Consider the following 72089-nt stretch of genomic DNA (forward strand, 5'->3'; position numbering starts at 1 on the left):
CCCTGCATCGGCAGGCGGACTCTCAACCACTGCGCCACCAGGAAAGCCCTAAAAACTACTTTTTATCTCAGTATTTAATGACAACTGTGCTCTTGCACACATATCACATAATATCCCTTTATATGTAGGTGATCCCAAATATTTGGAGTTACGTTGCCACTAGGCAAAGTTATTTATCCCTATACCCTTAAGTCTTTGATAATTATTATAACTCCTAACTTCCTCACCTCCATCCATTGTTCACTCTACCACAGCAGCTTCTCCTAACACTGACAGAGTGTGAAATCAGCTCCATGGCATCTGCCAGATGCTTTTTACAAATTTTTAAAATTTTCAGAAGGGAAAATTTTATAATAACCATTATAAGTATCTGCAAGATGCCAGAGGATCTTTTATAGAAGGTACTTAGGATAGGTTGCCCTTTTGTACACATACAAAAGGAGAAGGTATAATTTTGTCCCAAAAATTAAGCCAAAATTCTGCTAATTTTTGAGAAAAAAATGATAATGTGAAATAGTTATAAATGCCAGTTTTTGTAGCTCTCCAGCTCTCTGCAGTGACTGGATTTGGTCCATCTGAGAATAATTTCTACTGCTAAATCAACGTGGAAATGGAGAGAGAAACTTGATAAAGCTATTCTCAGCCTGGTGATTTAGGAGTTAAACTGTAGAGCTGGCACTCCACCGTTTGGTAATCCTCGCACCACATACTTAGCTTTGGCTATAAAATCTGTGAAGCCTCCTTCCGAAGTCAGGTTTTCTTGTAATACCATAATTGGTTAAGTATGTATTATGGTGTATTTAGCAAATGAGCCCCTTGATTTTCAGAACAAATGGCACTCACATGCTTGCTATTAACATTCTGAATTGTGAATGACACACTAGGCTGTCATAAACCTGGGTGTTCAAATTACTGCCTCCATGTTTGAGATGCTATCTACTCTGTAATGAAATGACAAGACAGAATTGTGTCAGAAAGAGAGCACCCATATATACACCCTAAATTATGCAGACAAACATTTTGAAATTCAGCGGTAAACCGGGAAGGTGTCCTCTAGTAGAATTCCTTTTTCTTACACAGGCAAAGCTAACTATTGTGTCCCGAAGCAAAACTGAGGCCTGCTGCAATTGTTCTTACAACTAGCTTATTGCAAGTTAACTGCTGCTGGTAAAATAAGGGTAACTTAGTTACATGTTGGACAGAAAACTTTAGAATTCACAGCTAATTGTAGAAATAACTAACACATATAATCATATGGAAAGGGTTACATTGTATAAATTGCCAACACAGAAAATTCACTTGGCCATACTACATCTTCTTTTTTTTTTTTCCGGTACGCAGGCCTCTCACTGTTGTGGCCTCTCCCATTGCGGAGCACAGGCTCCAGATGCGCAGGCTCAGCAGCTATGGCTCACGGACCCAGCCACTCTGTGGCATGTGCGATCTTCCCGGACCGGGGCACGAACCCGTGTCCCCTGCATCGGCAGGCGGACTCCCAACCACTGCACCACCAGGGAAGCCCCATACTACATCTTTATACACTAAACCTCCAAGTATGGCTTTAGACCATTCATGATAAAGTCAGAGTTCTATCCCATTTTCAGATAAATCGTCTTAAGTTCACCCAGAAGCCTGAAATCCAGTTAACAGTCGGAAGCAAAAGCAAGTGACTTATTCACCTACTAAAATTAATTAACTTTGTATACTATAAATAAAATAAATGTATGAAGTACAATACTTTTAGTCAATGCAGTTGAGTCTGGTAGTTAACTGATTAATTGGAAAAGTAGTTAAACAACAAAAAATTATAGGTATTATAAATATTTTATGTTAACTTAAATACATACTCAAGTTCCAATCTTTTGATGTGAGGAGAAAGCCATTCTCTTGAGAATATATCCACTAATGGGAATTTCATCTGGCCCTTCTTGCATAAACCACACCCATAACATTGACTAAGATTTCCAGTTTTAGTTTTTTAAAAGGTACAGGAATCTAACTTCTTTAGTGAAGCAAACAGCATGTTAAATCCTTTAAGATTTCCATGGTTTTATAAGCTTTTCTAAGTATATTGCTGACACCTAATGTTACATAATTATCAGCTGTTTCTCTTTATTGGGACATTCCAAAGCATGTAATTTTCATACAAATATTTCTCTTCTATTTCCCATTCATATTTTATTGATTTACATAAATATTTAACTAAATTCTGTCGTTAAAATAAATAATAAATACAACTGGCATAAAATGTTTGGGAATAAACTAAACTATCCTTTAACAAGTGGGAGCTACAGTACATTTATAAAAACATAAAAGAGTAGATTATAGGCCATAAGCACTCAGGAGGCTACAGGATTCAGACTTTTACCTTTCATAGGAAATGAAGAATGTTTGTTATTCTGTAAAATGTATTATATGAAAGTAAGTTAAGTGAAACCTAAGTTTTAGTAGCTGAAACAGTTGAGGGTGACAATATGTTATGAGAATGTACTAATATATGGCAATACATTTTATGGAAATTTATAAACATTTCAGTTACTTCTTATTATATAATATAGATAGTTCAGAGAATAAATTTGTCCATGAGTTAAAAAAAATATTTCAACTAACAGAGGCAAACCCAGAAAGATATTTATTGTTTCAATTCAGCAAATCTATAACATGAAGGCCCTGGACCAACAGTGCTAAGATTCTCTTAGCCTCCCCTCATGGTTATCAAACACTGTTGCAGCACCAGGTATTTGAGTTTAAAATTTTTCATTTATTGCCAGATTCATGTTATGCCCTTTTATTTCTGACATTTTAATCTGTTTTCTATTTCCACTAGTTTTTTTTTTTAACATCTTTATTGGAGTGTAATTGCTTTACAATTGTGTGTTAGTTTCTGCTCTATAACGGAGTAAATCAGCCATACATATACATACAGCCCCACATCTCCTCCCTCCTGCGTCTCCCTCGCATCCTCCCTATCCCACCCCTCCAGGTGGTCACAAAGCACCGAGCTGATCTCCACTAGTATTTTACTCCCCTCTTCCTTTTGTCAAAAGAGTATCTTCTCTACTCTATTGTTTACTAGATGGAAAATATTCAAAATTCTATTTTTATTCTCCTAGCATTTACAGTTAAAGTAAACAGAATTAAAATTCATAGTCAGATTTAATATTTTCTAATATTTAGAGTGTACTGATGTCTATGACCTCCCTCAGAACATGTCAGTAACTTGAGAAAGCTTTTACTTTCCTTATTTGTTCTTCATTTTTTTCATAGTCAACACTTGAGGAGAATGAATAATAAGTTTGTATAATTTCTTTGCTCACTATCGAGTCTCACATGCCATTACTTGCTCCTGGAGTCATTAAGCTTCTTTCTGGAGTACACTGTTGAGTCTTGTAATAGCTATTATTCATTTTATGCCTGAGATGTACCATTTTTCATCTCTCAAAAACTTAAGTATACTCTAGAACCTAATATAATGTAGAAGATGCTTATTATATATTTGTCAAATGTGAGAATGAACAAATGAATGAATGCCAAGCTCTGTCCTAGGCATGTTATGTGTGTATGTCTAATTGTTACAAAAACTATGCAAGGTAGGCATTCTCTCCATTTATGAAGGAGGAAACTGAGCTTCAGGGAGGTTAATAAAACTTGCCCAATGTTGTATCACTAGTAAGTTTTAACATTTGCATTTAATTCTATGTGTATCCAACATCAAATTACATATTTTGACAAATTTTGGGGTTCTTGAACCCAGGAAATGAAGGATCTCACAATAGAAAAAGCAATATTGAGGTTAATGAAAATAGTACATTTATACATAAAAATATATGAGGAGGGACCTTTGTCTCTTTTCTTACTTTCGCCATTCCCGTTTGCTTTTTTTTTGCGGTACGCGGGCCTCTCACTGTTGTGGCCTCTCCCGTTGCGGAGCACGGGCTCCGGACGCACAGGCTCAGCGGCCATGGCTCACGGGCCCAGCCGCTCCGCGGCATGTGGGATCTTCCCAGACTGGGGCACGAACCCGTGTTCCCTGCATCGGCAGGGGGACTCTCAACCACTGCACCACCAGGGAAGCCCTATTTGCTTTCTTTTTATTTTTCCCCTCCACTTTGGCTACCAGTACATAGAATTGCAAACCTAGAACTCAAAGAGTATAATTAGTATAATTTGTAGTGGAAAAGACAATGAAAAGAAGAGAACAGGAATTGAACAGCAAACAAGAAAGGAAGATGCAGAGAATATAAACACATGGATTCATAGACTTTATTGCTGTCAAAAGAAGCATCTTAGATTCAATCACTGCTCTGTAGAAAGTTATCTAACAAATATGAAAGATAGTATCTTCAGATTTTTACAGTAGGTTTCCTTAAATGTATTTTATATTCAATATTTTTGTCTTTACAATTTCTTTTAAGATTGAAAAATGATTAGGTAAATGCACTAAAATAACCCTAGTAGAAATCAATATTATTTTCAGATTGCAAACTTATTAGAGATACTGTCCTTAGGTGGCCTTCTTGCTATGATTTATTGTACTAGGATCGAAACTTTAAAAGCTCTAGAAATGTTGGATTTATTACACACTATATTTAAGTTTCAAATACTTGGAAAATTAATTTCATTTATAATGGAGAAACTTTTTCAAGGGACTGTACTGCTTAAATTGCAGTGGGAATGAAAATAGGGCAAAAAATAGCAAATATGTAAATGAAATAGAATATCTTTCTGAGATGTTGATGTGGTCACGTTGTGGAAAACATTTAAAAAAGAAAAAAAAAGCTAAGCGCTTAGAACTTTTTTCCCTAGTTTCCACCAATATAACCTGTCTCAGTTACATTTGAAAGAGTCAGTTTAGTGTTCTCTAAGATAAAATGTAATTGATTTCCAAAAAAAATTATGTTTCTGATTTTTCCCAACATATAAATGAAAATAAATGCTTTACCCATTCAACTTGAAAGCTAGAAAAATACAAAAAACTTTTTTCGGAAATCAGGAAGAAGTACTTCATTAGTATAAAAGCAGAAGTTAAAGTTAATTGAAAAGAAAAAACCCAATCAAATTAAGTCATAGTTATTTCAAGGTGTATCTGTTCAGAGTCTATAAGAAATCTGCTCAAAGTCATGTGTTCTTTCTCCTGTTTGATGCCAGGTGTAGGAGAGTATGTCTCTGTCCTGATATTTTACCTATTTCCTCACTTGGGTGATATTTCAGTTTACCAATTACCTGCCACTTAAATAAGAGATTTGGTTCTTTTAACTAAATGCAACCTGTTGAAATAAGCATGACATAGGTACCTTTGATTTGGAATGTACCAATAAGGACTTCATTTCTCAGGAATCTTAAACTGTATCTGCGTTGGGGATAGCATTTGGCTGCATCAACAGAAACCTGACTATACTGGTTTAATGAAATAGGAACTTGAGTTGGGTTCCCTAGAAATATATTCAGAGATGGAGAATTGCATCTGAAAGATAAATTGGGAAGTACTCGCAGAACATATAGCTATAAGAAAGTGAGGGAGGCAGGACTGGGCAGAGAAGAAGCACATCTATAATATTCATACAACTGAGGCCTCAGCCAGTCCCACAGCAAGTTCTGGAGCTAAGATGATCTTTCAAAGTTGTCCCAAATTGAGGCAAAGAGCTTGGGCTTTTGTGTCTCCACATCAGATAGTCATTGACAGCAGGCCACACCCTTTGAAGTAACATAATCTTAGACACATCAATTCCTTCCAGTTAAGAGGTATTCCCAGTGAGTAGTCAGTAGCTGTACTTTTCAGCAGATGATGATACGTATGTCACACTGAAGAGGGGCTCTGGGCTGAATGCCACAGTATACACTGCAAGAGCATCCTTTCCTGCTCAGATCCACTTGCTGTTACAGCAAGTATGCCCATCTGGGGACAAGATGCTGGTTGCTCTCATTTCCAGGGGAAACATAAAAAGAGAGTTATCAAGGGTAAGAACTACATTTCAAGACCGTACATGATCTCCAACCAGTAACCAATGCTTATCATTCTCCTCTTCACCACTCAGTCTAGATTCCTTCACCTCCAGCTAGCACTTTTGCTGGTGGGGCAACCCACAACCTCATCCCTGAGGTGTCTGAACTCCAGGTTACCATGCCCATTTGTAGGCCATGGCTACTGTTCTTGACTGTTCACTGTTAAAACTGGGCATGGGAGCACCAAGAGATACCTCAGTGGATTAATTTAGCACCAAACATATTCTCCCCTGCCCCCCAATTCATACCTAGCCATGACTGGACTACATGGCCAACCTAGGTTGCAAGGTCTCACTCTCTGATGCTTGAGGTATGAGGGAAAGATTAAACTGTGGAGTTACTGAGCACCACTGAGTCACTGAAGAGAGATAATGAGAGATGCAGGGTGATAAATCAAAATTCAAGATAAGATGCAAAAGCCAGTGGATGCCCTGGTGGTATGTAATAAAACCCATAATCTCTCGCAGATGAGGGACAGAATTAGGAACAGGCTGAGGACAATTGTAAGAGTAGCAGAGCTTCATGGAAGGCTGAATTCTCAACATTAACAGGCCTCCCATGTCAAGGTCAGTGTCCAAATCAGGTAGGAATAGGACATAGAGACTTGGGATGGAGATATCTGGGTAGATTGAAAACCTTAACCTCCCAAATACCCATGAACATGCTGGACCTGCATAAACAGTCAACTCCATCTTATACAAAGATATTGCTTTAAGGCCCACTGCTTAAGATTGTGCACAGGACTCAAATAAGGCAGGAGCCTCCTAGATAATGCTTGTCCCCTCAAAATCTACCCTCATATCCTCTCCTGGAAACCAAGCCAATTACAAGGATAAAATACCAGTCTAGCCCAATTTGAGATAAGAGAGTATCTGGCTAACACACCTTGTAAGAAGCTTGGGGAATTACGCAATGAACTGTCTCTTGAAGGTTCTAGATCAAGGAAGTGAAACATTAAGTTGGATAAGAGAGTCAGTTGAAATGGGATATTATCATAATATAAAATTTAGGGCTTCCCTGGTGGCGCAGTGGTTGAAAGTCCACCTGCAGGGGACACGGGTTTGGGCCCCGGTCTGGGAAGATCCCACATGCCGCGGGGCGGCTGGGCCTGTGAGCCATGGCCGCTGAGCCTGCGCGTCCGGAGCCTGTGCTCCGCAACGGGAGAGGCCACAACAGTGAGAGGTCCGCGTACCGCCAAAAAAAAAAAAAAAAAAAAATTAATACATAGGCAAAGATTCTGGGAGTTAGAGTTATTACTTCACTAGCATGGCTCTTGGAAACTTGAAAAAAGCAATGGCTCACTATCAGTGAACTATAAATGGCAGAACTATTGTGCTATATGGTAAAGAAATGGATTAAAATGCTCAGAAAAGTAGACATGATAGAGTAGATACACAACCAAAGGGCTAGAAAACCCACTGGCCAAATATGTTCTGTAGCAGGAGCAGAGAAAATTTCATTTACCAAAGGGGTAGGGAAAGCAGTGGTGAGAGGGGCACCAGCATTGTTGAGAAGTTCAGTGGTGGTATCCTCTGTAGGACAGGACCAAGTGTAGGAGATGATACTATAGAAGTAAGCTCCCATAATAATAGAGGCCATGAGAAGCAAAGTGGGTGCAATAATTGCAATGAGAAGCAAGGTCAAACTAGTAGTCAGGAGTGACCCAAATTATGGAGAACTTTGGAGATAGTTGAAAATATATGGTCTTCCTAGAGGCATGATGGATAGGCAGCCAACACACACATTGCTTAATTTATATAATGACAAGAAATTGAGGAAGAATGGTTAGGAAATTGAAGGAAGCTACTCAATAAAAAAGTCACAATCTGTGGCTCATTACCCAGGTTTGAGTTACTTTCCAGATTCAGAACCCACTGTGTCAAGGAGAAGCCAGATCCCTATGAGGACAGATCCTGAGAGACCAGGGCCTATGACATTTACTTGGGTAACTACGACTTAGGGAAAGGATAATACCCAGTTGCTTCAAGGATTATTAGATATGTGGTCTCAATTGATATTGACATCCAGATATCCAAAGTGCTACTATACCCTCATCATTACCTGTGCGCTAAATAATGGAGTGGCCCAGGTTCAGTTCATAATGGGTCTGCTGGATCCACAAGCAAGCCCACGTGGTAGACATTGCCTTGAACCAACCTGGTTCCTGTCAAAGCTGCTCTTCTAGGGGTCTACACCCAGAAAATTCTTTTTCATCAAGTCTCACCTCCTAAGGTTGTTACCTAAGGGAGTTCTGTTCTACACATTCTCATGACTGATTAGGCATTTATTTTGGGTCTCTCATAGGATCCAAGAATGTTCCATGTTTAATTTTCCTCCATACTCCTATTGAAGCCTGATTTCTTTGGAAATTCTCAGTCCTAGCTTATTCTGATTTAGTGTCCATGACAGTCATCAGTTCCAGGGTATATATGTACTTTGTCAATGTGGACTGTTCCACACTGACTCTGAGAGGAACCCTTTGGGCATCGGCAATTGCTACCATAGCCAAGAAAGAGCTGATTTCAAAATCAACGCCATCCACTGATGGGTCTATCTGTCACTGCTTTGGAAAGACCATACCCTGGTGTCTTATCAACCATGCCTATTGCTCTGCTCTCCGGGGTCACCAACTCCTTGACAAATATACACACACACACACATACACAGAAGAATACAGGTATTTTGTGCATATGCTAAGTGCCCTAATTTTTACCTTGTTTGAAGTCAGTGATGAGACAAGCCCCCAAAATCTCACATTTAATTTCACCTTCACTTAGAAAGGTTGCACAGATTCAGGAAGGGAAGCGATATATATAATTTTTTTAATCTAGAGAGGCATTAAACTCCAAGTCATCATCGTCTTTTTGAGAGTAGACTAACTTCCTATATGAATATTAGCATTTATGAACATATTTGAGAGCAGGGGAAAATGGTGGCAAAAAGGGCAGCATGGAATTCCAGAAGACAGACCCTTTGGAGCAGAGCAGAATATAATACACTTGTATTCTTTCCTAACAAAGAGTGAATGTCTCAGAAATGAAAGCAACCTTCACAAGCAGAGCGCTTAGACGTCTCATCCCACTGCTCCCGTAACTGCCCTATCTCTAGTGAACTTTATGAATCACTGGGTAACTGTCTTCTAAAAAGACTTCCTCTGTTGTCTAATTCATAATGTTCGAGTTCCCAGGCTGCCTTTACACACGAGTCTTCCTTATGGTCACTTCCTTGAGGAATAAATTCAGCTTAATTTTAGTATCACACAGAGACAGTTGCGCCTCTGTAAATAAGTTCTTTTAAAGCATCTTCTTCAATGAGGGAATTCTCTGTAGAACCTTACTGTTGCTAATTGCTTCCCAGCTGCAGTCAACTTTGGAGGGAAACATCTGCCATTGCCTTCAGGGTGAGTGCTTGGTTTTGTTTCTCTGTTCTCTCACAGCACTCATTTCCCTCTTATTTATTTGGGATTGTGGTGGTAAGATATTTCCTGATACCTTTTCCTCTGCCTGGGGTAAAACTTACATTATTTAATCGATGAACCGTCAGTGTTGATTCACTTCCTAGATTTCTATTTGCTTGCTGGTATTGGTTGTAATCATTTTGCTTATGTTGTTTTTCTTCATTATTTTAAATAGAAATTTCAAGTTAATAGTAACCAAGTTATAGTCTGTCCCACTGTTGTTCTAAAATCGAAGGAAAATAAACTTGCTACATCTGTGTAACTTCATTAACCATGGCAGCCAAATGATAGGATGTTGAAAACTTTGTGTGTACTATTGTTATAGAATGGCTAATGTGGAAATAAACCAGGGTTATAAAATTCACGTTCTACTGGTAGTTTGCCAAACCAAATTAAAAGGGGGTAAGACTTATAATCACTGGTATTGATAGTTTAGGTATTTGTTGTAGTTAGAGACCAATGAATTTTAAAGTTACTTCATATAGAATATTTTATGTATACCAAACCCATTTCTTGAAATCCATTAAGGAAAAAAAAGAGAAAACATTTTAAAAAGAGGCATATGATAGTATGCCATATATATACAATAGATAATATATGGCATACTATTGAGATGTATCTTCAAAATTAAGTCCTTTGTCTTGACTATTTAAACCTTATTTTAAGTAATGCTTTTTTTAAAAAAATTAACTCAGATGTACAGAGTTGAATTAATCATAATCTTTGGTTCATGACACGCTCTCACCATTGGTCTATGTATGCACTCCCCAGTACATATGTATGAGTGCATTTTTAATAAGGATAGGTCTGTGTATCCCTACACCCATCATGAGAACTAGAATTCTAACAAAAAGTTATATCACCCTGTGATTCTCCTTCATCCTGTCCCTCTTCAACTTTCACTCAAAGTAACTATTATCTTGAATCCCTTGCATATCATTCCCTTGCCTTTTTAAAAATAGTTACATTTTATAAATATTCCTAAATATATATGTACTACTCATTTTATTGCTTTTTAATTTTAAAAAAGTGTTATTACATTGTATATAATGTTCTGGAACTTTCTTTTTTACTAAATATATTTTATATTATACAAACATCCACCCATATTATTGGTTACAGATGTAACTTTTCACTTCAGCACTTTATAACTATTTTAAACTCTTTTCTTACTTTTTTTTTATCTTCCTATAGACAGTTTTCTAGATAAAAAAAATGGATCGCATATATCAGTTTCACACATTCGTATAGCATTGACAATGTTAATATTAAATTCAAATGAAGCCAGCCCAGGGAACCCTCTTACACTGTTGGTGGGAATGTAAATTGATACAGCCACTATGGAGAATAGTATGGAGGTTCCTTAAAAAACTAAAAATAGAACTATATATGACTCAGCAATCCCACTACTGGGAAAATACCCAGAGAAAACCATAATTCAAAAAGATACATGCACCCCAATGTTCATTGCAGCACTATTTATAGTAGCCAGGACATGGAAGCAACCTAAATGTCCATCAACAGAGGAATGGATAAAGAAGATGTGGTACATATATACAATGGAATATTATTCAGCCATAAAAAGGAATGAAACTGTGTCACTTGCAGAGATGTGGATGGACCTAGAGACTGTCAGAGTGAAGTCAGTCAGAAAGAGAAAACTAAATATCATATACTAACTCATATATGTGGAATCTAGAAAAATTGTATAGATGATCTTATTTGCAAAGCAGAAATAGAGACACAGACGTAGAGAACAAACCTATGGATACCGGGGGGGAAGAAGGGTGGGATAAATTGGGAAATTGGGATTGACATATATACACTACTATGTATAAAATAGGTAACTAATGAGAACCTGCTGTATAGCACAGGGAACTCTACTCAGTGCTCTGTGGTGACCTAAATGGGAAGGAAATCTAAAAAAGAGGGGATATATGTATACGTATAGCTGACTCACTTTGCTGTACAGCAGAAACTAACACAACATTGTAAAGAACTATACTCCAATAAAAATTAATTTAAAAAAACCCAAAAAACCCCAAATGAAGCCAGCCCAAGATGAGAGTTAATATTATACTTTCACTCGGAATATAAAGAGCAAGAATCTTTGAGTGAGCAGTTTTGCTCCAAAATTAGAAATTAATGAGACTAAGTTTTTACAACTATTCAAAAATATGAGATTAAGGTTTTTTAAATGTATCTCAAGGATTATATCATTACCAGTATAGTTTAGCTTTCTGTTAAAATATTTTGATTAAAACACTGTAACCAAAACTTTTTAACATCATGAACTGAGGGCAAAAGTGAGATATAGGTGCCAAAAAAGCTAAGCTTCTTGCTGTGTCTATTCTAGGTTGGTAAGAACACCTGGTGCAGGTGGTGAGAGGATCTCTGTTATGTAAACAGTAAGTGGTCAACTTCCCAAATGGCACCTGGGAGTTTGAATAATGCCACCTTCCTACACCCATGCCTTTGACAGTGCCCTCCCACAGTGATGCTGGGCTTGACAATGTGACATACTTTGGCCAATGGGAAGTACAGGCTTGACTCAAACAAATACTTGAAAAAAGTATTTGCACATTTCCTTTTCCTTTCTTGGAACACTGTCTCTGCCATGACAACATGCCGGGGCTATCCTAGTGGAGGGATGTAAGAGACACATGAGGAGTCAGCCCAGCCAAGGCTCTCTCAGATCAATCAGGTCCAGCCAACCTAATAGCTATTTCAGACTATGAGCAAGCCTACCTGGCATCAGTCAAGCCCAGCCGAGATCTTCAGAGCCCACCTGCTGACATATAACCTGGTGAAAAAAAATAAATGGTTATTGTTGTTTATCATTTCTAACTAACATACCCCTCAAAGTGGTCTTCTTAGGTTCACCAACATGGCAGGTGCTGGGCAGTGGTCTCTCTCTCCCAACCGCCACTCCTGTTTCCTGGACAAATGTTCCAAGATAGTTTTCTAAACTTCTGGGCTGATGTCTTCTTCACTTATTTTTCCTACCCACAGTTCTCTGTCTAGTTTTTGTTTTTGTTTTGTCACTACTTCCTAATCCTTCTATCCCTATCTCCTAGTCAATTAATTCTCCTTTTTGCTCTCTTAATAGATATTGATTGTACATCATAACCAGACACAAATGATTACCAAAAAAACTGGTTTGCCTTTCCTTGAAGGCAAAGAGAGAGGCTTAATTTTCAAATGCTCTCAGAAGTGAAGATAGCACTTTGGTGTTCGGATGGGAATAACAGAACTGGGGAGAAAACTGAGGCTCTTTGAATGCTCAGATCTTTTGAATGCACCATAAAGAGTAAGAAAAACAAAAAGGATAACCAAATTCTATCCTTCTGTACAAGTACTCTTTTCAGGTATGTGTAATCATGTTAACACCAATAACTCATATTTTAAAGACTCCATCCCACTATGAAGTTTCACATGTTTATGTTTACTAATGCTCAGAGAGTATGTCACATGTATCACAACCATTCTGTCCGCTGCGCTAACTACCTGGAATCTGACCCATTCTTCCGGCTCCTCCGCACTCACTGATGTCCGCTGCCTGTGAAGTTATTCGAGGCAGTACAGTGGGAAGCCCAGAAAGAATTCTAATGATTGTGCCAAGACTGTTACCTCCTGACTCTCTTGATATTATCAACCTCAGAGTGCTATGTTTGAGTGGGGGTGAGCAGTGGAATATTCTTCTTCCTACTACTGTTTCATATCCAAATGCCTGTGTGCTGCCAACAAAGGCTCCTTGTCTCAAGGTCAGGATTTTGCTTGAAGTTTCCCTTTCCGTTAAGTCTTAGAAATAAGTCCATGACACTGTGTTGGGAGACTAATATTACATCAGATACCTTGCTGCCTTCTGTGTCTCCCATTTTATCCCACTTTCCTCTTTTTTGGCAGTCAGTCTCTCCCATACTAATCAACTCATGCAAACAGATAAATTCAGACCACCCACTACATTAGCTCATTAAATTTTCTGTGTTTGCATGAGTCTCAGTGATAGATGCCACTTGGACTCAAGGTGGGATGGGACCCCCCACCCTTTATATTGCCTTAGGAGAGCTTTAATATGCTGTTACTGTAGACATTACATTAATACTATTCTTTCGTCTTCATTCTCTCACCACATGATCAGATCATCATAGAAAATGGATTGGTCTGAGTTGTTTCCAATATCCCAGTTAAAGTTTTTAGTCATCATCTCTCTGGGCTTAAACTGTGAAGAGAGAAGGGAACTCAACCTCCTACATCTCTGCTCCCAACAAACCTACCACGCCTGCACAGTGTCTGGCACATGGAAGGCATTTAGTATCTATCTGATGAATGAAGGAATGTGCAAACTCCTCCCTACCCATCCACAACTTCAGTTTCAAGGAACATGAAAGAAGAAGAAGTGGAAAAAAAGAAAAAAATAGGCAGCAATGAATAGTTCAAGTTGCATGGTGCCCAAACACTCAATGCAGGAGAGGGTGTGATAGTTGTTCCAGGCATCAGTAAGTACTGGTTGGAATTCTTCAGAATAAACATCAAGTTGAGATATAAAGATAGAATGCAGTGCCTTCTTTCGCAGTGCCTTCTTTCAAATAATCCTCAACATTTGAAGGAATATGCTGACATGTTTATCCACATCTGCCTTACCTGACACCATGACCAAGAAACTAGGAAGTCTATTTGATTTCTAAAATACGGTATTTGGAAACGAATTTTTGTTGTTGTTAATCAAGATTAAATTTATTTTGCCAATGACCAAAATGAAATTAACCGTATTTGTAGGGGCTAGAGTACAGTTGACTCTCAAACAACTTGGGGGTTAGGGGTGCCAACCCCCTATGCAGTCGAAAATCTGTACCTTACAGCCACCCTCCATATACCAGGATCCTCCTTATCCATGGATTCAGCCAACTAAGTATCATATAGTACTGTAGTATTTACTACTGAAAAAATTCCAGGTATAAGAAGACCTGCGCAGTTCAAACCCACCTTGTTCAAGGGTCAACTGTACTCATTTTTAAAGGCCCAGTCTCCCAGTAGGTGGCGCTATAATGCTTTTAGACTGCACAAACCATCCTGTTTCCTCTTTCTAAATCCTTGCACAGTAACTGGAACTGTTGAAGCTTAGACTAGAGTTTTCTTGCCCTGATATTTGTTTGGTACATTGGTTCTCAGCCTTCATTGTGCGTCAAAATCATTTATGTTGTTTTTTAAAGTTGCAGGTACTTAGGGATGCGCCTAGGAAATGGATATATTTTTTAAAGTACTCCAGTGATTCTGTTTTACAGCCAAGATTAATAACCACTGAGCTGGTAGAGGAAAGGAGACACATTCAGAGGTAAAACTATAGAGAAGCAGTAATATAAAATAAAAGCCTTTTATTACAAGCATTTGTGAATTTCATTTCATACCATAACACAAAACAATGAACTGCAAACACAATGTTTCTCATTTATAAAAACATGGTTCTTCTTTGCTTAATTTTTGGAAAATAATAAATTATGTTTTTTAAAAAAATCTCTATCTCAGGCCTAAGATATGTTGAATTTTTAAGGGGAACCATATATTACAGACAATATGTTAGTGTAGTCTTTTGTCTTTCACTGTTCCTTCCTTCTTCAAAGAAGTTGAAATTTGCTGAAGCAGCAAATGAATACAATGATTTCTGGAAGCTCTTCCCAGTTGTCCATTAACAAGCACTTCTCATTTTCTGCAGCAGTCAATAGACAGACCACTACCAGACAGATAAAGGTGATCTTATTGTAAATGCATAAGAAGAACAAGGCAAGGGTGGCAGCCACTTCAAATCAGCCTCAATTTCCCCTTGATTTGTGGTTATCATGGTTGTGTAGGAAACATTCAAAATGTCATTCCCACCATGACATCTCCAGTAGAGGCTCGTTTACTATGAAACTGATAGATAACCTTCTGGGCTCTCACTTGCATAGGCCATTCTAAGTCCCCATGAGGGACCCTAGAATTGTGGTTTTTTAAAAATTGCAAAATATAGGATATTTTTACTGCAATTGGCTAAGACCACTGATTCTTTCCACTCCAACTTCTCCTCTGTCATACTTTCCCTTGTTTTGGGTGGTGTTGGAAGAGCCACAAGCCTTTCAGGGATCTAGCTTAGGGAGATTTGAGGACAGCGTTACTTTGGTTTAGTGGGATATAGTTATATGATGTACAGTCATTTCCGTGGATAGTTAAGTTATTCGTAGCAAGGTATCACATGCTAGTAAATGGCAGAGCTAAGACTTAGACCTGTCTTAGTCTGACCATATAATGCACTTAACACTTCCATTAGACTGCCCTTCATGTGCTTAGTGATCCATCAGCAGACCTTCTTATGACTGTCTATCTTCAAGCTCCTGTCAGGAAGTGATAGTATGTCCCTACTCCTTTCTGGCTCCGAGAATTTTTTTTTTTTTTTTAACTTTTTGCTGCCTCGTGTCTTACCAATACAACATACTTTACATACTTTATCCAAACTGGACTGCTTACACTTGCTGGAATAGAAGGTTGCTCAGTCTCTTCCCTTAGCTAATTATTATATTTTACTGATTCTTGTTGATTTGATATAAAACACTGACAATGACAAAGATAATAGAAAAGTTGCATGTTACTACAATGAGGCCATCAATGACCCATTAGTTAATGAGTATCAATTCAAAGTGTAATTATAATTAATCATTATACACAAAAAACCCTTAAAATCTCATAGTTCATATATAAAAGAAATATGAAAGAGATTTGCCCAAATTTGATAACAATCCTACAAAATTAAATGACATTTCTAATAAGTTTTGAAGCTGAAAGAAAACTTTGTTAGTAATTAAAAACGAATTTTAATCAATCATTCTAGGAGAATCAAAACTACAAAGAGGTATCACCTCACACCAGTCAGAATGGGCATCATCAAAGTCTACAAATAATAAATGCTGCAGGGGGTGTGGAAAAAAAGGAACCCTCCTACACTGTTGGTGGGAATGTAAATTGGTACAGCCAATATGGAGAACAGTATGAAGGTTCCTTAAAAAACTAAAAACAGAGCTACTGTATGATCTTGCAATCCCACTCCTGGGCATATATCTGAAGAAAACCATAATTTGAAAAGATACATGCACCCCAGTGTTCACAGAAGCACTATTTACAATAGCTAAGACATGGAAGCAACCTAAGTGCTCATCGTCAGATGAATAAAGAAGATGTGGTACATATATACAATGGAATGATACTCAGCCATGAAAAAGAATGAAATAATGCTGTTTGCAGCAACATGGGTGGACCTAGAGATTATCATACTAAATGAAGTCAGAAAGAGAAAGACAAATATCATACGATATCACTTATATATCATATGGTATCGCTTATATGTAAAATCTAAAAAAATGATAAAAATAAACTTATTTACAAAACAGAGGCAGACCCACCAAACTTATGCTTACCAAAGTGGAAAGCAGGAGGAGGATAAATTAGGAGTTTGGGATTAAAATATACATAATACTATATATAAAATAGATAACTGACAAGCGTCTACTATATAGTACAAGGTAATATACCCAATATCTCGTAATAACCTATAATGGAGGAGAATGTAAAAAAATCTATATCTATTATCTATATATCTATATATCTATCTATATATATACGTAACTGCATCACTTTGCTGTACACCTGAAACTAACACAACATTCATAAATCAACTATATTTCAATAAAATGATTTTAAAAAAAGAAAAAAAATTCTGGAAGAAAAATTTATTTTTCTATCTTTTGTATAGAAGATGTTTTTACAAAATTGTCTTCATATGAAAAGGTAGAATGAATTATCATGCTATTTTCTAGATGTTACAATGTTTGTACTATGTGTCAACTTTGTAAAGTGTGTAATTTGTTGTAAACATCTACGTCTTTATTCCTGTCCTGCCCCTAGGTTCTTCAGAACCATTTTTATTTTTAGATTCCATATATATGTGTTAGCATATGGTATTTGTTTTTCTCTTTCTGACTTACTTCACTCTATATGACAGACTCTAGGTCCATCCACCACACTACAAATAACTCAATTTCATTTCTTTTTATGGCTGAGTAATATTCCATTGTATATATGTGCCACATCTTCTTTATCCATTCATCTGTCGATGGACACTTAGGTTGCTTCCATGTCCTATTATAAATAGAGCTGCAATGAACATTGCGATACATGACTCTTTTTGAGTTATGGTTTTCCCAGGGTATATGCCCAGTAGTGGAATTGCTGGGTCATATGGTAGTTCTATTTTTAGTTTTTTAAGGAACCTCCATACTGTTCTCCATAGTGGCTGTATCAATTTACATTCCCAACAACAGTGTAGGAGGGTTCCCTTTTCTCCACACCCTCTCCAGAATTTTTTGTTTGTAGATTTTTTGATGATGGCCATTCTGACCAGGGTGATGTGATACCTCATTGTAGTTCTGATTTGCATTTCTCTTTAGTGATGTTGAGCATCCTTTCATGTGTTTGTTGGCAATCTGTATATCTTCTTTGAAGAAATGTCTATTTAGGTCTTCTGCCACTTTTGGAGTGGGTTGTTTGTTTCCTTGATACTGAGCTGCATAAGTTGCTTATATATTTTGGAGATTAATCCTTTGTCAGTTGCTTCATTTGCAAATATTTTCTCCCTTTCTGAGGGTCATCATTTAGTCTTGTTTATGGTTTCCTTTGCTGTGGAAAAGCTTTTAAGTTTCATTAGGTCCAATTTGTTTATTTTTGGCTTTATTTCCATTTTTCTAGGAGATGGGTCAAAAAGGATCTTGTGATTTATGTCATAGAGTGCTCTGCCTATGTTTTCCTGTAAGAGTTTTATAGTGCTTGGCCTTGCGTTTAAGTCTTTAATCCATTTTGAGTTTATTTTTGTGTACGGTGTTAGGGAGTGTTCTAATTTCATTCTTTTACATTTATCTGTCCAGTTTTCCCAGCAGCACTTACTGAAGAGGCTGTCTTTTCTCCATTGTATATTCTTGCCTCCTTTGTCAAAGATAAGGTGACCATATGTGCGTGGGTTTATCTCTGGGTTTTCTATCCTGTTCCATTGATCTATATTTCTGTTTTTGTGCCAGTACCAGACTGTCTTGATTACTGTAGCTCTGTGGTATGCTCTGATGTCAGGGAGCCTGATTCCTCCACCTCCATTTTTCTTTCTCAAGATTGCTTTGGCTATTTGGAGTCTTTTGTATTTCCATACAAACTGTGAAATTTTTTGTTCTAGTTCTGTGAAAAATGCCATTGGCAATTTGATAGGGATGGCATTGAATCTGTAGATTGTTTTGGGTAGTATAGTCATTTTCACAATGATGATTATTCAAATCAAAGAACATGCTATATCTCTTCATCTGTTTGTATCATCTTTGATTTCTTTCATCAGTGTCTTATAATTTTCTTCATACAGGTCTTTTGTCTCCTTGGGTAGGTTTATTCCTAGGTATTTTATTCTTTTCATTGCAGTGGTATATGGGAGTGTTTCTTTAATTTCTCTTTTAGATTTTTCATCGTAAGTGTATAGGAATGCAAGAGATTTCTGTGCATTAATTTTGTATCCTGCTACTTTACCAAATTCATTGATTAGCTCTAGTAGTTTTCTGGTAGCATTTTTCGGATTCTCTATGTATAGTATCATGTCATCTGCAAACAATGACAGCTTTACTTCTTCTTTTCAATTTGGATTCCTTTTCTTTTTCCTCTTTGATTGCTGAGGCTAAAACTTCCAAAATTATGTTGAATAATAGTGGTGAGAGAGGGCAACCTTGCCTATTTCCTGGTCTTACTGGAAATGTTTTCAGTTTTTCACCATTAAGAACGATGTGGGCTGTGGGTTTGTCATATATGGCCTTTATTTTGTTGCAGTAAGTTCCCTCTATGCTTACTTTCTAGAGAGGTTTTATCATAAATGGGTGCTGAATTTTGTCAAAAGCTTTCTCTGCATCTATTGAGATGATCATATGATTTTTCTCCAATTTATTAATATGGTTTATCACATTGATTGATTTGGGTATATTGAAGAATCCTTGCCTCCCTGGTATAAACCCTACTTGATCATGGTGTATGATCCTTTTAATGTGCTGTTGGATTCTGTTTGCTAGTATTTTGTTGAGGATTTTTGCATCTATGTTCAACAGTGATATTTGCCTGTAGTTTTCTTTTCTTCTGACATCTTTGTCTGGTTTTGGTATCAGGGTGATGGTGGCCTCATAGAATGAGTTTGAGAGTGTTCCTCCCTCTGCTTTATTTTGTAAGAGTTTGAGAGGGGTAAGTGTTAGCTCTCCTGTAAATGTTTGTTAGAATTCGCCTGTGAAGCCATCTGGTCCTGGGCTTTTGCTTGTTGGAAGATTTTCGATCCCAGTTTCAATTTCAGTGCTTGTGATTGGTCTGCTCATATTTTTATTTCTTCCTGGTTCAGTCTCGGAAGGTTGTGCTTTTCTAAGAATTTGTACATTTCTTCCAGGCTGTCCATTTTATTGACATGTAGTTGCTTATAGTAATCTCTCATGATCCCTTGTATTTCTGCAGTGTCAGTTTTTACTTCTCCTTTTTCATTTCTAAATCTGTTGATTTGAGTACTCTCCCTTGTTTCTTGATGAGTGTGGCTAACGTTTTATAAATTTTATTTATCTTCTCAAAGAACCAGCTTTTAGTTTTATTGATCTTTGCTATTGTTGCCTTCATTTCTTTTTCATTTATTTCTGATCTGATCTTTATGATTTGTTTTCTTCTGCTAACTTTGGGGTTTTTTTGTTCTTCTTTCTCTAATTGCTTTAGGTGTAAGGTTAGGTTGTTTATTTGAGATGTTTCTTATTTCTTGAGGTAGGATTGTGTTGTTATAAACTTCCCTCTTAGAACTGCTTTTGCTGCATCCCATAGGTTTTGGGTAGCCGTGTTTTCATTGTCATGTGTTTCTAGGTAGTTTTTGAATTCCTCTTTGATTTCTTCAGTGATCTCTTGGTTGATTAGTAGTGTACTGTTCAGTCTCCATAGCGTTGTGGTCAGAATAGATACTTGATACGATTGCAATGTTCTTAAATTTATCAAGGCTTGATTTGTGACCCAAGATATGATCTATCCTGAAGAATGTTCCATGAACACTTCAGAATAAAGTGTATTATGTTGCTTTTGGGTGGAATGTCCTATAAATATCAACTAAGTCCTTCCCTTTTAATGTATCATTTAAAGCTTGTGTTTCCTTATTATATTTTCATTTTTGATGATCCGTTCATTGGTGAAAGTAGGGTGTTAATGTCCCCTACTATTATTGTGTTACTGTCGATTTCCCCTTTTATGGCTGTTAGCATTTGCCTTATGTATTGATGTGCTCCTATGCTGGGTGAATAAATATTTACAATTGTTTTATCTTATTCTTGTAATGATCCCTTGATCATTACGTAGTGTCCTTCTTTGTCTCTTGTAATAGTCTTTATTTTAAAGTCTGTTTTGTCTGATATGAGAATTGCTACTCCAGCTTTCTTTTGATTTCCATTTGCATGGAATATCTTTTTCCATCCCCTCACTTTCAGTCTGTATGTGTCCCTAGTGGGTCTCTTGTAGACAGCATATATATGGGTCTTGTTTTTGTATCCATTCAGCATGTCTATGTCTTTTGGTTGGAGCATTTAATCCATTTACATTTAACATAGTTATCGATATGTTTGTTCCTATTACCATTTTCTTAATTGTTTTGTGTTTGTTTTGTAGGTCTTTTCCTTCTCTTGTGTTTCCTGCCTAGAGAAGTTCCTTTAGCATTTGTTGTAAAGCTGGTTTGGTGGTGCTGAATTCTCTTAGCTTTTGCTTGTCTGTGAAGGTTTTATTTTCTCTGTCGAATCTGAATGAGATCCTTGCTGGGTAAAGTAATTTCAGTTGTAGGTTTTTCCCTTTCATCACTTTAAATATGTCCTGCCACTCCCTTCTGGCTTGCAGAGTTTCTTCTGAAAGATCAGCTGTTAACCTTATGGGAGTTCCCTTGTATGTTATTTGTTGCTTTTCCCTTGCTTCCTTCAATATTTTTTCTCTGTATTTAATTTTTGATAGTTTGATTAATGTGTCTTGGTGCATTTCTCCTTGGATTTACCCTGTATGGGACCCTCTGTGATTCCTGGACTTGATTGACTATTTCGTTCCCCACATTAGGGAAGTTTTCTTACTATAATCTCTTGAAATATTTTCTCATACTCTTTCTTTTTCTCTTCTTCTTCTGGGACCCCTATAATTCGAATGTTGGTGCATTTAATGTTGTCCCAGAGGTCTCTGAGACTGTCCTCAATTCTTTTCATTCTTTTTTCTTTATTCTGCTCTGTAGTAGTTATTTCCACTATTTTACCTTCAAGGTCACTTATCCGTTCTTCTGCTCCAGTTTTTCTGCTATTGATTCCTTCTAGAGATATTTTGAATTTCATTTATTGTGTTGTTCATCATTGTTCGTTTGCTCTTTAGTTCTTCTAGGTCCTTGTTAAATGTTTCTTGTATTTTCTCCATTCTATTTCCAAGATATTGGATCAACTTTACTGTCATTATTCTGAATTCTTTTTCAGATAGACTGCCTATTTTCTCTTCATTTGTTTGGTCTGGTGAGTTTTTACCTTGATCCTTCAACTGCTGTGTATTTCTCTGTCTTCTCATTTTGCTTAACTTACTGTATTTTGGGGTCTCCTTTTCACAGGCTGCACCCATTGTTTTTGGTGTCTGCCTCCAGTGGGTAAGGTTGGTTCAGTGGGTTGCGTAGGCTTCCTGTTGGAGGGGAATTGTGCCTGTGTTCTGGTGCATGAGGCTGAATCTTGTCTTTCTGGTGGGCAGGATCATGTCTGGTGGTGTGTTTTGGGGTGCCTGTGAAGTTACTATGATTTTAGGCAGCCTCTCTGCTAATGGGTGGGGTTGTGTTCCTGTCTTGCTAGTTGTTTGCCATGGGGTATCCCACACTAGAACTTGCTGGCCATTGGGTGGAGCTGGGTCTTAGCATTGAGACAGAGATCTCTGGGAGAGGTCTCGCTGATTGATATTACATGGGGCCAGGAGGTCTCTGGTGGTCCAATGTCCTGAACTTGGCTCTCCTGCCTCAGAGGCTCAGGTCTGACACCAGTCCAGAGAACCAAGACCTTCTCAGCCACATGGCTCAGAAGAAATGGGAGAAAAAAAAGGAAAGAAAGAAAGAAAAGGAAAAAAAGAAAAGAAATGAAAAGAAAAGAGAAAAGAACAGAAAAGATATAAAGTTATTGAAATAAATTTTTTTTAAATATTATTAATATTAAAAAAATTTTAAAGTAATTAAAAAAAAAGAAGAGAGCAACCAAACCAATAAACAAATCCACCAATGTTAACAAGCGCTAAAATCTAAACTAATATAAACATAAAAATCAGAAACTGGTCAGTCGCATACAGCAAACCCCAAGTCTACAGTTGCTCCTAACGTCCACTGCCTCAATTTTGGGATGACTCATTGTCTATTCAGGTATTCCACAGACGCAGGGTATATCAAGTGGATTGTGGAGATTTAATCCACTGCTCCTGAGGCTGCATGGAGAAGTTTCCCTTTCTCTTCTTTGTTAGCACAGCTCCTGGTGTTCAGCTTTGGACTGGACTTGCCTCTGCTTGTAGGTCATCCTCTGACGTCTGTTCCTTGCCCAGCCAGGAGGGGGTTAAAGGAGCGGCTGATTACGGGGCTCTGGCTCACTCAGGCTGGGCAGAGGGAGGGGTATGGAATGCACAGTTAGTGTGCGGAGTCAGAGGCCAGTGTGACGTTGCAACAGCCTGAGGTATGCCGTGTGTTCTCCCGGGGAAGTTGTCCCTGGATCACATGATCCTGGCAGTGAAAGGCAGCACAGGCTCCTGGGAGGGGAGGTGTGGACAGTGACCTGTGCTTGCACACAGGATTCTTGGTGGCTGCAGCAGCAGCCTTAGCATTTCATGCCTGTCTCTAGTGTCTGTGATGATAGCCATGGCTCTCGCCTGTCCCTGAAGCTCATTTAAGCAGTGCTCTGAATCTCCTCTCCTTATGCACCCTGAAAACAATGGTCCCTTGCCTCTTTGGCAGGTCCAGACTCTTCCCGAACTCCCTCCTGGCTAGCTCTGGGACACTAGCCCCCTTCAGGCTGTGTTCACACTGCCAACCCCAGTCCTCTCCCTGGGATCTGACCTCCGAAGCCCAAGCCTCAGCTCTCAGCCCCCACCCGCCCCGGTGGGTGGGCAGACAAGCCTCGCAGGCTGGTGAGTGCTGGTCCGCACCAATCCTCTCTGTGGGAATCTCTCAGCTTTTGCCTCTGCACCCCTGTTGCTGCGCTTTCTTCTCTGGCTCCCATGCTTTCCCCCCACCCCCACCTTACCCCCGTCTCCACCAGTGAAGGGGCTTCATAGTGTTTGGAAAGTTTTCCTCCTTCACAGCTCTCTCCCCAAGGTGTAGGTCCCATCCCTATGCTTTTGTCTCTGTTTTTTCTTTTACCCTGCCCAGGTACGTGGGGAGTTTCTTGCCTTTTGGGAAGTCTGAGGTCTTCTGCCAGTGTTCAGTAGGTGTTCCACAGGAGTTGTTCCACATGTAGATGTATTTCTGATGTATTTGTGGGGAGAAATGTGATCTCCACGTCTTACTCCTCTGCCATCTTGAAGGTCCTCTCCTCCCATATACTTTAGATTATGTCTAAATAATTTATAATACCTTAATACAATGTAAATGCTATGTAAATAGTTGCTGGAATTTGGCAAATTCAAGGTTTGCTTTTATGGAACTTTCTGGAATTTTTTGGAATATCCCTGATCCACATCTGGTTGAATCCACATATGTGGAACCAGTGGATATGGAACCCACAGATAAAAGGCTGACTGTATATAGTATTTCTACCATACAGATACAACAGATGTAAATAACCTCGAGTACAGATAATAGTAAAAGGTAATGAAATAATTAGGTAATGATAAGTTTTAAGAATTTATTACTTTTACTTTTAATTTGATTTATTTAATGACACATTTATATGATTTAATTTTTAATATCAACAAGTTTGCAAAATTCTTAAAAGTTTAATCCTCAGCTCTCATGATCCAGTATGAGCCAGCTGCAGTATACCACTGTGTTTATCACATAAAGAAATACTTGAAGAAACAAAAAAAATTTATGTTAATGTATTCAATCAGTATATATTTTGGAAATCTGTCCCATTACAAACATTGGAATTATAGAGGAGAGTCAGCTCTATTGTTTGCTGTAAATAAAGTCACTGTATCATGTGAGTCACAGATACTTATGCAAGAAACTGTGCCACATGATGAAAATTGTTAACAGTCCTGACATGTAAAGAGTGTTATGGGAATCCCCTGGAGAAAACAAGCTGCAGGAAACTGTGGAGTAAGGTTGGTTACACCTAGTTGGCGAACATAAAGTAAAAGAAATAACATGAGCCAAAAAGACGAAAAAGATATGAAAGACCATGACAAGTGTAGTGAGGTGGGGCTGGGCTAGTGAAGAATCTGTGGATCAAGTAGATTTCAAGTAAAATAAGTTAGAGAAAAAATATTTTAAAGTTAATACAGGTTACTGAAAATGTGAAATAAATTTCCAATTTTGAGGTATTAGGAAGGAAAGTGGTCTAAAGAAAAGTATAATAGACCAGCAAGGATATTTGAGAAGAGGAATAGGAAACACACAAAGGCAAAGCTTCATAGCCACTGCAAAAAAATAGCTAATTAATTAAACACAGAACCCCAACAGATATTGGAGTTTGAGGAATACTGTTTTTGATTATTAAAGGAAAAATAAATTTGGGGAGTAAAAAGATTTTATTTATTAGAAGCATGAAAATACACTAAAACCTTCCTCCTTGCCTTCTCAGTCTACTGTATCTTGGAGACCTTCCTATTGGAACAAATATGATATAGTACCTCTAAAACAGGTTCTTATGCCTTATCGTGAACATAATAAAAGTAAGACTAGCTATAGAAAATAAAAATGTTAAGAACAGGTGTCAGAAAGAAAGAAACAAAGAAAGAAATAAAGAAAGAAGGAAGGAAACAAAGAGGGGGGGGAGGGAGGAAAAGAGGAAAGAGAAAAGAAAAGAAAATTCTGTTGTAAGAACAGACTACCTTAAAAGATTTTCAAGAATTGCTGAGTATTCCAAAACCCTAAAGTAAGCTCAGATTTTGTAAGTGGAATCTCTCAGTTCCAGAATATAAGGTCTTCATGAAAAGGAGCAGATCTGAGTTCTGGAAGCATCTGTTTCAGTTGATGAGTTCAGTCTGAGGTTCTAGGCAGTCTGCTGTCCCTTTACTTAATGCAGCCTTACAAGTGGCCAACTCACAGTTGACATCCGTCAAGCGAGCCAAGCTCATTCAAAACACTCTTTAGACATGATACATGCTCAATGATGGGAACCAACTACTCATTTTAACTGTCCTGATTAGACACTATTTAACCATTTTGGTTGGCAACCTTCAACTCAATTCAGCTAAACAGAGTGCTCTGAAGTAAACATTTTGTTAAAACGTGTCATCAGGATAATTCGGGTTTACTACTGACACACTATTCTATGTCCTTCTCTCTCCAGGTGTTTTGGCTTCTTATAAATACCAAATTGTTACTCTTGGTTCAATGTCCTAATGGCAACCTAGGAACTTGGAAACGTTAATGTAACTTCAAAAAACTACTCACTCCTATAAAGTAGCTTGGATCCACAGAAGATGGTACAATGTGCTTTCTGTATGATTTTTAGTGGCTGCATGAAGTTGTCTCTGTGTTTAAGAGTGTGTTTCTGTACCAAGGAACATTTAAAAGGTGCAAAAGTTATAGTAGCTATAGTGTTCCAGCTAAGGAATCATGAGATCCCAAAAAATCATTAAAAACTAAGGCCCAGGGCTTCCCTGGTGGCGCAGTGGTTGGGAGTCCGCCTGCCGATGCAGGGGACATAGGTTCGTGCCCTGGTCCGGGAGGATCCCACATGCCGCGGAGCGGCTGGGCCTGTGAGCCATGGCCGCTGAGCCTGCGCGTCCGGAGCCTATGCTCCACAGCAGGAGAAGCCACAACAGTGAGAGGCCTGCGTACCGCAAAAAAAAAAAAAAAAAAAAAAAAACTAAGGCCCAAAGTGACCACAAAGTCAACATGACAGAGTAAGGACTAGAATCTGAATAGAGGTTACTTTTAACTTGGCCTTCAGATATCAGGTAGTCATTACATGAGATATAGGACCTGTTTTCCTTTGCGGAATAAGTTATACAGCCAAATTTTGCCCTAGATTTTCTAGTGATACTTGAAAAAGTTACTTTCATTTTCCTCCTAGCTTCACAACAATCTTTATTTATTATTATTCCAACTTTGTGTATTTTGGTGTTTGCAATTTTTTGAACAAGATTGAGAATCCCTAAATTAATGACCAGCAGCTTACTTCTAGAATGTCTAAAGGCAAGAAATACCTAAACATGTCGAGGTTCCTTCATCCATTGGATTACTTTCAAATAGAAGATCAAGAAAAGTTATTACCGGCTAAATAGACATATTTCAGGAGGTCAGAAAGAGAGCTATTGTCAGATCCTGTCTGATGTAGCACCTTAAGAGGAGGACAGAACTAAGGTTAGGAGGAGCCAAGATACAACCTTCCTATAGTCCAAGTAGCCCTGGAAAGGAAGGTTCATCTTCAGGAAACCAGACAACAGGAAGGTCCAAACCAGGTGCAGATGACTTCTGGAGCCAATCCAGTTAATCCAAGTAAAGAGAAGGAGGTAACCCTTTTACGTGTTAGACATTGAAAGAAACATATTCCACAGGGCATGAGTGGTTAGAATGGAATCCTTGAATTAGATGAAGGAAGACAGACCTGGAAAGCCGTTTTATTCTTAGAACCACCAAAATTTGTATTACATGTCAAAATTTCTTTCCTAGGCAGTAAGAGGACCTGGAACCCTAAAATCTGTGGTTCTGGATTCAGAACCTAGAAGTCACATCAAGGAAGCCTGAGAACAAAGGAAAGGTTTCCAATTTCTCATTCTTCCCCTCAACCCCCTACTATCACTTCTAAATTCCTGTTCCCTGTTTTGATTTTGGTATAAGTATGGTACAAGTCAAAATGACAGATTGTTCAAACAACCTAACAATAATATGGTAATATGCTTTTTAAAAGTACCCAGGTTCTAAACCAAAGGATTCTAGGCTATGAAAAAAAGGAGGAAATAAAGTAATTGGGTGATAGAATCTGGAGCAACTCCCTGAGCAAACTGGATAGCTATCCCTGCTTTTATCATATTCCATTAAACTATGGCTATATGGATCAGATGGTGTCCTAATGGCTTAAGGCTAACATCCTTGAGTGAACTATGAGTGACACCTTTATTAGCAAGGTTAATAGTACTTAACCCATTTTTTGCATCACAGACCTCTTTGAAAATATCATGAAAGCTTCTGACACTTAATCCACCATAATACACATATGCATTTACACGCAAAAATGTGCATACACTCTCCTTAAAGTTTGAAGAGCGTAGCTCATGAAGTGCTACAAGCAATATTAGTGCAAAAAATTCTTTAAAAACCCATGAAACCAACAAAGAAACAACTTAAATGAAACAGGAGTTAAACTATTAATATCATAAAGAAAAAGCCATCGAGTGGTACCTTAGTTTTCCTCCCAGCTGCTGGTGAGGAATGGTAGTCACGGCAACACTTGCACTTGTGTCTCTCAGCTATTAGAAAAATGGTTTGATTTATTTATGCATAATTTTCTACAACATCTGATGATATGAAGGACAGAGTGCTGAGAGGAAGGACTTGTTGCTATTTCATGATTAGAACCAACATAGGATCTACTGTCAGCTTGCACACAGCAACTGGGTCCCTGGTGAGGGGCCCCAATAACAGTCATAAATACAGTGCCAAAGGAGTGGGCTGAATCCCAAAATGGAGTGTGAGTTCTGTGCAGAACTCCCTTCTGCCTTGTAGGTCATGAAAGGGTGAAGGAAAGGAAGAAAATCTTCTGCCTTTAGGTCACCTGTGCTGGCAAGACCAAAAGTCCCCATTACCTGAGAAGGAAAGCCAGTTGGGCAGGTCACACTGCTCTGGACAGTGCCCTCACCGCCTCGTCCAACTTTTCCACTTGTGGCCTCATTTTGGTTTAATCTGGAACATAAGATCAAGAATATTTTTGACCAAATGATAAAATGTAAGTGGGCAGTTTGGTTTCAAAATGTCAGTTCATGTCACATGAAGATTTTACAGTTGTCTTTTTGAGCGGAGGAGAATTTTCCCTCAAATGACAGGGATTATGGAGAAGTGGGCAGGAGAGATTGAAAAAGCATGCACGGAAGTGCTCATTATTTCTTGTCTTCTTTCTCAGGACAAACATTAGAATAGACAACTCGTGTGCTGTGGGTGAAATGACTCCTAGACTTGGGGAAGTATCAGTAATTTTGGTAGTTGTTTTGTTGTTTTTTTTTTCTTGAGAGAGAAAAAAACATTTAAAATTACTTTCTGATTGAATTCTTCTTTTAATTCAGAAAAAAAATCCAGAAATATTTACATCCTTCCCTAATACCTCTGCAATAGTAAAGCACATTTAAGTCTGGTGTATTTTTTTACTACAGTGTCAAGCCATATTAGCTCAATATTTAAATGTAAGAGCAGACATAGTGGGTCACATTTGCTCAGATTTACTCCAACCTATATTCAGTAAAAAAGAAAATTCCCTAGATATATTAGGAATTACAATATTGGAAGCAAATTAGGAGGAATGTTTGTATGTACAGTACAAATTATCTTGCACTGGCAAAGATCGTGACTAGTTTTCAAGTTGTGTAATTGTACTTTCCATAGGAATAGCATTTTATCCTTTTTTTCAAAGTGCTTTAGCATATACAGTATCCTCACGATAAACTTATAAGTAGGTTAGGTGGTTATTATCCCATTTTTTTCTGTGGGTAAATGGAAACCTGGGGAAGATCTAAGACGTCTACTTGTTCAAGATTATTTACAGACAACAGCAAGACATGAGCTATCCTGACTTACTATCCAAGTGCTCTCTCTCTCTCTCTCTCACTCACTCTTGCTCTCTCCCTCACTTTTCCTCTCACTTTGAATCTCTCTCTCTGCTTCTTACCACATTATATCTGAATAGTTCTTGAGACCTTTAAACGTAGGACCAAAAAGACATTTGGTTTCTTCTCTCCATTCTCTGGCTTCTCCCTTTTATCCTTAAAAACTGTCATCAGAAGAGATTCTTCCTAATTTCGAGCTCTGTGTTCCCTGCCTCCAACGTGGAAAAAAAGATGACAGTTCTACTAGATCTGGCTGAGTATGTTATAGCAAGACTCATCGTAGCTACACTAAATCACAGGACTTTAATTAACACAGAAAAAATGAATGCCTTTGATTTCACTAAATATAAAATAATCAAGTTTATAAGAGATCAGAATTTACTATATTTACTGTTTTTTTAAATAAACAAGGGAGTATCTCAGCCACCAACATCTTTCTCTTGAATCACTACTCCTGAACTGCTTTATATCACTTTTCTTCTACAGTCCATTTTTCAGAGAGTGAAGATCCTTTAAAACTTAATTCATTTTGTGTCATTTCTTAACTTAAAAACAACCAGTGGTTTTCCGTTACCTTTAGAGGAGTGCCCAACTTTTTAATAAAGCCCTTGAGATCCTAAATGATCAGGTCCTTGCATTGATTAGCTGTTGCTACAATAATGCTTTAAAAACAACCATGAAACTCAAGGATTTCAATCATTTATTCTCATAGATCTGTTAGCTGGCTGAGTTGACCTCACAGCCATTCCTGGGCAGAACTGCTTCAGGCTGCAATAGTTTAGAAGGTTCCACATGCCTCTCTCATCCTTCTCCTAGGACCAGTGAATGAGCTGTGGCAGAAACAGACATATGCCAGGCCTCTTAAATCCTCTGGTCAGAACTGGCATCCTGTCATCTCTGCTCACTTGCCATTAGCCAAAGAACATAATGTAGGATGATCCCAAGGTCAAAGAGCAAGAGATACATTTTAACCTTGACGAGACAATAAAAGGTAAAGAATTGGGGCCAATCATTTGATACACCACATACTTAACTTCATCTTCTAATACTTTATCCTGTTTCAACTCCTTCTTTCCAGACTGGGATTTTTTGATGCTCTTCAAGTGTATAGGTTCATCCCAAACTCAGGGCACCAGCCCTTACTGTTCTCTCTCCCTGGCATAGGTTTCTCCCAGACATTCCATGAGAGAATGGGTTCATTGGGTTCATAGATACCTCTTAAATGCCAATTCCTTTGGAAGTCCTTCCCTGATTGCCATATCTCACATAGCTACCAACCATGCCTACCACACATATACATACCCCCATTATTTTCTATTCTGTTATCTTGCTTTAATTTTCTTTAGAGGAGTTATCCTAAGCATTATAAAAAGTTGTGTGTATTTATGCGTCTCCATCATTCTATTGCAAGTTCCTTGAGGGATCTCTTTTGTCTATCTTGTTCACCATTACTTTTCCAGCATCTAGGATTGTGTCTGGTACATAAAAAACTGTCTACAAGTATTAGTTGCATGGGCATATGAAAACCATTCCTAGGAGAGCTGGAAGAGGGCCGTTCAAAAGTAAGCCTATTCATCACTGGATCTGATCCTCAAGACTAGGGATCAGAAGTTCCTTCACAGATTTTTTTTTTTCCAGAGAGGTGCAGATATATTCCAGACCCAAGAAGGATTCTATTTCCCATGGATCCCTTGTTATATATTTGGCCACAGAATGAGAGAACGTGCATTTTTAATTAAGGACCCGTAAATGCGTATGCCACAGAGCAACATCAGGATATTCTGCTAAATGGATGCAGCAAGCAGAAAAACTCTCTCAGCCCTGCCAAGAAAGATGGCCCTTCACCTGACTGCTAATTCTCCAGGCAGGCTAGCACTATCTTATATTTCTTTTTAGCTGACAGAATCAAGAGAAAGAAACAAGATGTGAATTTTACCTGGACCCAGCAAATGTCTCAAACAACATAGTTCAGGGAATGATGCCAGCTCGAGTGAGGCATTTTTGGACTCTAAGAAACTATGTGGGCCTTCAATGTCTCCAGTTCACACTAATAGGCCTCGCAAGACTGTGTTTGGCTTCAAGGAGGAAATTAATGAAGTTCAGATGAACCTGTGCAGTTTTAGCTTTAAAATGTTGCCTTAAAATTTTACAGGGAGCTTAGTTTTATGAAATTTTCAGAAAGGGTAGCCACGCTTTTGTTTGAAAACATAGTGAGATGCCTGCTTTAATAATAATGGTAATGACCATAGTAATAGTAGGAGCAATTGCAAGGCAAAAAGATATGAAACTACAGGCTCCACCAGGTGCATTTGGATATTAATTTACAAAGTTTAAAGGCTGCTAAAACAAAATAATGATCAACTCTCTTGGAAAGTACTGCATATTCTCTGGGGGATTTTTTTTCCCTCGGGGATGGAAAGGCGGGGAAGGCAGAATGATGCTGAAACTTTTCATCACTTCTTTCTTCTTCTGGTTCAGCACAGTTTTTACAAAAGCCCAAGTTCCAAAAAAATACTCATGCCAGTGTATTCTTCAAGCACAAAGAATGTCCTGCCCTGTCTTCATGACCACACTTGCATGTGGGTAAGACCCAGCAGAACACGAACATGCCAAAGCACTGGTGGAAAGAAATTGCCCTTTCCTTCCTTCCCTACCTCTGGTTGTTCTGAAACATATTTCACCCAATGGGAGGGACAGGTATGCCATAGGGCCATGAATATATATACCTTTGAAGACTTTCTGAATTTTTGGTTTTAAGCAGAACTTGAATATTTAGGGCTGTGTACGTATAGTAGGACTTCCTTGTTTGGGCGTGGGGCTAATTTGGGGGTTAGGACAAAAAAGAATAAATACCAGAATCTCAGGAAAATTCTTGGTCTTTGAACCACTCTCACAAAATAATGTTGTGCTGAGTTATATGTAAATGAGTCAGAATTTAGAAATCAAGAGGGTAATGTTCTGAATATGTTGTGTTTGGGGTTCTACAAGCTCCAAAATATTTTTTAAGTATTTTGGAAAAAAATACTTTGCGGATGTGTTTGCTAAATCCAATACCTGGCCATAGTGTTCTTATTTCTGAGGGTTAGCAGGAAGAGGAAAAAGTGAACTCTGTTTTTCAGATTGTGGGTGGCTTGCAATGAAAGAACAAAACACTAACACTAGTATGGGCAAAAAATAATCCTAATAATCCAAGGAGTTAAATTAGTTGTCTGAAAAACAAAGCAATATAAATTTGTCCCTTTACGTCCACAAAATGAGCTATTTGAAAGAAGTGGCTCACTCATACTTGAATTCCCAGCATTCAGCACCTTCACGGAAAGAATGAATAGAATATTGAATGAATTAATGAACAAATGAATGAATCAGTGAATGAAGACTGCAAGAGACATTATTCAAAATACTTTTGTATAAAGCATGTATTCTGCTTCATAATTATACATTATATGTTCAGCGGGTAACATCTCGGGGTATGTGCAGGATTTTCTTACATAAAAGAAACAAAACTCATAAGTTATTATCAGAAATTAGGTTTAGACCACGTGCAGTAAAAAAGGCCTCAGGCTAGGACTTCCCTGGTGGTCCAGGGGTTAAGATTCTGGGGGCTTCCACTGCAGGGGGCACAGGTTGAGGTACTAAGATCCCACATGCAACTAAGATCCCACGTTCCATGAGAAGTGACAATAAAAAGAAAAAGCCTCAGACTATAGGTTAGAAAGCCTGGGTTCTATATTCTTGCACTGGATTCCTGGATCCCTTTCTTTGTTACTTAAAGCCAAATTAAATTGTCAGGGCCTTTTGTTTTGTTTTGTTTTGAATCTATACAATAGAATTAGAAGAGATCAATTGCCATGCAATGCATACATTCTTATTTTTTTTATTATCACCATTACTATCACATGAAGTTTAAACTTTAAGGTCCTGATTAGCTGTTCCTGCTAATTTTCAACACTTAACCTTTGTACTAGCCAGTGAGCCTCCTTAATAGTCTACAGAACTGCCACATTCCTGAGTAAACACCCAAAAAGATCAATGATACATACCTGCAGCAAATTTTTTTCTTCCACAAGTTCAAAATATTTCTGTCATTCAGAGCTCGCTCCAAGTGCACCAAACTCTCACATCACTGTAAGACTGGGGCATGTAATTCAGTGGTGTATAACCCTACTCATTGCTTACTGTCATTTGTATCAGTCTTTTATCTACCAATTACATTGTACATTTAATTTCTTCTCCTGAAGAAATTTCAGGCCAGAGTCTTTATAGTTCAGGCCAGAGGCCTCTTATAGTTGTCTTGTATGTCTCACAGCACACAAGCACAAAGCAGGTACTTGACAAATTAAGAGACATGCAGTTAAACCAAGAATGACCAAAAGATAGGAAAGGAGCTACCAAAGGATGATAGATTTCACACAACGTTAGAAAGTGGGAAGCAGGTGGAAGAACGGCAACTGATGTAGCATCTCAGAGAAAACCTTAGCTTAGAGTGCTTGTAGAGAGCACGGAATAAAGGAAGCAACATATCCTGCAGAACCTCAGACATAAAGCTAATGTTGGGAGTGGTAATGAAATGATGGGCTGACACCTTAGGATTAGTCAAAACTCTACATATGGTCATCCCAAATCTATGTCCACACTACCATACCCCACTTCAGATGGAATAGACAGAAAGGTAGTAGTCAGAAATCTTACTCTTAGATAGAAGAATGAAGGCTTTTTCTCTGGAGAAAATGAAGAAACTCAGAGAACAGATGTCTGATGTTTTGACGTTTTGTGAGTCCCTGGCTTTCTGTCTGATCACTAGCAAACAAGGCTGCCAATTGAAAATGAAATCAGACACAGAGGTTGAAGTCAACTTTGTAATGGGCAATTGAAAATCATCATTTTTTAAAAATATAAAACCACAATGTGAAAGACAAATAAGATAAATGAGGAAAAACTATCCTGGAAGAAAAAGAGAGAACTGAGGAGATAGGAGAATAACAGTAACAATAATATCCTCTAATTTGTAAACCAAACAGATTAATTTTCATTAATGATGCCATTACAAAAATAAGCAATTAAAGGAAACAAAGAGCTCTTGGAAATTAAATACTTGAATACTTAAATTTAAAATCAGCAGAAAGTTTAGAAAGTAAAGAACATTTCTCAGAAAAACAGAAGAAAACAGCAAAGAGCTGAAAAAAATTTTTAAATGCAAGAGACAGAAAAGACAAATCTAAGAGATCTAATATTTGACTGACAAGAGTTTCAGAAAAGAAAAAGGAAAAAAACAAATCAAATGAAAACAAAATAAAAACTTGCTGGAGCTAAAGAACTATAAAGCCCCACACTGAAAGGACAAACTGAATACCCAGAGAAATGATTTTTAAAGATACTGACAGAAAAGAACATCATTATGAAATTTTAGAATTCTGGAAGTAAAAAGAAGATCCTAAAAACTTCCACAGAGTAGCAGGAACTACAAAAAATGAAAACCTGAATAACTTCATAATTCTCATCTACAACACTGGATGCAAGATGGCAACAGACAATTCCTTCAGCCTCTATGGAAAAATTGTAGCTCGCTCTTTCAGTCTGGAGCTTTATCGTTCTTTACTTTCTTTTTTTAACATCTTTATTAGAGTATAATTGCTTTACAATGGTGTGTGAGTTTCTGCTTTATAACAAACTGAATCAGTTATAATATACATATGTTCCCATATCTCTTCTCTCTTGCATTTCCCTCCCTCCCATCCTCCCTACCCCACCCCTCTAGGTGGTCACAAAGTCTTTACTATTTTTTTTAACAACATCCTGCTCCAAGTTTTCTTCGTCTCTTTCCTGGAACACCTATTAGTCAAATATTAGATACCTCAGTTTGTCTCTTACTTTTTTCTTATATTTTAGAGCCCTTTGCTTGTTTCTACATCCTAAAAGATCATCAATCATAATGTAGGTTAAAGACATTTTCAGACATGCAAGGATGCATATATTTACCTTCTGTGCACTCTTTCTAGAAAGCATTTAAGGTTATGGTAATTCTTATACCAAGGACTACACTAAGAAGGAAAAGTCTTATGACCTAGGACACAGTGGATCCTATTCAGGATCATACACAAAGGAACTCCTAGGACTGTGGTCACGGCCTACCGCCACTGGCCTAGAGTGCAACACAAGAATATTGGACTCCATTTTTTTTCTATATAGCAAAATAGCTCTGATGAAACACTGTTGAGAAAAATAAACATTTTTATAAGAAAGTTCTCTAGTAAGATGTAAAACAATTAGCAACTTTAGCGAACAAAATTTTACCAGAAATAAAATGCAATCCAAGGTCAATACTTGACACTGCAAAAATCATTTATTTCTTATTAATGCAAGTATTGTTAGTTGATTTACCTAAAATTAAGATTTATGATTATTTTTCAAGGATGAGTGTAAAGCTGGAAGGTGGTGTAGGAGAGTAAATCCTCAGTATCCTAACAGGAAGCAGAGAATACAATATGTACAGATATATTATTTAGCAATATGGAGGGAATTGCAAGAAAATAGTTTAAAATAGTTGTCTCTACAGAAATTGGACTAGGGGTGGGAAAGAGTAAAAAATCGAACAGTGTTTCCCTATCATTTTAAGTCTTTTTGGGTTCTACTATGCTTGTCAATAGGTGTATCTTGAGTAAATATTTAAAATATATTTAAATAAACCTGTCATATTTATAGCTTTTATTGGAACATGCTGTGGTCTGAATGGTTGTGTCCCCCCAAAGTTCCTACGTTGAAATCCTAAAAAAAAAAAAAGAAAGATATCTTAATCACCAAAGATAAAATGGTAAGAGGACGTGGAGCTATTGGGGAATGCTTATGTCATCAGAGTTATGTTATGATAATGGGATTAATTCCTTATAAAAGAGGCTCCAGAGAGCTCCCTATTCCCTTCCACCATGTGAAAACATAGTGAAAACACACCAGCTATGAACCAGGAAGAGGGCCCTCACCAGAACGTGACCATGATCTTGCACCCTGATCTTGGACTTCTCAGCCTCCAGAACTGTGAGAAATAAATATCTGTTTTGATAAGCTATCCAGTCTGTGTTATTTTGTTACAGCAATCCAAACGGACTAAGACGGAGTATTAGCAAATTGCTATAGAAGAAAGAAAAAGTACAGAGAGTTTATAATGTTCACTTTGAGGAAGTAATCATTTTTAACCTCAATCTTCTGCCTATAATAGCATTCAGTACAGCATGGATGAAAGAAAGCTAATAACTAAAAAATTAGAATTTCATAGAGTCACATTGCCTAGGCAGTGCTTCTGAGTGCTACTAGTGAAGTTTCTCTTTTGTGTGAATCAGGAAATTATTTGAATATGAGAGGGTCCAGACTTGATCTCCTAAAGTATAGTGACTGTGGCTTCTTAATCTCTTCATTCTTGAACATGGTGAGTTCTATGAGCTCAATAAATATTTACTGAATTGAGTTAAATGTGAAGAAATATCCTTGCAATATTTTATTCTAGAATATAAAGCAAGCAGTAGCAATAATAGCAGAAAATCTCTGCCTTATTTTAATACCTGTCAGTTTCCCCTCAATGTAATGTTATTTCTTTGAGCCCTAAGCGTTCTTAACTTGCCAATTAAATATCTATTGTAAATTTTGAATGCCTCTCCTTTTGAAGGAAGCAGAAACATACTATTAGATTTTGTTTTCAGCTTCATAGATTTATTTTTCTCTCTGGCAACAAATTCAAAATTTTTATCCTAAAAAAAAAAACTGTGTTTTTTTATTAACTATGTATGTCCACAATGCAAACTTTAATGAGGTAAATCTCCAAAATGTGTTTGTGAAATATTGCCTAACATATTGATTCCTTTTCTGATAAAGAACCCATTAAAGGGTGTATTTAAATACCTCTAAAACACTTTCTTGTTTACTTTACATGTGGTTTAAATTCACTATTAAAAATTTATATAACAATGATAGATATTTTTGAAGTTTCACATAATCTTATTATCAAATAGATAATATTCTTAACTATTTTGCAGCCAGATATTTCTTTCTGTGTATTAAATACTTGAAATATGTATATCTGAATAGAATACATTAAAAATGTGCTTTTCACAAAAATGGTGTTATCTTCTTTTGTAACCTTTTTCATGTGCAAAGCTATCACTAACATAATTCATTTTCATGCCAATACATAGATCTTCATCATCATTCCCAGTAGGTGGGTAGATTCTATTATATGGATATACATTATTATTCAGCCAATATCTTAATGTTAGAAACATATGCTGTCTCTAATTTATAACTAATGAAAACATATTAGAATAAGCCACCTTGTGCATACATCTTTGAGTATGTGTATTTTTATTTCTTTAGGGTACGTTGCCTAGAACTGAAATGTTGGGTCAAATTATCTGCACATTTTGAAGACTTGCCCTTGAGAAAATTGGTCTTAGCTTACATCCCACAAGGAATTACAAAAATGCCCTTTCATTCACATAGTTTACAATACTGGATATCATTATTCTTTTTAATCACTGTGGCTCTGTTGGGTAAAAATATGTAACTTGTATTTCTTTGATTATTATTGAGTTTGAACTTTATTTTTAGTGTTTATAGGGTTTCTTTTGTGAATTGACTGTTCATGCTCATTTTTATGTTATTATTAAGCTGTGAAAAGCTTTTTAAAAAATTCCAACTTTCTCATTATGAATAACATTTCAGTTTCTTACAATTCTGGATTTTAATCTAGGTTTTGGCAAGTTTTATGAACATTCATATGCAGAAGACTCACTAACGTCTTGCATTCACAAGACTTGCCAATGACGAACTGTTTCTTAGTCTTGTAGTAATAGTAAAAAACTATGCTGAAATGTTCTCATTTGTTTGCCATAGAAACAGAGGCAGGGAGACAGATCTATTGAAGATTTTGATTATCAAGATTATGACTTAAATTTCTGTTTATGACAAAGCTCTTTTGAATGGCTTAAAATTTAAAATAGATCATCTCAGCTGCCTTGAAAATTCATTTTCCCCATATTTTTATTCAAGCACTTAACCACATTTTCCTCAAAGAAATCCCTAATTTTTTCACTTGTTTTAAACTACTCTCAAATAACAAGGACTAAACTTTGGTAGCATTATATGAAACATATAATGGTTTGTAATGGTCATTCTCCCTAGAAGTAACTTTTTTCTCTCCTCTCATCCTTCTCTCCTTTTTGTCATTGTATTTCTTCATTAGTTTACCTAAATGATTTTAGTTCACTATAACCACAAGAAAAGCACATTGAATTTAAAACACAAGACAGCATTGTAGTGCACTGAATGGTGGCCCCCCAAAAGATGTGTCCTTTTTTTTTTTTTTCAGCTGTGCCATGTGGCATGTGGGATTTTAGTTCCCCGACCAGGGATAGAACCTGTGCCCCCTGCATTGGGAGTGCTGAGTCTTAACCCCTGGACCACCAAGTAAGCCCTAAGATGTGTCCATTTTAAATCTAATCTTTGGAACTTGTAAGTGTGACCTCATTTGCAAAAAGAGTTATTTACAGATGTAATTAAGTTAAGGATTTTGAGATGAGGAGATCATCCTGGATTATCTGGGCCCTAAATCCAATGAGAAATGTCGTTATAATAGACACACAGAGGAGATACACACAGCCAGACAGGTAGCAGGCAATGTGACCATGGAGACAGAGATTGGAGTAATGCAACCAAGAAACACCAAGGAATAACAACAGCTACCAGAAGCTGAAAATAGCAAAGAATGGAATTGCCACTGGGGTCCCTGGAGGGACTGTGGCCCTTGAGTTCAGACTTCTGGCCTCCAAAACCATGAGAGAATAAACTTCTGTTGTTTTAAGTGACCCAGTTTGTGGTCACTTGTTATGGCCAACACAGAAGACTAATACAAGCACTAAAACTGAAAAATCTCACAAATTAAGATGGAATCTTCCTAAATTCTGGAAAAATAAATAAATTATTTTGTAATTTGTCAAATTCTAAGTATTGTGTATGGCAAATTCTCTCTAGGCAATGTGTAGTACCCAATGTAGTGTTAAGAGTAAAATTAACCCTCTTTATCTTTGGGTTCTGCATCTATGAATTCAACCAACTGCTGATAAAAAAAAAAAAAAAAATCCAAAAAGTACCTAAAAGCAAAACTTGAATTTGCGGCATGCTGGCAACTATTTACATGCCAGTTACATTATATTTATAACTACTTATATATCATTTACATTGTATTAGGTATTATAAGTAATCTAGACATGATTTAAAGTATACAAGAGCATATGCATAGGTTACATGCAAATACTTTGCCATTTTATAAAGGAGACTTGAGGATCTGTGCATTTTGGTATCTACAGGGGGTCCTAGAACCAATCCCCTGCAGATACTGAGGAACAACTCCATAGACTCTGCCGTCCAACTACCTAAATTCAAGTTCCAACTTCACTGGGTGATTCAGGACAACTTTATTAACCTTTCTGAGTCTTGGGTTTCCTCATCTACAAAAAGCAGGTAATAAGAGAAACAACACAAATAGATGGAAATATATACCATATTCTTGTATTGGAATAATCACTATTGTCAAAATGACTATGCTACACAAGATAATCTACAGATTCAATGCAATCCCCATCAAATTACCAATGGTATTTTTCACAGAACTAGAACAAAAAAAAAATTTTTTTAATTTATATGGAAACACGTAAGACCCCAAATAGCCAAAGCAATCTTGAGAAAGAAAAATGGACTTGGAAGAATCAGTCTCCCTGACTTAAGACTATACTACAAAGCTACAGTAATCAAAACAGTATGGTATTGGCACAAAAACAGAAATATAGGTCAATGGACCAGGATAGAAAGCCCAGAAATACCTATGGTCAATTAATCTATGACAAAGGAGGCAACAGTATACAATGGAGAAAAGACAGTCTCTTCAATAATGGTGCTGGGAAAACTGGATACCAATGTAAAAGAATGAAATTAGAACATTCTTAACACCACACATAAAAATAAATTCAAAATGGATTAAAGACCTAAATGTAAAGCTGAATATTATAAAACTCCTAGAGGAAAACAAAGGCAGAACACTCTTTGACATAAATCACAGCAATATTTTTTGAATCCGTCTGTTAGAGTGATGGAAATAAAAACAAAAATAAGCTTCTGCACAGCAAAGGAAACCATAAACAAAACAAAAAGAAAACCTATAGAATGGAAGAAAATATTTTCAAATGATGTGACTGACAAGGGATTAATCTCCAAAATAAACAAACAGTTCACATACAGCTTAATATCAAAAAAAAAAATCAAAAAATGGGCAGAAGATCTAAAAAGACATTTATCCACAGAAGACATACAGATGGCCAAAAGGCACATGAAAAGATGCTCAACATTATTAATTATTGGAGAAATGCAAATCAAAACTACAATGGGTATCACTTCACACCAGTCAGAATGGCCATCATCAAAAAGTTCTACAAATAATAAATGCTGGAGCGGGTGCAGAGAAAAAAAAACCCTCCTACACTGTTGCTGGGAATGTAAATTGGCGCAGCCATTATGGAGAACTGTATGGAAGTCCCTTAAAAAACTAAAAATAGAGCTACCATATGATCCTGCAATTCCACTCTTGGGCATATATCTGGAGAAAACCATAATTCGAAAAGATACATGCACCCCAATGTTCACAGCAGCCCTATTTACAATAGCCAAGACATCAAAGCAAACTAAATGTCTACTGACAAATGAATAAAGAAGATGTGGTATATTAATACAGTGGAATATTACTCGGCCATAAAAAAGAATGAAATAATGCCATTTGCAGCAACATGGATGGACTGAGAGATTATCATACTAACTTCAGTAAGCCAGACAAAGACAAATATCAATATGGTATCGCTTATATGTGGAATCAAAAAAATATACACAAATGAACTTATTTACAAAACAGAGGTAGACCCACAGACACAGAAAACAAACTTATGGTTACCAAAGAGGAAAGGGAGGGAGGGATAAATTAGGAGTTTGGGATTAACATATACACAATAATATATATAAAAATAGAGAACTAAAAAAGACCTGCTGTAAAGCACAGGGAACTACAGTCAATATTTTGTAATAACCTATAAGGGAAAACAATCTGAAAAAAATAGATATATTTGTATGTGTAACTGAATCACTTTGCTGTACAACTGAAACACAAATTGTAAATCAACCATACTTCAATAAAAAAAATTTTTAATTAAAATTAAGAAAAGAGTACCTACTTCACAGAGATTGTTATAAAGATTAAATGAGTAAATATATTTAGATGGCTTAAATCTTTCTAATAACCTGGCACATAGAAATGATTAAGTAAATCTTATTTAAATAAGCATTTCATTTTTAATTGAGGTATAGCTGATTTACAATATTATATAAGTTTTAGGTGTACAACACAGTGATTTACAATTTTTAAAGGCTATACCCCATTTATGGTTATTATAAAATATTGGCTATATTCCCTGTGCTGTACAATATATTCTTGCAGCTTATTTTATACATAATAGTTTGTACCCCTTAATGCCCTACTCCTATATTGCCCCTCCCCCTTCCCTCTCCCCATTGCTAAGCATTAATTTGTTTTCTACATCTCTGAGTCTGTTTCTCTTTTGTTATATTCACTAGTTTGTTATATTTTTTTAGATTCTGCATACAAGTGTTATATGGTATTTGTCTTTCTCTATCTGACTTTCTAATAAACATTATACTTGTGAACAGTTTCATATAATCTGTTTGAGTTTTGCTAGGCCTGCTGTAACAAAGTACCACAAACTGGATGAATTAAATAACAGAAGTTTATTGTCTCACAGTTTTGGAGGCTAAGAGCCTGAAGTCAAAGGTGTCAGCAGTGTTGGCTCCATCTGACAGTTTAGAGGGACAGATCTTCTCCAGGTCTCTCTCCATGGTTTGTAGATACCTGTCTTCTCCCTTTGTCTCTTCATGTGATCTTCCCTCTATGTGCTTCTATCACTGTCTCCATATTCCCCCCCTCTTGTAAGAACACCAATCATATCAGATTAGGGCCACCCTAAAGACCTCATTTTAACTTGATCACCTCTGTAAAGACTTTATCTCCAAATAAGTTCACATTCTGAGACACTGGGGGTTAGGATTCCAACATACCATTTTTTGTGGGGACACAGCCTTATTTCAGTATATATTCCCTTCTTTAGCTTCCATTGCCTTATATCCTAACCAAAGCATAAATTAATAACTTAATATTTTTAAATGAGGAAACTTGAACTGAAAAAAAGAACATATGTTTCTGTGGGAAGAAGGTGAGGTAATTGTATGAAGGAGTGAGTGAAATTTAAGTCAGTGAAAATGGAGTTAAATAATTTTGTTATTAATATCATTTATAATTGCTTTTTCTTTAATAAGCAGAATGACAAAGAGAAGTCTCCTGTCATCATTTTTTCCTTTAGCATTTATTCAAAAAATTTTTGTTCATTTTTTAACATTATCCGCAAGAATCAAATCGTTTTAGAAACATTAAGTAAAGTTTATTTTCCCTTTACTGAATCCTATAAGCATTCTAAAACAAAGCAGATATCTCATCTCTTTATTTCCACTTCATGTACAAAAAGCTTTATTTCAGCCTGAAAAAAATAGCCATTTCCAATTTGTATGGTGATTTATGAGGCATATAAAGAACCATTTCTGAGAAAGATGGTAAAATGCTCTTCTGTCAAACCCAGGTAGAAAAGTACATTTGTTCATTCCAATAAGAGTGGGGAAAAAAACAGTGTTACAATTATTCAAAGAAACATTTAGCAAAAATAATTCACTTATATAAGGGGTAAATTAAACATTCTAATAACTGTTTAACCACACATTTTTCTCCTTTAACCTCCTTCACCACCTTGACTTTCATATATATAACTTATATTTATGATGTAACTGTTGAGACAAATAAGGAAATGTCCTGATCTCCATATAGCATTTCCTCAACTAACAAATGCCTCTACAATAATTCCAGCTGAAACAACCAAAATTCCACACCTTATGACTGAATATCAATGTATACTCTTTTAAATATTTATTGTTAAATTATGTTTGAGTACTTAACTATGTGTAAGACTCCATGTAATTAAAGAGAGTACAAAGTTTTCCTTTCACCAAGTGAATAAAATGCTTACTTCTTGAATGTTTGGTAGGATATCCAGCCTCAGTAGTTTATTTAGTAAATTAATATAGTACAGGAATTGGCATTCTTGTTGAAGGATCAAGAAAGAACAAGAGAAAAACTAAAATGATCTGAGGTTCATGTGACTGGGCAGTAGACAGTGTCTTAACTAAAGCTGCCTTTCCCTAGCCTTCAGGGTCTTTAAGTAAAATGTCTACACAGTGGAGTCCCTCTCATTAGATATCTCTGCCGCTGAAAGCTACACTCAGTAGCCACATCATAACAATTATTTGTTGAATTATAATGTGTTCTAAATTTTTTCAGGATTTATTAAATTCATTTTTATAAAGGAAGCATTGATCACCAGGAACAAAGGCTCAGCTCAAACAAGCAATACTAAAATACCTTTACTTTTTTTATTAGTCAATATATTTGTACATCAGGGAACTCAAAAATATAATACATCTCTATTTAAGAAGAATTTTGGACAAATGTCCTAATATAGAAAAAAATGGGAAAATATGGATTGGATAATAGTATATTTGGTTGAACTGGCTAAACAACTGTGTAAGTAGAGAGATGGCTGCTTAATCAGAATGAAATCAGCTATGATGTGAAAAGGAGGGAGTCTTTGATGATAATCCATGTGATTCTTTTCTAAGCCTTGTTCTTGTTAGTTTTTCTTTATCAATGCTTCTGTGGTGTTATAGATAACATGTAACTCAAACTTGAAGATAGCAAATAGTTTAGAAAGATAGTTAATAACTGGACAGTAGAATAAAAACTAAGGAATATATGTCAAGCTAAAATAATGGGACAAATAAAAATCAAATATAATTTAATACAAGTAAATGGTAAAGCCTGTATTTTGGTTCAAGAAATCAATTTTACAAGTCCCAGATAGAAGATAACTACAGCCAAAAAAATCTTAAAGATTTATAGCTAAATAAGCTATTTTACAACAAAGTATATACAATTCCTTGTAAATTGTAAAAGCCATGTACAAGTCTGTTGCTGTTATTGGATGAGTAAATAAATGAATACCATCTTAGACTGTATCAATAAAATAAGGGTATGCAAAATTAAGTAACACTGGCATTTAGCTTTGTTCTGATTGAGCCACATCTGGAGTATTAGGTGAAGTTCAAGCTACCATACTTCAGAGATATGCTGGCAAGTGGAAAATATAGAGAGATGTGTGTATCTAGTGGTGTGTGTATTTGACATCATGTCATAAAAATAGTTGAATAAACTTCCAGTTTCTGATCCTGCATGTAAGGAGCTTGAGAGCTGTCACTCTATCTAAACAACAAATAAAAAGCTAAACAGACTGAAAAATCAACAACTTTTCTTAGATCTGTAATTGAGGGGAGGGCCCAGGGCAAACCACTGCCCTCAAGATTGAAGAGACAAGCAGGAAAATACAAGGAGTCATGGCTTAATGGAGCAGACAACTCTAAGAGTTAACAACTCCAGAGAGACCCAGTCATATTGTGAGATTTACCTTCAGGATTTTGCCCAGGTTCCCAAAGTAAATATCGGAGAAAAATTCCCTCTGGCTTCCAGCAAGTGTGGGGGATGGAGGGGATGGAGAGCCAGGGGAAGGAACTACTGTGAAATGCATCAGAGCACTCTGTTCTTCTTCATAAGGCCTGACTTCAGTGGAAACTAGTTAACCAGAGCCTGACGTGTTGGGGTGTCATCAGAGCCTAACTGACCTGGGAAAGAGAAATGCCCAACTCTAGTCTGATCTATCATTCTATAACAGAGAAAGAAAATACTTAACTCCAGCCTACTCTAGTCATCCTGCCCCACCTAAGGAGGGGGACAAAAAAGCTTAGAAACACATGTAAAGTTTATAGTCTAGAGGCATAGGCTCACTAAAAGACTGAGACCTAATCATCATATGATAGAACACTTCCCCTCCCCACACACCTTACCACCACATTACTAAAATCCTATTTAGAGCAGTTCCTTTTATTTGGTACATCATAAATAGCTATCAAGAAAAAATAACAAGGCTTACAAAAAGTCAAAAAACACAATAAAATTACATGGATGGAGAAATATATACCAACACAAACATTAACCAAAAGAAAGCAGGAGTAGCTGTGTTTATTTCAGATAGAGCAGACTTCAAAGCAAGGAAAGTTATCAGGGATAAAGAAAGGCATTACATAATGATAAATGGGTCACTTCTCCAAGAAGATGTAACAATTATTAACATGTATGTACCTAATAACAGAGCATCAAACTAGATGAGGCAAAGACTGATAGAGCTGCAAGGAGAAATAGATGACTTCACTCTCAGAGTTGAAACTTCAATACCCCTTCCTCAGAAATGGACAGATGCAGCAAGCATAAAATTAGCACAAATATATTTGAACTCAATAACACCATCAATCAACTGTATATAATCAACATCAATAGACTACTTCATCCAACAACAGTAGAATACACAGTTTTCTCAAGCTCACATGGAAATTTCATCAAGATAACCCATATTATGGGCCATAAAACACACCTTAATTAGTTTAAAAGAATAAAAAATATATCATTTCTGCTCTCAAACCACAATGGAATTAAATTAGAAATAAATAACAGAAAGATAACTAGAAAATACCAAAATACATGGAAATTAAACAATGTGCTTCTAAACAAAACAGGGGCTAAAGAAGAAATCTCAAGAGAAATTGTTAAATATTTTGAGCTAAATGAAAATGAGAACACAACAAAATTCATGGGATGCAGTGAAACTAGTGCTACGAGGGCAATTATAGAATTAAACGCATACATTAGAAAAGAAGAAATATCTAAAATCAATCATCCAAGTTTCCATTTTAGGAAACTATTAAAGAAAGCAAATAAAATGCAGCTAATCAGAAGAAACAAAATAATAATAATTTGAGCAAAAATCAATGAAATTGAAAACAGGAAATAAATAGAGAAAATCAATGAAACCCAAATCTAATTTTTGAAGGAATCAATAAAATCCATAAATCCTTAGCCAGGCTAATGAAGGAAAAAAGAGAGAGAACACAAATTACTAACATCAAAAATGAGAGAGAAACATCACTTCCATTTCACATAGAAATTAAAAGGATAATATAGGAATATCATGAACAGGTCTATGCCCACAAACTTGAAAACCTAGATAAAATGGACCAACTTATTTGAAAGACACAATCTGCCAAAATTCACCCGAGAAGAAATAAATGATATGAATAGGCCTAAATCTATTAAAGAAATTGAATCAATAATTCATAATCCTCCAAAACACAATGGAACAGGCCAAGAGGTGTTCACTGGTGAATTCTACCCAGTATTTAAGGAAGAAATGATACCAAGCCTCTCTAATCTGTTTCAGAAAATAGAAAAGAGGGAATACTTTCTAAATCATTCCATGAGGCCAGAATTACCATAATAACAAACCAAAGACTTTATAAGAAAACTATAGACCAATATCTCTGATCAACAGATATGAAAATCCTCACCAAAATATTAGCAAATAAAATTCAAAAAAGTATAAAAAAGGATTATACACCATGACTCCAAATGGGATTTATCCCAGGTATGTAAGGCTAGTTCAACATCTGAAAATCAATACAATTCATCACAACAACAGGCTAAAAAAGACACATTACATTATTATATCAATAGATGCAGAAAAAGCATTTGACAAAATCCAACACCCATTCATGACAAAAGCTCCCAGGAAACTAGGAACAAGGGGAACTTGCTCAACTTGATAAAGGCTACAAAAAACCATACAGGGAACATCATACTTAATTGTGAGAAATTTGAAGGATTTCCACACATATCAGGTAGAATGCAAGGATGTTCTCTCTCACCACTCCTTTTCAACATCCTACTGGAAGTCCTTGCTGATGCAATAAGGCAAGAAAAGGAAATTAAAAGTATACAGAGGGGAGATGGGTTCAAGATGGCGGAGTGGAAGGATGTGCTCTCACCCCCTCTTGCGAGAGCACTGGAACCACTGCTGAACAATCATCGACAGGAAGACACTGGAACTCACCAAAAATGATACCCCACATCCAGAGACAAAGGAGAAGCCACATTGAGATGGTAGGAGGGGTGCAATCACAATAAAATCAAATCCCATAACTGCTGGGTGGGTGACTAACAAACTGGAGACCAATTATACCACAGAAGTCCACCAGCTGGAGTAAAGGTTCTGAGCACAACGTCAGGCTTCCCAACCTGGGAATCTGGCAATGGGAGGAGGAATTCCTAGAGACTCAGACTTTGAAGGCTAGCAGGATTTGATTGCAGGACTTTGACAGGATTGGGGGAAACAGAGACTCCACTCTTGGAGGGCACACACAAAGTAGTGTGAGCATCAGGACCCAGGGGAAGGAGCAGTGACCCCAAAGGAGACTGAACCAGACCTACCTGGTAGTGTTGGAGGGTCTCCTGCAGAGGTGGTGGGTAGCTGTGTCTCACTGTGAGGACAAGGACACTGGCAGCAGAAGTTCTGGGAAGTACTCATTGGCGTGAGCCCTCCCAGGGTCTGCCATTAGCCCCACCAAAGAGCCTGCGTAGGCTCCAGTGTTGCGTTGCCTAAGACCAAACAACCAACAGGGAGGGAACCCAGCCCCACCCATCAGCAGACAAGCAGAATAAAGTTTTACTGAGCTCTGCCCACCAGAGCAACACCCAGCTCTACCCAACACGAGTCCCTCCCACCAGGAAACTTGCACAAGCCTCTTAGACAGCCTCATCCACCAGAGGGAAGACAGCAGAAACAAGAAGAACTACAGTCCTGCAGCCTGTGGAACAAAAACCACATTCACAGAAAGATACACAAGATGAAAAGGCAGAGGGCTATGTACCAGATGAAGAAACAAGATAAAACCCCAGAAAAACAACTGAAAGACTTAGAGATAGACAACCTTCCAGAAAAAGAATTGAGAATAATGATAGTGAAGATGATCCAGGACCTCGGAAAAAGAATGGAGGCAAAGATCAAGAAGATGCAAGAAGACCTAGAAGAATGACAGAACAAACAAACAGAGATGAAAATACAATAACTGAAATGAAAAATACAATAGAAGGAATCAATAGCAGAATAACTGAAGCAAAAGAATGGATAGGTGACCTGAAAGAGAGAATGCTGGAATTAACTGCTGCAGAACTGAAAAGAAAAAATAATGAAAAGAAATGAAGACAGCCTAAGAGACCTCTGAGACAACATTAAACGCAACAACATTCGCATTATAGGGGCCCCAGAAGGAGAAGAGAGAGAGAAAGGACCGGAGAAAATATTTGAAGAGATCATAGTCAAAAACTTCCTTAACATGGGAAAGGAAATAGCCACCTAAGTCCAGGAAGCGCAGAGAGTCTCATACAGGATAAACCCAAGGAGAAACATGCTGAGACACATAGTAATCAAATTGGTAAAAATTAAAAGACAAAGCAAAATTATTGAAAGCAGCAAGGGAAAAATGACAACATACAAGGGAACTCCCATAAGGTTAACAGCTGATTTCTCAGCAGAAGCTCTAAAGGCCAGAAGGAAGTGGCATGACATATTTAAAGTGATGAAAGGGAAGAACCTACAACCAAGATAACTCTACCCAGCAAGGATCTCATTCAGATTCGATGCAGAAATCAAAAGCTTTACAGACAAGCAAAAGCTAAGAGAATTCAGCACCACCAAACCAGCTCTACAACAAATGCTAAAGGAACTTCTCTAAGTGGGAAACACAAGAGAAGAAAAGGACCTACAAAAACAAACCCAAAACAATTAAGTAAATGGTCATAGGAACATACATATCAATAATTACCTTAAATGTGAATGGATTAAATGCTCCGACCAAAAGACACAGGCTTGCTGAATGGATATTAAAAAAAGACCTATATATATGCTGTCTACAAGAGACCCACTTCAGACCTAGGGACACAAACAGGGAGGGGATGGAGAAAATATTCCATGCAAATGGAAATCAAAAGAAAGCTGGAGTAGCAACACTCATATCAGATAAAATACTTTAAAATAAACAATGTTACAAGAGACAAGAAAAGACACTAGATAATGATCAATGGATCAATCCAAGAAGAAGATATAACAATTATAAATATATATGTATCCAACATAGGAGCACCTCAATACATAAGGCAACTGCTAACAGCAATAAAACAGAAAATCGACAGTAACACAATAATACTGGAGGAATTTAACACCTCACTTACACCAATGGACAGATCATCCAAACAAAAAATTAATAAGGAAACACAAGCTTTAAATGTCACAATAGACCAGATAGATTTAATTGATATTTACAGGACATTCCATCCAAAAACAGCAGATTACACTTTCTTCTCAAGTACGCACAGAACATTCTCCAGGACAGATCATACCTTGGGTCACAAATCAAGCCTCAGTAAATTTAAGAAAATTGAAATCATATCAAGCATCTTTTCTGACCACAATGCTATGAGATTAGAAATCAATTACAGGGCAAAAATGGTAAAAGAAAAAACCACAAACACATGGAGGTTAAAGAATACGTTACTAAATAACCAAGAGATCACTGAAGAAATCAGAGGAAATTAAAAAATACCTTGAGACAGATGACAATGAAAACGCGATGATCCAAAACCTATGGGATGCAGGAAAGGTAGTTCTAAGAGGGAAGTTAATAGCAATACAAGCCTATCTCAAGAAACAACAAACATCTCAAATAAACAATCTAACCTTACAGCTAAAGGAACTAGAGAAAGAAGAGCAAACAAAACCCAAAGGTAGCAAAAGGAAAGAAATAATAAAGATCCGAGCAGAAATAAATGAAATAGAAACAAAGAAAACAATAGCAAAGATCAATAAAACTAAAAGCTGGTTCTTTGAGAAGATAAACAAAATTGATAAACCATTAGCCAGACTCATCAAGAAAAAGACAGAGAGGACTCAATAAAATTACAAATGAAAAAGGAGAAGTTACAACAGACACCGCAGAAATACAAAGCATCCTAAAAGACTACTACAAGCAACTCTATGCCAATAAAATGGACAACCTGGAAGAAATGGACAAATTCTTAGAAAGGTATAACCTTCCAAGACTGAACCAGGAAGAAACAGAAAATATGAACAGACCAATCACAAGCACTGAAATTGAAACTGTGATAAAAAATCTTTTAACAAAAAAAAGTCCAGGACCATATGGCTTCACAGGTGAATTCTATCAAACATTTCGAGAAGAGCTAACACTCATCCTTCTCAAACTCTTCCAAAAAATTACAGAGGAAGGAACACTCCCAAACTCATTCTATGAGGCCACCGTCACCCTGATACCAAAACCAGACAAAGATACTCCAAAAAAGAAAATTACAGACCAATATCACTGATGAATATAGATGCAAAAATCCTCAACAAAATACTAGCAAACAGAATCCAACAACACATTAAAAAGATCATACACCATGATCAAGTGGGATTTATACCAGGGAGGCAAGGATTCTTCAACATATGTAAATCAATCAATGTGATCCACCATATTAACAAATAGAAGAATAAGAACCATATGATCATCTCAATAGATGCAGAAAAAGCTTTCAATAAAATTCAACACCCATTTACGGTAAAAACTCTCCAGAAAGTGGGCATAGATGGAACCTACCTCAACATAATAAAGGCCATATATGACAAACCCACAGCAAACATCATTCTCACTGGTGAAAAACTGAAACATTTACTCTAAGATCAGGAACAAGACAGGGATGTCCATGCACCACTATTATTCAACATACTTTTGGAAGTCCTAGTCACAGCAATCAGAAAAGGAAAAGAAATAAAAGGAATACAAATTGGAAAAGAAGAAGTAAAACTGTCACTGTTTGCACATGAAATGATGCTATACATAGAGAATCGTACAGATGCCACCAGAAAACTACTAGAGCTAATCAATGAATTTGGTAAAGCAGCATGATACAAAATTAATGCACAGAAATCTCTTGCATTCCTATACACTAATGATGAAAAATTTGAAAGAGAAATTAAGGAAACACTCCCATTCACCACTGCAACAAGAAGAATAAAATACCTAGGAATAAATCTACCTAAAGAGGTAAAAGACCTGTACTCAGAAAACTATAAGACACTGATGAAAGAAATTAAAGATGATACTGATAGAGATATATACCATGTTCTTGGATTGGAAGAATCAATATTGTGAAAATGACTATACTACCCAGAGCAATCTACAGGTTCAATGCAATCTCTATCAAATTACCAATGGCATTTTTTACAGAACTAGAACAAAAAATCTTAAAATCTGTATGGAGACACAAAAGACCCCAAATAGCCAAAGCACTCTTGAGTGGAAAAAACGGAGCTGGAGGAATCAGACTCTCTGACTTCTATACTACAAAGTTACAGTAATCAAGACAGTATGGTACTAGCACAAAAACAGAAATACAGATCAATGGAACAGGATAGAAAGTCCAGAGATAAACCCACACACCTCTGGTCAATTAATCTATAACAAAGGAGGCAAAGATATACAATGGAGAAAAACCGTCTCTTCAATAAGTGGTGCTGGGAAAACTGGACAGCTACATATAAAAGAATGAAATTAGAACACTCCCTAACACCCTACACAAAAATAAACTCCAAATGGATTAGAGACCTAAACGTAAAACTGAACACTATAAAACCCTTAGAGGAAAACATAAGCAGAACATTCTTTGACATAAATCACAGCAAGATCGTTTTTGATCCACCTCCTAGAGTAAAGGAAATAAAAACAAAAATAAACCAATGGGACCTAATGAAACTTAAAAGCTTTTGCAAAGCAAGCGAAACTACAAACCAGACGAAAAGACAACCCTCAGAATGGGTGAAAATATTTGCAAACGAATCAACAAAGGATTAATCTCCTAAATATATAAACAGCTCATGCAGCTCAATAATAAAAAAGGAAATAACCCAATCAAAAAATGGGCTGAAGACCTAAACAGACATTTCTCCAAAGAAGACACACAAGCAGAAGCACATGAAAACCTGCTCAACTTCACTAATTATTAGAGAAATGCAAATCAAAACTACAATGATGTATCACCTCACATCAGTTAGAATGGGCATCATAAGAAAATCTACAAACAACAAATGCTGGAGAGAGTGTGGAGAAGAGGGAACCCTCTTGCACTGTTGGTGGGAATGTAAATTGATACAGCCACTGTGGAGAACAGTATAGAGGTTCCTTAAAAAACTAAAAATAGAATTACTGTATGACCCAGCAATCCCACTACTGGGCATATATCTAGAGAAGACCATAGTTCAAAAAGACACATGCACCCCAATGTTCACTGCAGCACTATTTACAATAGCCAGCTCATGGAAGCAACCTAAATGCCCATCAACAGAAAAATGGATAAAGAAGATATGGTACATATATACAATGAAATATTACTCAGCCATAAAAAGGAACAAAATCGGGTCATTGGTAGAGACGTGGATGAATGTAGAGACTGTCATACAGAGTGATGTTAAGTCAGAAAAAGAAAAACAAATATCCTATATTAACACATATATGTGGAACCTAGAAAAATGGTACAGATGAACCGGTTTGCAGGGCAGAAACTGAGACACAGATGTAGAGAACAAACATATGGACACCAAGGGGGGAAAGCGGCGGCGGGTGGTGGTGCTGGTGTGACGAATTGGGAGATTGGGATTGACATGTATACACTAATATGCATAAAATGGATAACTAATAAGAACCTGCTGTATAAAAAACAGTAAAATAAAATTTATAAATAAATTTACTGTGGAAAACAAAAGTACACAGATTGAGAAGGGTGAAAGTAAAACTGTCTTTTTCCATATATGAAATGACTGTTTATGTAGAAGTCACAAATAATCAACAAAACAAAAACATAACTAATAAGCAATTATAGCAAAGATGCAGGATACAAAAATCGATTGCTTTCCTGTATACCAACAATGAAAAGTGGGATTTGATATTTAAAACAAAATATTATATACATTAGCTCCCCAAAATACTCAGATAAATCTAACAAGATACATACAAGCTCTATATGAAGAAAACTCCAAAACTCTGAATGAAATCAAAAGCTAAATAAATGGATATGTATTCCATGTTTATAGATAAGAAGACAATATTTTGTCAGAGATGTAGAGCAACAGAAACTCTCACACATTGCTGGTGCAAATGCAAAGTGATACAACAATTTTGGAAGACAAGTTTGGTGGTTTCTTACCAAAGCTAAACATACTCCTATCATGTGATCCAGGAATTGCACTCTTTGGTATGAACTGAAAGGAGCTGAGAACTTACGCCTACACAAAAACCTGCACATGGATGTTAATAGTAGTTTTATCCATAATTACCAAAACTTGAAACAACCAAGATATCCCTCATTAGATGAATGGATGAATAAACTTTGGCTCATCCAGACAATGGAATATTATCCAGTGCTAAAAATAACTGAGCTATCAAGCCATGAAAACACATGGAGAAACCATAAATGCATATTACTAAGTGAAAAAAGCCAATGTAAGTAGGTTACATACTGTAGGATTCCAATTACACGACATTCTGGAAAAAGCAAAACTATGGACAATAAAAAGATCAGTGGTTTGCAGGGGTGGGGAGAAGACAGTTGGAAGGAGAGATGAATAAGCAAAGCACAGGGGATATTTAGGGCAGTAAAAATACTTTACATATTATAATGATGAATATATGTCAGTATAATTTTTCCAAACCCAGTGAATGTACAACACCAAGAGTGAGTCCTTATGTAAACTATGGATTTTGGGTGATTGTAATATGTCAATATACGTTCATCCCTGGTTTAAGAAAAAAAAAGTACCATTTGGTGAGTGATGTTGATCATGGGGGAGGATAAGTATGTGTAGGGGCAGGGGCTACATGGGAAAACATTGTACCCTCCTTTATTGTAAACCTAAAACTACTCTGAAAAATGAAGTCCTAAAAAAAAAAAGAAATTAGACACACACAAAGGGCTTTGGAAGTTTTGCCCTGGAGAAGAAAAAATAATATTAACCTGTCTTTGTAAATTTAAGAGTTTTATGTAGATTAGGCAGTTGGCTTTTTGTGTGTGTGTGGACCCCGAGGAGAGAAAATACAAGTAGACTTCAACTTGATATAAAAAAAGTGCTTTCTAAGTTTTAAATCTATCAGCTACATGAGAGTAGTATCTATGTCTTGTTCCTCTTTGTATGATCAACGCCTACAAAATGCCTGGTATGTGGAAAATGCTCAGTGAATGAGTCAGTAAGTTCCTTGTCTCCAGGATCCAAAGGATATCTTATATGACCCCTGGCAGGGGTTGTGCATTGGGTTGACATGGGATAGAGCAATTGTTTTCATATTTTTATGTTTTGTTTTCTTTTTAGTAGCTGAATCTTTTTGTTGTAAGGATTCTTACCTAGAAATGCAACATATAAAGTAGACAAAATCAGAGAAGCTTTGTTGAACTGGCTGAAAGAAGCCTAGATCTACAACTGCTAAACCTTCCACTTTGTCCCTATTGCATCTCCAGGAAACAAAAATCTTTGTGAGTTTTAAAATTATAAGATTCTAGGAACTCCAGATACTGGTTCTGGAGTAATATAACCTTCCTTCATACGTAAACTGAAATGATATTAGCTTATGATTGATTTTGCTTTCATATCTAAAACTGCATTATGCAAATAAAATATTTACAATATAATAAATGAGAGATATCAGATAAAAAGTAGAAAAGCAAAAGGGAACCAATGTTTAATGAGTGGTTACAAAATGTCAGACTTCGTACTAAGTTCATTACGTTTAATAATTATAAGATTTAAGTTCAGGAAAAATTAATTTGGAATGGGCTAACAGAGAAGACCTCATGGAGGAAGGGGAGTTTGAGTTATACCTAGAACGGCTTCAATAGGTTGGAAAAAAGAAAGAATGCTCCAGGGAAGAGGCTTAATTTTTTGTTTTTTAAAGAACAGGACTACAATAAAGTGACTTTGTAAAGAAATTCCAAAAACTTCATGCCATTACCTTATAAACATTTAGAACCATGCTATGAGTATCAAGAAAGAAAACTAAAAACGAATCTCCCATCACCAGCAATGGGACAAATCAATACCATGCACTCCTGATATAGTCCTTGAAGAACAACATTATCTCTGCACTTCTGACAGAAGTACACGACCTGAATCTAATCATGGGGAAATAATGACAAACCCAAACTGAAAGATACTCTTCAACATAACTGACCTGCACACTTCACAAGTGTCAAAGACTGAGGACCTATTCCAGATGAAAATATTCTAAAGGGACATGACACCCAAATGAAACACCTGATCTTGGATTTTGTTTTGCTAAAAAGGATATTCTTGGGCCAATTGGCAAAATCTGAATAAAGGCTGTATATTAGATGATTATGGTATATCAGTGTTATTTGTCTAATTTTGATAATGGCACTTGGGTTATGTAAGCAAATGTTTTTAGAATATACACCCTGAACTATTTACGGATAAGGGGGCATCATGTCTCTGTCTTACTCTCAAATGGTTTAGTAGAAAATTTACACACACACACACACACACACACACACACACACAGAAAAAGTATAAAGCAAATGTAAATGTTAATATGTGGGGAAACTTGGTGAAGTATATATAAGGACTCTACTATTCTTGCAGCTTTTCTGTAGGTCTGAAATTATACCAAAATAAAAAAGTTAAAAGAAGAAAACAGGGAGAAAAATAAATATTGTAACATTTCTATTGGTAGAAGAAAGGAAAATTACTGAAACCACTTTATATACTACAGGAATGGTATAAATCCCATCAAGAAAGTAAGTTCTTTGCTTAGGAAAATTATCTAGAGACCTCCTGGGTGCCAAATTATAGCTTCTCATGAGAGAATTTTAAGAAAATGGTGTAACAGAGAGACAGCTGAATTATTCTGCATAATGAAGAAAAAGGAAATCTTGGTTACTTCAGACAAACTGGGGATGGGGCTCAAGAATAAAGAGAAGAGAAGAAACGTAAGTTAGCAACAGGGAAGGAAAAACAAGAAGTTTTAATTGGGACCTAAGGAAATAGCCAGCAAGAAATGTCTTGAGAGGGAAATAGTTGATGAAATTATTGGATAGCAATGCCTAATACTAAACTTTAAGTTATTTTTATACCATGCTGAACTGATTCTCCTCACTAACCCCAAATATTTAATAAAAATCTGCTATCTATACAGTCTTTCATTTGAAGCACTTTGATTGAAATAGGAATGAGGGTCATATCATATATGGGACAAAGCAGTCTGAGAAGACAGCAATATCAGGAAGAGAAATACAGAGAAGAGACTGAGAATTCAGTGGATTTGTAAAATTACAGAAAAAGGTGACTGTATAATATGAAACTTTCAATATCCTTGGTTTGGTGGGAAGGGAAGAATTCTGGGTTTCTCACAACATCCTCATGAGGACAGGAGATTCAACGATTCTTTTTATTAAAGGGCAACGTGACCCAAAAAGTTTAGAAAATTTGGGAATGTAAGACCGCACATACTTTTGTTACATCGGCAAAAACAGACATCAAATAACATGATCAATATAAAGCAATATTTTTCTACTAAAATACGATCCCATAATTGTACTTCAAGGAATCTTTCTGTGGTAACCTGTCTCCAAGATGGCCTCCAGTGATTCTCATCTTCTGATGTTCATGTCTTCCCACATTAAATTGGGTGACTTGCGTAATGAATGAGATATTGAAAAAATTATGGAGCATGACTTCTGAGGTTACATCATAAAAACTGCCTTACTGTCTCTTAGATCACCTGTCCTGACCAAGGCAACTTCCACACTGGCTTGAGGACACTCAAACAGCCCATGGAAAGTCCCACTAAATGAAGAACTAAGGCCTTCTGTCAACAGTCAAGATCAACTTGCCAGTGATGAGAGTGAGTCAGCCAAAACCACCCAGCTAAGCTGCTCCCAAGTTCCTAACCACAAAAACTATGAGATAGTAAATATTTTCAACTCTTTTAATACACTAAATATTGGGATAATTTATTATGCAGCAAAAGATAACTAATACAACTCTCCTAAAGTAATAATCAGAAAGGTTATCTAATGTTCATGTGCAAGTATGCTCAATACCCTTTTATAATAGCAAAAATTGGAATAACCTGTGTCTAAATAGAAAGTATTTTTAACGAATTATTATATAGCAGTATCATAATTAAAGATAAAATTTACTAGATTTTTTTTTCTGTTCAGAGACTGTACTAGGAGGATATACTCTGGAAATATTAAAAATAATATTTTTGAAGAATATTAAACAGCAGTCATAATATAATGCTAAATGAAATAAACAGCATATGAAATTATATATATAGTATGATTACATATTTTATAAACAGATTTTTATTTACACAACATATATTTATAATTATATATGCTATATTTTTAGAAAATGGAAATCAAATACACACATACACAAAGGAAAAACACTGGCACCAAATACAAAAATTATTAGCAGTAGTTATCCTTGGTTGGGGTAGGAATGATTTCGGTATTTAAATTACCTTTTTTTATTTTTCTGTACTTCTCCAAAATTTCCACAAAATGTATGCACTACTTTTATCATCTCATTTTTTTTAACATCTTTATTGGAGTATAATTGCTTTACAATAGTGTGTTAGTTTCTGCTTTATAACAAAGTGAATCAGTTATACATACACGTATGTTCCCGTATCTCTTCCCTCTTGCATCTCCCTCCCTCCCACCCTCCCTATCCCACCCCTCTAGGTGGTCACAAACCACCTACCGATCTCCTTGCGCTATGCGGCTGCTTCCCACCAGCTATCTATTTTACATTTGGTAGTGTATATATGTCCATGCCACTCTCTCACTTTGTCACAACTTACCCTTACCCCTCCCCATATCCTCAAGTCCATGCTCTAGTAGGTCTGTGTCTTTATTCCCATCTTATCCCTAGGTACTTCATGACCTTTTTTTTTCTTTCTTGGATTCCATATATATGTGTTAGCATATGGTATTTGTTTTTCTCTTTCTGACTTATTTCACTCTGTATGACACACTACAGTCTGTCCACCTCACTACACATAACTCAATTTCGTTTCTTTTTATGGCTGAGTAATATTCCATTGTATATACGTGCCACATCTTCTTTATCTATCCATCTGTGCATGGGCACTTAGGTTGCTTCCACGTCCTGACTATTGTAAATAGAGCTGCAATGAACATTTTGGTACATGACTATTTTCGAATTATGGCTCTCTCAGGGTATATGCCCAGTAGTGGGATTGCTGGGTCGTACGGTAGTTCTATTTGTAGTTTTCTAACGAACCTCCATACTGTTCTCCATAGTGGCTGTATGAATTTACATTCCCACCAGATGTACAAGAGTGTTCCCTTTTCTCCATACCATCTCCAGCATTTATTGTTTCTAGATTTTTTGATGATGGCCATTCTGACCGGGGTGAGATGATACCTCACTGTAGTTTTGATTTGCATTTCTCTAATGATTAATGATGTTGAGCATTCTTTCATATGTGCATTGGCAATCTGGACATCTTCTTTGCAGAAATGTCTATTTAGGTCTTCTGCCAATTTTTGGATTGGTTGTTTGTTTTTTTGATATTGAGTTGCATAAGTTGTTTGTATGTTTTGGAGATTAATCCTTTATCAGATGCTTCATTTGCAAATATTTTCTCCCATTCTGAGGGTTGTCTTTTTGTTTTGTTTATGGTTTCCTTTGCTGTGCAAAAGCTTTGAAGTTTCATTAGGTCCCATTTGTTTATTTTTGATTTTATTTCCGTATCTCTAGAAGGTGGGTCAAAAAGATCTTGCTGTGATTTATGTCATAGAGCATTCTATGTTTTCCTCTAAGACTTTGATAGTGTCTGGCCTTACATTTAGGTCTTTAACCCATTTTGAGTTTATTTTTGTGTATGGTGTTACGGAGTGTTGTAATTTCATACTTTTACGTTTACCTGTCCAGTTTTTCCATCACCACTTATTGAAGAGGCTGTCATTTCTCCACTGTATATTCTTACCTCCTTTATCAAACATAAGGTGACCATATGTGTGTGGGTTTATCTCTGGGCTTTCTATCCTGTTCCACTGATCTATATTTCTGTTTTTGTGCCAGTACCATACTGTCTTGATTACTGTAGCTTTGTAGTATAGTCTGAAGTCAGGAAGCCTGATTCCTCCAGCTCCGTTTTTCATTCTCAAGATTGCTTTGGATATTCGGGGTCTTTTGTGTTTCCATACAAATTGTGAAATTTTTTGTTCTAGTTCTGTGAAAAACGCCAGTGGTAGTTTGATAGGGATTGCATTGAATCTGTAGATTACTTTGGGTAGTATAGTCATTTGCACAATATTGATTCTTCCAATCCAAGAACATGGTATATCTCTACATCTATTTCTATCATCTTTAATTTCTTTCATAAGTGTCTTATAATTTTCTGCATACAGGTCTTTTGTCTCCTTAGGTAGGTTTATTCCTGGATATTTTATTCTTTTTGTTGCAGTGGTAAATGAGGGTGTTTTCTTAATTTCACTTTCAGCTTTTTCATCATTAGTGTATAGGAATGCAAGAGATTTCTGTGCATTAATTTTGTATCCTGCTACTTTACCAAATTCATTGATTAGCTCTAGTAGTTTTCTGGTAGCATCTTTAGGATTCCCTATGTATAGTATCATGTCATCTGCAAACAATGACAGCTTTACTTCTTTTCTGATTTTGTTTCCATTTATTTCTTTTTCTTCTCTGATTGCTGTGGCTAGGACTTCCAAAACTATGTTGAATAAGAGTGGTGAGAGTGGGCAACCTTGTCTTGTTCCTGATCTTAGTGGAAATGCTTTCAGTTTTTCACCATTGAGGACAATGTTCGCTGTGGGTTTGTCATATACGGCCTTTATTATGTTGAGGAAAGTTCCCTCTATGCCTACTTTCTGCAGGGTTTTTATCATAACTGGGTGTTGAATTTTGTTGAAAGCTCTCTCTGCATCTATTGAGATGATCATATGATTTTTCTCCTTCAATTTGTTAATATGGTGTATCACGTTGATTGATTTGCGTATACTGAAGAATCCTTGCATTCCTGGAATAAACCCCACTTGATCATGGTGTGTGATCATTTTAATGTGCTGATAGATTCTGTTTGCTAGTATTTTGTTGAGGATTTTTGAATCTACGTTCATCAGTGATATTGGCCTCTAGTTTTCTTTCTTTCTGACATCTTTGTCTGGTTTTGGTATTACGGTGATGGTGGCTTCGTAGAATGAGTTGGGGAGTGTTCCTCCCTCTGATATATTTTGGATGAGTTTGAGAATGATAGGTGTTAGCTCCTCTCTAAATGTTTGTTAGAATTCGCCTGTGAAGTCATCTGGTCCTGGGCTTTTGTTTGTTGGAGATTTTTAATCACAGTTTCAATTTCAGTGCTTGTGATTGGTCTGTTCATATCTTCTATTTCTTCCTGATTCAGTCTTGACAGGTTGTGCATTTGTAAGAATTTGTCAACTTCTTCCCGGTTGTCCATTTTATTGGCATAGAGTTGCTTGTAGTAATCTCTCATGATCCTTTGTATTTCTGCAGTGTCAGTTGTTACTTCTCCTTTTTCATTTCTAATTCTATTGATTTGAGTATTCTCCCTTTTTTCTTGATGAGTCTGGCTAATGGTTTATCAATTTAGTTTATCTTCTCAAAGAACTAGCTTTTAGTTTTACTGATCTTTGCTATTGTTTCCTTCATTTCTTTTTCATTTATTTCTGATCTGATCTTTATGATTTCTTTCCTTCTGCTAACTTTGGGGTTTTTTTGTTCTTCTTTCTCTAATTGCTTTAGGTGCAAGGTTAAGTTGTTTATTTGAGATATTTCCTATTCCTTAAGGTAGGACTGTATTGCTATAAACTTCCCCCTTAGAACTGCTTTTGCTGCATCCCATAGGTTTTCGGTCGTCGTGTCTCCATTGTCATTTGTTTTTAGGTATTTTTTGACTTCCTCTTTGATTTCTTCAGTGATCACTTCGTTATTAAGTAGTGTATTGTTTAGCTTCCATGTGTTTGTGTTTTTTACAGATGTTTTCCTGTAATTGATATCTAGTCTCGTATCGTTGTGGTCAGAAAAGATACTTGATACGATTTCAATTTTCTTAAATTTACCAAGGCTTGATTTGTGACCCAAGATATGATCTATCCTGTAGAATGTTCCATGAGCAATTGAGAAAAATGTGTATTCTGTTGTTTTTGGATGGAATTTCCTATAAATATCAATTAAGTCCTTCTTGTTTAATGTATCATTTAAAGCTTGTGTGTCCTTATTTATTTTCATTTTGGATGATCTGTCCATTGGTGAAAGTGGACTGTTAAAGCCCCCTACTACGATTGTGCTACTGTCGATTTCCCCTTTTACGGCTGTTAGTATTTGCCTTATGTATTGAGGTACTCCTATGTTGGGTGCATAAATATTTACAACTGTTATATCTTCTTCATGCATCGATCCCTTAATCATTATGTAGTGTCCTTCTTTGTCTCTTTTAATAGTCTTTATTTTAAAGTCTGTTTTGTCTGATATGAGAATTGCTACTCCAGCTTTCTTCTGATTTCCATTTGCATGGAATATCTTTTTCCGTCCCCTCACATTCAGTCTGTATGTGTCCCTAGGTCTGAAGTGGATCTCTTGTAGACAGGATATAGATGGGTCTTGTTTTTGTATCCATTCAGTCAATCTGTGTCTTTCGGTGGGAGCATTTAATCCATTTACACTGAAGGTAATTATCGATATGTATGTTCCTTTTCTTAACTGTTTTGGGTTCGTTATTGTAGGTCTTTTCCTTCTCTTATGTTTCTTGCCTAGAAAAGTTCCTTTAGCATTTGTTGTAAAGCTGGTTTGGTGGTGCTGAACTCTCAGCTTTTTCTTGTCTGTAAAGGTTTTGATTTCACCATCAAATCTGAATGAGATGCTTGCTGGGTCGAGTAATCTTGGCTGTAGGTTTTTCTCCTTCATCACTTTAAATATGTCCTAACACTCCCTTCTGGCTTGCAGAGTTTCTGCTGAAAGATCAGCTGTTAACCTTATGGGGATTGCCTTGTGTGTTATTTGTTGTTTTTCCCTTGCTGCTTTTAATGTTTTCTTTGTATTTAATTTTTGATAGTTTAATTAATATGTGTCTTGGCCTGTTTCTCCTTGGATTTATCCTGTATGGGACTCTCTGTGCTTCCTGGACTTGATTAACTATTTCCTTTCCCATATTATGGACGTTTTCAAGTATAATCTCTTCAAATTTTTCTTAGTCCCCTTATTTTCCTCTTCTTCTTCTGGGACCAATATAATTCGAATGTTGGTGTGTTTAATGTTGTCCCAGAGGTCTCTGAGACTGTCCTCAGTTCTTTTCATTCTTTTCTCTTTATTCTCCTCTGCAGTAGTTATTTCCACTGTTTTATCTTCCAGGTCACTTATCCATTTTTCCGCTCCAGTTATTCTGCTATTGATCCCTTCTAGAATATTTGTAATTTCATTTATTGTGTTGTTGATCATTGCTCGTTTCCTATTTAGTTCTTCTAGGTCCTTGTTAAATGTTTCTTGCATTTTCTCTATTGTATTTCCAAGATTTTGGATCATCTTTACTATCATTATTCTGGATTCTTTTTCAGGTAGACTGCCTATTTCCTCTTCATTTGTTAGGCCTGGTCAGTTTTTACCTTGCTCCTTCATCTGCTGGGCGTTTTTCTGTCTTCTCATTTTGCTTATCTTACTGTGTTTGGGGTCTCCTTTTTGCAGGCTGCAGGTTCGTCGTTCCCGTTGCTTTTGGTGTCTGTCCCAGTGGTTAAAGTTGGTTCAGTGGGTTTTGTAGGCTTCCTGGTGGAGGGGACTAGTGCCTGTGTTCTGGTGGATGAGGCTGGATCTTGTCTTTCTGGTGGGCAGGTCCATGCCTGCTGGTTTGTTTTCGGGTGTCTGTGGCCTTATTATGATTTTAGGCAGCCTCTCTTATAATGGGTGGGGTTGTCTTCCTGTCTTGCTAGTTGTTTGTCATAGGGTGCTCAGCACTGTAGTTTGCTGGTCATTGAGTGGAGCTGGGTCTTCTTGTTGAGATGGAGATCTCTGGGAGATTTTCGCCATTTGATATTACATGGAGCTGGGACGTCTCTTGTAGACCAGTGTCCTGAAGTTGGTTCTCCCACCTCAGAGGCACAGCACTGACTCCTGGAGCACCAAGAGCCTTTCATCCACACAGCTCAGAAGAAAAGGGAGAAAAAGTAGGATGAAAGAAAGAAAGAAGATAAAATAAAGTAAGATAAAATAAAATAAAGTTATTAAAATAAAAAATAATTAACAAAAAAATTAAAAAGAAAAACAGATGGACAGAACCCTAGGACAAATGATGAAAGCAAAGCTATACAGACAAAATCACACACAGAAGCATACACATACACAGTCACAAAAAGAGGAAAAGGGGAAAAAATAATATATCTTGCTCTCAAAGTCCACCTCCTCAATTTGGGATGATTTGTTGTCTATTCAGGTATTCCACAGATGCAGGGTACCTCAAGTTGATTGTGGAGCTTTAATCCGCTGCTCTTGAGGCTGCTGGGAGAAACTTCCCTTTCTCTTCTTTGTTTGCATAGCTCCCGGGGTTCAGCTTTGGATTTGGCCCCGACTCTGCATGTAGGTCGCCTGAGGGCGTCTGTTCTTCGCTCAGACAGGGCCGGGTTAATGGAGCAGCTGATTCGGGGGCTCTGGCTCACTCAGGCCGGGGGTAAGGAGGGGTATGGAGTACGGGGCTTGCCTGCGGCAGCAGAGGCCAGTTTGACGTTGTACCAGCCTGAGGCGTTCCATGTATTCTCCCGGGGAAGTTGTCCCTGGGTCACGGGACCCTGGCAGTGGTGGGCTGCACAGGCTCCCGGGAGGGCAGGTGTGGATAGTGACCTGTGCTTGCACACAGGCTTCTTGGTGGCGGCAACAGCAGCCTTAGCGTCTCGTGCCCGTCTCTGGGGTCCTCACTGATAGCTGCGGCTCACGCCCATCTCTGGAGCTCCTTTAAGCAGCACTCTTAATCCCCTCTCCTCACGCACCAGGAAGCAAAGAGGCAAGAAAAAGTCTTGTCCCTTCGGCAGCTCCCGACTTTTCCCGGACTCCCTCCCGGCTAGCTGTGGCGCACTAGCCCCCTTCAGGCTGTGTTCACGCAGCCAACCCCAGTCCTCTCCCTGTGATCTGACCTCCGAAGCCCAAGCCTCAGCTCCCAGACCCTGCCCGCCCTGGCGGGTGAGCAGACAAGGCTCTCGGGCTGGTAAGTTCCGGTCTGCACCAATCCTCTGTGCAGGAATCTCTCTGCTTTGCCCTCCACACCCCTGTTGCTGCACTCTCTTCAGTGGCTCCGAAGCTCCCCCCCTGCCACTCACGAAGCGAAGGGGCTTCTAGTGTGTGGAAACCTTTCCTCCTTCATAGCTCCCTCCCACTGGTGCAGGTCCCGTCCCTATTCTTTTGTCTCTGTTTTGTCTTTTTTCTTTTGCCCTACCCAGGTAGGTGGGGAGTTTCTTGCCTTTTGGGAAGTCTGAGGTCTTCTGCCAGCGTTCAGTGGGTGTTCTATAGGAGCAGTTTCACATGTAGATGTATTTCTGATGTATCTGTGGGGAGGAAGGTGATCTCCATGTGTTACTCTTCCGCCATCTTCCTCAACTCCATCATCTCATTTTTAAAAATATTAATAGAAAATTTGCCAGAGCACAAAACGTGGGTGTGAGATGGTGCTCACTCATAGCATTTGATTTCTGGGAAAGCCATCTAGTTCAACATCCTCATTTTACAGATGAAAGAACACAGGAGAATTAGGTGATTCCCCTGAAGTTCACCTAGTTGGTTATGGCAAAACGTGAAGCCAAACTCAAGTTTCCTAGTTTCTGATCCAATGTTCTCTTTACTATGCTATGTTACTGCCAAGAAATCAAAGACAAAGTCACCACAGGACCTCAAAAAGCAAAAGGGAAAAGGAGAAAAATGGCCAAAATAAAAATAATGGCCAAACAACTGAGCAGTCATCATTGCAAAAAGAAAACCATATTCTCAGAAATTAGGCACCAACTTCCACTAAGTAAGTTAATATTTAAGGACTTTTATAGAGCCACCACAATGGATGACCTTAGTTAAGAAGGGAGTCAGGTTAGGTCCAATAAGACTTTGACCTGAACTGACCCATAACTAACCTATTTATGAGAAAGTGAAAGGGCCAATTCTATTTCATCACCTGATGAACGGGAACTTCACTTACTGCTGCTGCCTCAGCCATTCTTACCACATCAGAGCAACTTGTATCTATCTTCTCTCTCCACCTCGCTACTTATGCTGCCACTCAGAGAATTATAATGGTAGCTAGCCACAGCACAGATATTTATAAGTCCTTTGGAAAGATCTAAATGGAGAATGAAAGGGCCTCTTACATGATGGAAAAGATCAACAGCTTACTCTTTTCATACAGAAGAGGCCTAACTGGTTAGTAATTCGGTCCCTATTTGTGTTTGGGGAAAATAGAGTTTGGGAAAACTCACAGAAACTATAAAAACTCTGTGCAAACATTTAAAGAATTGTAAGTTTGTATGTACTCTGTTGCTTCGAGCTGTAGTAAAATTATCCAGAAATAAGCTAACAAAAACACCTACATTTACTTTCATCTGTTTGTTGTCTCTTGCATGGTAAGATGTTTAATCATCAGAAATAATGGAACCTTCACCTGAAAACTTTTTGGAGCACTGATATATCATCATGAGGAATTAATATTAAAACTTATATGTAGTTAAAGAATTTCCAAGGAATTCTCCATTTTTGGCCTATGATCAAGAGTGGGATATATGGTGTTTCTGAGGAAATATGAAGCAACATGTAATTACTTGAGAAACCTCAAAAGAATCCATTAGATCATCAGTAAGGAAGAACTATTGCTTGGCTATTTAATTCTAAACGTCAAGCAAGATTATAACTTTTGCTCTGGCATTGAACAAAAACATGATTAATCTGCTTCTGCTCTAAGAAAAGCATTTCTTCACCCAGCAGCCAACAAATGAAGAGTGTTGTTTCAAGTGAGTAGGAATGTTTCCAGCAATTGCTGAGTGAAGGACATGAGTGATCCAAAGGGAAAAGAGAAATTTGATTGTCATATCACCTGCTTCGTGAGTTTCTACTAGTTAGGAAAAGAGACTGGAGAAATTCCCATACCATTAGGCAAGGATGTCATGGGTGGCATAACCCCAGTGAATCTCACCCTCTCTGGCCCCCAAGTTAATGCAAAAAAGGGAGATGACTTCATAGATCACTGAACATGACCAATTAGCACACAAGTGGGCCCTCTTTCAATAAATCTCTGTGTGTGTGCACATTGTATATATAAGTAGGCATAAACTATTAAAACTCACTTTAAAAACTTATTACTTCTCTATTGACTTCTTTTCAACCTGTGAAAATACATGTGTGTTTAAATAAGCAAAATACATATTTTCAAAATATGTTTATACTAGCTGGCATGCTCTGGCCAGTTGTGGAATTAAGTGTATGTACTTTTGCTTCAGGTATCTAAAGTACCTTCCAAGGGGGTGGATAAGCCTTAGACTGGGGAGTTGGAGGATCTCAGATACTTGAGACTGCCTTTACAAATATACAGAAGAGTCAGCTGTGCCTCCAGGAACCAGAGATGAGGCCCACCCTGCTCTAGCCTGGAGCTCCCATCAGAGCTCTCTTGGTTTGACAAGGCTCTGGTGTCCAGCATCAACCATGCATGAGCCAGTTTTCAAGATCCTACTTGGCTGAACAGGCACAATGGGCAGACAGACCTCAGACCATTCTGACCCATCTTAGCCCAACAAAGACTTGTTTGAAGTGTATGTGGTTGAGAAAACTCCTCTTGATGTCTTTATTTTTTTTTAATTTTTTTTTTTTTTGCGGTACATGGGCCTCTCACTGCTGTGGCCTCTCCTGTTGCGGAGCACAGGCTCCGGACACGCAGGCCCAGCGGCCATGGCTCACGGGCCTAGCCGCTCCACGGCATATGGGATCTTCCTGGACTGGGGCACGAACCCGTGTCCCCTGCATCGGCAGGCGGACTCTCAACCACTGCGCCACCAGGGAAGCCCCTCTTGATGTCTTTTAAGGGAAGATTTTTATCTGTAAGAGATGGTTGAGGTATGGTCTTGCCTTAAGGTAGAAAGGAAATCTTGAAAAATCATCAAGTTTTGAGGTTTAGAACATTGCCAAGTCAATCTCCTCTTTGAATGACTCTGCTTGTTTTGTGGGTACTTTCTGAACTGTGGGAGATAAATTTACCACCCAGTTTCTAGATTCTGTTTGGAGATTGTCTTTTTCCTTTACTACTATCCATAGTTCTAGATTCTAACCTTAAGCCCCCTGTATACAAATACCTTTTATATAAACCTGCACTGAGGAAATTCCCTAGCAGTCTACTGGTTAGGTCTTGCTGCTTTCACTGTGGTGGGACGAGGGTTCAATCCCTGGTTGGGGAATTGGGGAACTAAGATCCTGTGGGCCCCGCAGCACAACCGAAAAAACAAAGAAAAACAACCAAAAATAAACAAAAATCCCATAAACCTGCAATGACTGTTTCCTCATCTGTCAATCACATCTCTGGGACATGCCACTGAGTCTCCATTACCGTCGAATGCCGAGTTTTAAGTTGGTTTCCATTGGTTTCAATATCTTCCATCAGATTACTATGATTTGCCTACCTGAATTGCCTGAGCTACTACTTACTTAGGACAGGGTATCTTAAATTTTTTTATTGTAAGTCAAGCGTGGGTTGGAGGATGATAAAAGCAGTTCTTCCAAACTCCAAAGATCTTCCTGAGGACATAATAAGAAAATGTGTAAGTAATTAGATTATAAAACTATAATAATAGGGCTTCCCTGGTGGTGCAGTGGTTGAGAGTCCGTCTGCCGATGCAGGGGATACGGGTTCGTGCCCCGGTCCGGGAAGATCCCACATGCCGTGGAGCGGCTGGGCCCATGAGCCATGGCCGCTGGGCCTGCGTGTCCGGAGCCTGTGCTCCACAACGGGAGAGGCCACAACAGTGAGAGGCCCACATACCGCAAAAAAAAAAACAAAAAACAAACCAAAAAAAACTATAATAATAATAGAAAGCTGAGATATATATAGTAATAAATATAACATTATGAAATATTATTAATATGCTGAAATATTATTATATCTGTCTGTACTGGCTGGGAAAAGCCAGCTTCTCATGTGGTCTGAACACCAGACTTTTCTTCACACTGTTCTAACTGGAATTTCCCCCCTTTCTAAATCTGATTATATTCCAGCCAGCCTAGATTTACCAAACCTCATGTGTTTCAACATTTGTTACCTGTGTGGCCTTGGACAAGTAACTTGGGCAAGAAATATTAAATGAGGATATTCTAGGCTGGATATTAGAGTTTAGAGTGAGAAACTGATTTGCACAAGGTAATATCATAAATGGCAGACTAGAATAGAACTCACATCTTCTGTCTTAGAGACCAGCCACCACCTGCTGACCTGTCCTGCTTTCTCTAGGGTTACATCAAGGAATTCAAAGATTATTGCCAAACTCAACACAGTTCTACACTGTTAGTTTATTATGTCATGTGTCCATAGTTTCCTCTTAGAATTTTTGTGGGAACAGCACAATTTTTTCCACCAATGAAAACCTCAGATATTAAGCTCTGTTAATAAGAAGCAAGTTTTAAAATATATTTTAATAATCATATTAAACATTAAAATATTATTTTAGTTCTATTTCATTTTTAAAACTTTTAAACTATTTAATTTTTTCTGATTATAAAATTAATGTCTGCCTCCTTTAGATAATTACTTTTCTGCATTTCAGATTATTTTCTTATGATTAATATTTTTATATAATACTTGATATTTCCATAAATATGAATACCTGTCTCCACATTCTTAACAGCAGCAAATGCATCTGTTTTGCTCATGGTTTAACTATTTTATTTCCATACCCCCCACCCTCACTTCTACATAAGGAATCAGTTCTTATTTTTTTAGATCAATTGTCCAATTTTCTAACTAGATAAGATCTTTCATTTGTATAATTAATTTTTTTCAGTTCAAGAAAGTTTTATTCTTTTTTTTATTTTTGTATATTCTCAATTTGTTCTGCTTCTTTCTCTTTAAATAAATACCTACGACCTATAAGTTAGCTCTTTCTTCATTCTCCCTCGGATCTAAATGTCTCACCCTCGTGTTTAGCACAGTGTCATTGTTAACAAACATGTGTTGGAGTCTGACAGATTTGAGTTTCAGTTCTGCTTTGTCATTTCCTGGCTGTTTTCCTGAGCATATTAGGTGACCTTGACAGGTCTCAGTTTCTTCCTCCGTAACATGTGTTTGGTGTCCAGTATGTACTCAAGGACAAGAGCCATCTTTGCTCTCTTTTCTCAGGATTCTTTAAGATTGCTTCTTAACTAAATAGACATTTCACCAAAGAAGACATACAGATGGCCAACAGGCACATGAAAAGATGCTCAACATTGATAATTATTAGAGAAATGCAAATCAAAACTACAGTGAGGTACCACCTCACACCAGTCAGAATGGCCATCATTTTTTAAAAATCTACAAATAACAAATGCTGAAGAGGTTATGGAGAAAAGGGAACCCTCTTACACTGTTGGTGGGAATGTAAATTGTTGCAGACACTTTGGAAATCAGTATGGAGGTTCCTCAAAAAACTAAAAATAAAGTTGCCATATGATCTAGCAATCCCACTCCTGGGAATATACCTGGACAAACTATTAATTCAAAAATATACATGCACCCCTATGCTCACTGCAGCACTATTTACAATAGCCAAGACATGGAAGCAACCTAAATTTCCATTGACAGATGAATGGATAAAGAAGATATGGTATATTTATACATAGGACTATTACTTAGCCATAAAAGGAATGAAATATGCCATTTACAGCAACATGGATGGGCCCAGAGATTATCACACTAAGTGAAGTAAGTCAGAAAGTGAAAGACAAATACTTTATATCACTTTATATGTGGAATCTAAAATATGACACAAATGAACTTATCTACGAAACAGACTCACAGACATACAGAACAGAATTGTGGTTGCCAAGGAGGAGGGGAGGGAAGGATGGGTTGGGAGTTTGGGATTAGCAGATGCAAACTATTATATAAAGCATGGATAAACAACAAGGTCCTACTATATAGCACAAGGAACTATATGCAATATCCTGTGATAAACCATAATGAAAAAGAATATGAAAAAGAATGTGTGTGTGTATATATATATATATACACACACACATATACATATATATATACACACACATACATATACGTGTGGGTTATACAGCCGAAATTAACACTACTTTGTAAATCAACTATACTTCAATAAAATAAATTTTAAGAAGAAAAAATATGAGTGCTTCTTGTTAGTCCTCTGCATCACTGATTCTGTTTTCTGAATGTGAATTTGGTTCTGTATATGCTGTTTACTATTTTAATTCTATGACTCTTCAGTTGATTCCTTCACTCGTTTCTTACCTCCCTAGATCTGCGTTCCAACTTATTGTTTTTTTCAATTAATCTTTTGCTTTCAAAGAGATGATGTCTTCTTGTTATTGCGCTGGAGGTATAATGCAGAAACTTCTACAGGCTTCTCTATTTCCTGTGCTAGATATTTACCAAAAGTGTGCTTTTTCTCAGCTTTGTTCAGACACTGTAGCTCTCTTTTATATGGCAGAATACCTGCTTGTGTCCTCTGTTGCTTTCTTTCTGTCCCTTGATGAAATTTTTCATAGGTCCCATGACTTTTCTGCTTGCTTTTTGGTAATGGACCGTGCTACCCTCCCTTTAAATAAAAAACATAGTCTCAATTCAGAAATTAGAGGTGTCCTGCCAGGAAGTCAACCAGAACTGGGTTTCTAGTATGCTTCAGGCTGGAAACTTGCAGTAGAAATGGAGTGAAATGGATGGCTTCCTCTCTGCTTCTCTGTACCAATCTCTACCCTGCCTGGCTTACTAACCATTTTTGGACACTTTGGGGTAAAATATGGAAAGAATGAAGTGTTTAGGGATAAAAGTCTTATTTGAACAGACATTCTCGTAAGCTGCCCTCAGGCTCCCTGGGACCAGCATATACTTGAAGCTCTGTTTTGGGTGAGTGTGTCTGAGGGGACTTTGGCAATTTCTATCACTTAGGGACCCTCTCCTGTAGCTCTCGTGACCTGGTCAGATGTGTCTCTATTTTGGGTGGTCACTTGCAACTCATTCTGCAGCCCTTAGGAATTCAGGGCTCACCTGGAACTTCTCTCTGTTGGACTCCTTCTCTCCTCCAGGTAGCCCCACTGGACAAGACCTAAGATCATTACTACCACTGGCTCTGTCTCCTGCCTGGCCCATATCTGCTCTATACCAGGGA

The 72089-nt window shown here is 37.2% G+C and overlaps 1 long non-coding RNA gene across 1 annotated transcript; it reads left to right on the plus strand.

The window, feature by feature from the left end:
• Positions 1-20333: 20333 nt before the first annotated feature.
• LOC113609812 (uncharacterized) lies at positions 20334-39020 on the plus strand. The gene is made up of 3 exons (XR_003428807.1): positions 20334-20474; positions 24909-24912; positions 39009-39020. It is a non-coding gene; the product is annotated as an uncharacterized LOC113609812 (long non-coding RNA).
• Positions 39021-72089: the final 33069 nt, after the last annotated feature.

This window comes from Aethalodelphis obliquidens, unplaced genomic scaffold, assembly GCF_003676395.1.
Source record: "Aethalodelphis obliquidens isolate GAN/ISIS:26980383/991018 unplaced genomic scaffold, ASM367639v1 scaffold59, whole genome shotgun sequence".
Lineage (NCBI taxonomy): Eukaryota > Metazoa > Chordata > Mammalia > Artiodactyla > Delphinidae > Aethalodelphis > Aethalodelphis obliquidens.